A 66,153-nucleotide genomic window follows, 5' to 3' on the forward strand; every position below is an offset into this window, starting at 1 on the left:
TTCCAGCCTGGAAACAGAATGCTTAGGCTAATCAAACATCCAGCTTGATGAAGAGTTGCCCATGCAAGAAAGATTTTTCAAAGAAGAAGAAAGCACTCAGATACACATAAGCATTCTATTAGCTTCCTATCGCTACTTAAATTACCACAAAGTTGTTGGCTTAAAACAACACACATTTCTCTTACAGTTCACTGGGCCAAAATCAAGGTGTCAGCCAGACTTTGCACCCTCTGGAGGTTCTAGGAGAGAATCGTGGTTTGCCTTTTCCAGCTTCCAAAGCTGCAGTCCTTGCATTCCTTGGCTTGTAGTCCCTTCCTCCATCTTCAAAGCCAGCTCTGTAGCACCCTGTTTCCATCCTCACATTGCCTTATGTCTCTGTAGTCAAATCTCCCCCTGCCTCCCTCTCGTGCAGAGATTAGTGATTACATTCAGGGCCCACCCACATAATTCAGAATAATCTCCCCATCTCAAAATCCTTAATTAATTACATCTGCAAAGTCTCTCTGGCCATATAAGGGAACATTTGCAGATTCCAAAGACTAGGACATAAATATCTTTGGTGAACATTATTCAGCCGAGGACATCATGCAGGAAAGATTTTTGTTTTTTTTTTTTTTGAGATGGAGTCTCGCTCTGTCACCCAGGCTGGAGTACAGTGGCGCGATCTCAGCTCACTGCAAGCTCTGCCTCCTGGGTTCACCCTATTCTCCTACCTCAGCCTCCCAAGTAGCTGGGACTACAGGCACCCACCACCACGTGTGGCTAATTTTTTGTATTTTCAGTAGAGACAGGGTTTCACCGTGTTAGCCAGGATGGTCTTAATCTCCTGACCTCGTGATCCACCTGCCTCAGCCTCCCAAAGTGCTGGGATTATAGGCTTGAGTCACCGCACCTGGCAGAAAAATTTTCAAAGAAGAAAATCAGATACACATGGGGCTGTAACACAACAGAACATTCTCTTGATTATGTAGAGAACAATATCTAAAGTTGTTGTCATTATGAACATCAATTCATCACCATAGTCTAACATCAATTCATCACCATATTCTATTCATATTCTATTCTAATACAGCAATGCTTGTTAATACAGAGTTCTGATAAATAACTGAAACCAGAGGCTCAGCTCTATTTTACTTCAGAATAAATTATGAAGTGTGGGCTTGTTTTTCATTATCCTGGGGCAAATAGTAGAATCTGAAAATCTGCATTTCCAGGAGGCAAGCATTTTTCTGCCTTGCATAAAAAATGTCTTGAAGCTCCCTATTTTTTTTCTGAAAAACGCATGTATGTGGGCTCTATAATTATGCAGATGTAAAGTGGAGATACTTGAAAAGCCGTGGTTCCCGAGGACTAAATTGTTCTTTGTAAAAGGTGAGTAAAAGGTCATATATCCTGTAGGCAGAGATGCATTTCTTCCGACTATGCCCTTTGTAGAAAAATGTCTTTCTAACTAATGATATATACTGGGCTGTTGTGCACCATTGCTGGTTATTATACAGAGGTGTGTATTTTCATACTTTTCATTTTAGTTGTTGAGATAGCCAAAATTGCAGCAAAGATATAAAGCACAACTTTGAACTCCTGCTGAATGACAAAACAAAAAATAGAATTGGGTTAGATATAATCCAGCTTCCTTAGACACAAATATCAAGCTAAGTGAACATTTAGAAAATGTAGGCCAGGTGTGGTGGTTCATGCCTGTAATCCCGACACTTTGGGAGGCCAAGCCAGGAAAAATGTACGAGGCCAGGAGTTCAAGACCAGCCTAAGCCAAATAGTGAGATTTTTTGTCTCTACAAAAATATCTAATCAACCCAGTGTGGTGGTGCACACCTGTAGTCCTACCTACTCAGGCTGAAACAGAAAGATCGCTAGAGCCCAGGAGTTCAAAGCTACTATGAGCTGTGATTGGGCCACTGCATTCCAGCCTGGGCAACAGGGCAAGACTTTGTCTCTAAAACAGAAAGAAAAAAAAATGTAATAATACTGGGCTGTGGCAGTCTAAAATAATTGTTCTTAGAACCTGATGTGATTACTAGTGCCATGTAATAAATCATCCCAAAATTATATTATGTAAAACCAAAGTCATTTTATTTTGATCACAAAAATTCAGGAAGAGTTTAGCTGGGCAATTCTCTTCAGATCTCGTGAGCAGGCAAGCATCATGGGCATGTAGGCTGTGCAGAAGTAGCACAGGGCCCTGCACTTAAAAGTGCCCCGCAGTTGTTTTAAAGCTCTGCTTGACAGTCTTAATTTTTTTTAACAATAGGCCCCACACTTTAAGTTTTGCACTGGAATCCACAGATTATGTAGCTTGTCCTACTCATGAAGTTACATTCAGATATTGGCTCGAGTTTCATCAATTGAAGTCTCAGCTAGGCTGGATGTCCAAGATGGACTCTTCACATGGCTGGCAGTGCATGCTGGGTGTTGCCTGGGAGCTCCTGTGAGACTGTCAACCAGAGCGCCTACAAGTGGCCTTTCCCGGAGGGAAAAGGTAGTTGGACTTCTTGCATGGCAGTTGGCTCCCCAAGAGTGAACATTTGAAGGGAACAAGGTGGAAGCTGCATAGACTTTTATGACCTAGGCTTGGAAATCATGGAGCCTGACAGAGGTTACCAGGCCTCTATCTGCAGGTGGCTGAGTAGGGCAGGAATTGATGTCTAAAACCAGACAGTTGGTCAAAGTGGTGAACAATTTCAGGAAAAGTTTAGAGGAAATGAGGATGTTGTTTAAAAATTCCCAGAAAACCCTGGGGACAAGGGCTTGGCAAAGGACTGGACTTCCTATAGGCAAGCAAGATGAGGGCCATTGTAATTTGAGTTATTGATGGAAGCTGGCTGCCCCAAGGATCTATTGGTTAGCTTTCTAATGAGCTTTCCACAATGCTTAAAATTTTGTAATTGTGTGACTAAGCAAATATTGTAGCTTGCTCTCCCTGACCATTCACAGAAAAAGTGATCCTCAGAAAAGATGCTGTGGTTCAGAGCCTCTCACACAGGGAAGTGATTTGTGGTGGATCTCCCACAAAAGGCAATGGAGCTTGGTGATGAAATGCAGAAGTCTACCACCATATCACTATTATAACCTTAAGAAAGATAATATCTCAATCTGTGCCGCAATTTTCTCATATGTGCAATGGGCCTATTTAGTATTTCCTACCTCACAGAGTTATGATGATGATTAATTAAGTGCATGCATGCATGTGAAGTTACAAGTGTGTATTCTATTGTAACCAGTGAGCAAGTGTTAGCTTTTATCACAAAGCATTCTAGTACTAATGAGAATCATGAAGAATCCCTTGGTGTTCATCTACTGTACAGTAGGAGTAATTATATCATTGCTTCACCCAGCAAAACTCATTTCCATATGGCAAGAACCACAATTCATTCCAATTCTTTTTTTTTTTTTTTTTTTTGAGACGGAGTCTCGCTCTGTCACCCAGGCTGGAGCGCAGTGGCCGGATCTCAGCTCACTGCAAGCTCCGCCTCCCGGGTTCACGCCATTCTCCTGCCTCAGCCTCCCGAGTAGCTGGGACTACAGGCGCCCACCACCTCGCCCGGCTAGTTTTTTGTATTTATTTTTAGTAGAGACGGGGTTTCACCGTGTTAGCCAGGATGGTCTCGATCTCCTGACCTCGTGATCCGCCCGTCTCAGCCTCCCAAAGTGCTGGGATTACAGGCTTGAGCCACCGCGCCCGGCCTCATTCCAATTCTTAAACCCAAATCACAGTTCTTAATAACTCTCACAAAGTTCAGCAACATAGATCTGAACAGAAAGATATGTTTTCTTTTATATTTAATTATATTTTTTCTGTACTTTCAAATATAGTAGCCAGAAGTTTGGCATCCCATAGGTAGACACACTCAATATCAAAAGGCAGAAGCAAACCTTGCTTTCTTAATGGATCCCACTTGGGGTTTGAGGTGACCGCAAAAGATAAACAGGCTTTTGACAAGTGGTCTGTGGGAAGTCTGAGTGTTTTTTCCCTCAGAGGTTGAGAAGCCCAGGAATGTGAGATCAGCAGATGCCTGGGACCCTGGGGAACTCTTGCCTAATGGACTAGTATCTTAAGAATATTAAGCACTTTTCCATGAGCATGGTGTCCCTTACAAGGGGGACAGTCACACTTAGATCCCACTCCAACATTCAGCCTATACACCCCATCCAAGTGGTGCCTCCCAGAGTTGGTTTCTGTCAAAGCCATGAGATTGTGGTTGTGGGAAATGGTTACAGGGCTTCTGGTGGTGTCACCACTATAAACAAAGTCTGGTCCTCACCTCAGGCCATACAAAGGGCTGCGGTGTGTCACCTATAGATAGCACGTAACAAAACCACAGAGGTAAGCCAGTGGAATCAGAAGGCTCTGAATATGTTCACAGTCACAACCCTAGAACAACTTATAAACTCATTTTTGTCTAATGCATTGATTTCTTTGACTTTGAAAACAAGAATTTAAAGATGGAAACATTCATCCACAGGCTCTGCATAACCACTAAGACTAAAACAGCTGGTTGGAACTGGGAACTGCCCTAAATGCTTTACATGTATTATTTCTTTTAATCTGCTTTACAGTCCTATGAGACAGACATTATCACTCCACTTTATAGTTGAGGAAACTGAGATTCAGAGAAATTAACTAATTTGCCCCAAGGTAGGCTATAGATATGAAAACACACACACACATACACAGAATTTTGATATGCAAGGCAACTATCCATATACAAAGATATAAACTCTTCTGTTTGTATTACATAGTTCATAATTTTAAAAAGTAATTAAAACAGTTACAAGCATTATTTAACTTTTTAAAGTTAATAGTTATTCTTTTATATTTGGAGCTAAAACTCCAAAAATAAAAAAATAACTAAATAAACTCTGGTTCATCAACTTGAAAGGATTACACAGCTACTAAAAATCATTGTGAATACTTTATGGAAACATTGGAAATACATAGAGTATAATGTGAAGTTAAAAATTACCAAATACAAATTGCATGTATGTTACAGTTACAGCCTTATAAAATATATATCTATGAGGCAAATGAGCAGAAGAGAAAGAAAAATATTGACGTGATCTATTATTGTGGTAGAGTAATAGATAGATTTTATCTTTCTTAATAATACACTAAACCGTATGCCTACCATGCCAAGAACTATTCCAATTACCTTATAGATTATTATTCTATCTTCTCAATAACTTTATGAAGTAGGCACTATTATCATCCCTGTTTTACAATTGAGGAAAAAGAGACACAGAGAGGCTAGGTAACATGACCCAAATCCTTAGCAACTAGTACAGCTAGTAAGGTCCAGAACTGACATTTTAACCCGGCGTCTGGCTCCAATGTCCACACACTTAGTCATTATGCTGTGCTCTCTGATATTGCTGTGATGTCTGTACCATTTAAGAGAAGAAATCAACATTTTGCTGGCAAGAACATCTTGATGCTCAAATCGTGATCATTTATCTTAGTTTTGAAATATGTTCTTCTTCACTACTAAACAAAATTCTCAAAATCAGTACCCACTGAACTGGCAAGTAGCCAGGAAAAGGTCACAATTTTCAAAGCACACACTTATCTAGCTGAACATGTATCACTCCTAAAACTTATTGAGCTAAAAATATTTTTCTTCCGGCCGGGCGCGGTGGCTCAAGCCTGTAATCCCAGCACTTTGGGAGGCCGAGTCGGGCGGATCACGAGGTCAGGAGATCGAGACCATCCTGGCTAACACGGTGAAACCCCATCTCTACTAAAAATACAAAAACTAGCCGGGCGAGGTGGCGGGCGCCTGTAGTCCCAGCTACTCGGGAGGCTGAGGCAGGAGAATGGCGTAAACCCGGGAGGCGGAGCTTGCAGTGAGCTGAGATCCGGCCACTGCACTCCAGTCCGGGCGACAGAGTGAGACTCCACCTCAAAAAAAAAAAAAAAAAAAAATATTTTTCTTCCAATTTATACCAGTGGAGAGGGATACGATAGACATTTGGGTCCAGGGGGAATTTTTTAATGAATTGAATCTATAGCTTTCTTAACTTTTCACAGATGGAAAATTGATTTAAACATAGGATCTATATACTAATACATACTTGTACTATATATACTATACTATATTAATATATGTATAGAAATTAAATAAAGCAAATTTGAAAACCATGAGGAACAATATAACTGTGGTATTTTTTTTCCTTTACGAATGTCTGATCTGCCAGCAAACTGTGATATTTAAACATAGAAGTGGGTTCTGAGTTTCTTTGGGCCAAGCAAAATAGGAAACCTAAGTCCTCCTGTGCCTCTTGAAATAATGACTCCCAGTTACCAAGCCTACCATTACCTGATTACTGTACTAAGTAATTCACATTTTTTAAAATTTCAATTGCTTTACACAGAGCTCTTAAAATAGATATTATATTGCATTTAACGTATGAAGAAGCTGAATCTCAGAAGGACAAAATTGTGTCCTTCTGAGAAAATGGTAGAACCAGGATTCAAAGCCAAGAGCTGTCTACATGTTAAATGCATATTTTCTACCTCTCCTTTTATGGAAGGGAGTGGGGGAAGAAAAACCAACTTTCTATTTTTCTCACTGTAAATTACAAGTAAAATTTATCTCACAGAGCTTTATATATATATATATATATAGGTGACTTTTATCCAAATTTGGGGAGGTAGGGAATGGGAAAGGAAGAGAGAAACAGAGACAGAGAAAGAATATGTTAGTTTTTTTCCCCTTAGCCAACCATTCATCAAAAAGAACTGGATATGGAAAGAAAAGACTAAATGCTTTCAAGTTTCCATGCGGAAACAAAGGTTTCTCTCTCCACACATTATGATGCAATGTTGTATTTCAACACCTAAACTGCTCAACTTCAGCCATTTCTCCTACAGGAAAAACAAAGGCACTCCCAGAAACCTGAGCGCAGAGCAGAACACAGCCTACTCACTCTGCCTCAGAAGTGGCTTCCAGTCACCAAATAAAACAAATTACCCATAAAGCACTCATTTCCTTCCTTTCAGTGTATACTGAGGAATCTGGGAACAACTGGACACAGTTCGCCACCTTGTGAGCAGGAGAGGACATGCAGTTTCCTGAAGGACAGCCAACCCTCAGTGCAGAAGCCACAGAAGGAAGCTTTGTGACTCAAGGCCCCAGGCTTCAGAGCACCACATAGAATGTATTTGGAGATATGCGGTGTGAGGGTATTTCTGCACTCTCTCTCAGGGCCAGCCTGAGGCCACATAGAGGAATGACTGAAATGGATCTTTATTGGACACACTACAGCGTTGCTGCAAAACCCATATCAAAAGTCATGAACTTGGAGTCAATGAACCTGTTTCTGCTACTAACTACCAAGTGACCTTGAGCAAGTCGCCTAATTCCTGTGGGCCACATTTGCAAATGAGAAGGGTTGACCAGGTGGTCTATAGGGGCTCATCCAGCTCTAAAACTGTGAGTGTACTGTCGGAGTGAAATTGCTTTCTCTCTGATCTTCTCACTGGCCTTCATGTTTCTGATCCCTTTCGCGCTCTATCACCAAAGCTATCTTGTGAAATATAGCTATTCTCCTGTCGTTACTGAAACAGAGCTTACAAAACCACCCATGAGTGGCCCATTTGCCCACTGTTTGTTGTCTACTACCAAGTGAATTCATTCATTTATTCATTAAAGAAACATTTGTTATGTGTTCCCTACCATGTCCCCATGTCCACAGTATCCCGAGCACATAGAACTACTTTCAGCCCCCCAGTGTACCAGGTTTTTTTGCATCTCTTGCCTTTGCTCATGCTGTTACATTTGCTTGGAATGCCTTTCCCACATCTTCCTACAAACCGATTCATAGTCATCTCAGTGCAAAAGTCATCTTGTGTCTGAAACTTTCCAGGAATTTCCTATATTATCCTAACACTTCATACCTTGATTATAGTATTTGGCACACTGCCTTGAAAGTACATGGGCACATGTGTAGTGAAATATGAAATAATTTTTTTTTTTTTTTTTTGAGGCAAAGTCTTACTGTCACCCAGGCTGGAGTGCAATGATGATATCATAGCTCACTGCAGCCTCCAACTTCTAGCTCAAGCGATCCTCCCATCTCAGTCTCCCAAGTAGCTAGGACTACAGGTGTGCGCCACCATGCCTGGCTAATTGTGTGTGTGTGTGTGTGTGTGTGTGTGTGTGTGTGTGTGTGGAGAGAGAGAGAGAGAGAGAGATGGGGTCTCTCTGTGTTGATTAGACTGGTCTTGAACTCCTGGTCTCAAGCAATCCTCCCTTCTTGGCCTCCCAAAGTGTTGCACGATGGTGTCTTGATACACCCAGTGGTGCAATTCTTTTCCCCCTGAAATTTCCTTTATACTTCCCCCTCTACTCAGACAGAGGGTTTTTTATATGCACTACACCTAGGGCACAGCTATTACTGCCAAAATGAACAGAGAAAACATTCTTCACACAGATTTGAGCATCACAATGAACTTGTGAGATTTAGAGCAAAATTGTGAAGCTAATAGCTATGAGAGGAAGGTATTTTACATTTTAAGAACCTGAACATTTTAAGTACAAAAAGTCAATATTTATATCCTAAGCACAAGATTCTGGAGCAAAGAGATGAAAGAGCCTCTCCAACCACTCCCATTCCACACCCACCAACAGACTGAAGAGTTCAAAATGGGAGCCAGGCTCCTGCCGACTGTCCATCCTCAAGCCAAGTCCTAGGTGGGAGTGAGAACTTATAGCCCACTTTCTCTCTGGAACCTGGGAGGCAGCAGCCATGCAGATGTACTCTGAGCTAGTGGCATGGTGGAAGTAAAGGAGAAAATGTGGTGTACAACAGAGGCACCAGAAGACCTCTCAGTTTCCTCAGAGTGGCATGGAGATCAGAATCTGGAAGTCTGTGTGCCCCTAAGATGTGTAAGAGATGGACCAAAGATAACCCCTAAAGGGCAAAGATAACCCCTAAAGTGACCCCTAAAGGGCCCAGAAGTCAGAGGAGGAAACACAGTGGCCACCATGGCCCTCATGACCAGGGGCTCTTTGGATGGCCTATATCAACAACTTCATATGCATTTCTTACTTTTCTTTGTATCTCCACTGGCTAGCACAGTGGCCAAGAAATATTTGCTTTGTAAAATAATGTAGTTGGGATAACGAAGCGGTAAAGTGTCCCTAGGGAACCTGAGTTCTGTTTGTACCATTTTCCTTAACTCTTTATGTAACCAACCTCCAGGCACCATTAACAACAAAACAACTCTAACACTGGTGCTCTGATGAGGAAATATGAAAAACAAATGATAGGCATATAGAATTCCAAAATCTGTAGGGCTACACAGTCTGTGAGTACAAGCTGGGATTGCAAACACCTGAAGTATTTTCCAATTATTAATACTTTATTACATTAGCACTGAATATATTAATTTTTCTAACATTTTAGATATCAAATATAAAATTTAGTACATACACACATACATTGTGAATATTTTCTGTTTCCATCCATGCAGGTCTTATTAAGAGTCCTGTGAAGTGGAGGGAATTGGGGATCAGACAGGACTTGTTGCAGACCACTGGGTAAGGAGTGGCATTTCTACAGCTTCTTCAGCTGAGGGGATGTGCAACCCTTACTGCACATGGTGGACGACGGGGGTGACGCAGGTGCAGCCAACAGTCACCAGCACCTTCTCCAACTGGAAAGAAACAGAGCAACCTTGGTGCTTCCTCCGGAGGACCAGGGTCTCTTGCTGGATGGGAACGGAATTCATGGAGATGTCTTCCTTTCCTTGAGCATTGATGCAGCCCAAGTGCTTACACTGGGCCTGTACAACTTCCGAGGGGTACCGGTTGGGGTCCCAAGTGACACTGCAGGAGGAGCAAGCCAAAGCACAATGGTGAGGCATGGGGGAGGAAGACAGTGAAGGAGAGCCCCGCAGCACTGGGTGCTCCCCTGCAGTGAGGTAGTTCCGCAGGGCTGTGGCACAGGCTCTGGAGCCACACAGCCTGGAAGCATACACCAGCCTCTGGCAGTGGCTTACCTTTCTAAGCCTCAGTTTCCTCAACTATAAGATGGGGATTTTCATATACCATTTTCTCATGCAACTGTTGAGAATGCTCAGTGATACAAGTACATATAAAATACCCCACTGTACAAATGTTAGCATTCAATTCACATTAGATCTTTTATTGGCATTATTATTATTACAATTATTTTTTATTCTCTGCCTGGAGATTGAACGTCACTAGTCAGTCTTCCATCACTAGTCGGACTACAGAGCCTGCTGCTTGGAAAGGAAAGCCACAGTCCCAGAGGTCTGGGAATCTCAGACCTTCTCTCCATTTCTCCTTTAATAGGCCCCTCTGCCTGGAGGCATAAAGACCGCAACATTTATCCTGCCAGCTTGCCACTGTACATACTCCACTTGTAGTGTGACAGGACTCCCACCAAGTTACTTGAGGGTGTGTATCCACTGTCTGAACCATGAAGGATGGGCAGTGAGCCAGGGCCACCATGCACAGCCAAGGAGCAGGCCACTGAGAACCCAAACATCTCAGAGAGTATCTGAGAACCTACCAAGGGAAACAGTCCCATTGGACACACACAGTAGGCAAAGAGCCAGCAAATTCGCTTATGAGCCAGCTTAGAGATGGGAGGCAGGGCGGATCTCTAGATCTGTCCTGCTGTGGCCCTAGGGTGCCCCATACGTAAGTCTTAATAAACTCATCTACTCGCTAAGCTGGACTTGTCCAAGTCATTCTTTGGTCTCGCCACATCTTCCCAGTTTGAGGCAGGGGGGACTACAGTCCCAAGGTTTTCTCATAACACACTCACATGAGAAGCTACATGACAACCCCAGAAACACTTCAATTGTCCCTGGAATCTATTTTTATACTTACATTTGGAGAGTATGAGGGGGTGCTTGGTGTTCCAAGAACCTGTATCTTAAGGCCAAATTACAAGACTACCCTGAAGGTCTCCACCTAACATCCCATTTCCCAGACTGGCCTTTCTCCTCCACTCATTCCCACTCCTTAAAGGACAATGTCTAATCTGAGTGAATCTCCTTAAACCGACTTTTCTGTTTCCCATTTATCCTCATGCAGAGATAATTATTCAATCTGCTTTAAAGAACCCTCTCTTCCAACACAGGAAAATTTGTGAATTCTATCCTAGAGCTACATGAAGCAGAAAAAGGCACAGAGTTTATGAGAATGTGGAAGCATAATATTAGGACCGTCAACCACAAAGGTGAACCTAGCCCAAAACAAGAAAGATGTGAGCTCCCAGGTAAAATGAAATTTTCATTGTTAAGAGGATTTTCCCTTTTATGTTTTCTATGTATTCTACATTTTCTACTTTATGATAAGAAAGAATTAACATATTTTTCCAAAGAATGTGAAGATCAGTCTCATTTGCACTTACGTGTAATTCCAGGGGGAGGTGGAGCGGCTCTCGATGTTACGTGACATGGAAACACGCTGGTTTTCATTGATGATGCCAGTGTCAAGCTTTATACTACCTTCTGGCACAGGTGGACAACTCTCAGGCTTTTGGAAAAAAGTATGTCCTACTTTGGGGATTTTCCTAGCTGCCACCTCGTTCAGAAAGGCAAGCCCCAATATCGACAGCAGCAAGTACTTGACCTGGAAAACAGAAGAGGCTGCAATCAGTTAGAGACTCGCCTCACCTACTAGCAAGAGATGCATGCTCTGGTGGAACTCAGCATTCCTGTCCTTTTATGGGATCAGGGCTTCTCTTTACACCTCAGTTCCTCACCTGGAAATGGGAACACTCACACCTAAAGGTATCAAGGTGCCAAACTGAGAACTAAACTCATTAGCCTAGCTAGTAAGTGAAGCCCTCCATAGTCTAAGAGCTTCTAAACAGTGAGACAGAAAGATGCCAGGGTCGGAGATTGGGTTAAAATCCTATCCTGGCTTCCTTGCTGAGCCTCTAGTTTCTCTTCCTTCCAATTGGATAATAATGCTCACTTTATGAGACTACTAATGAGATTAAATAGCATGTTCTATATAAAGCACCTATAAATCTGTAAAATGAAAATAGAGGCTTAATAAACGATAGCTCTTGTTTTCATTTCCAACTTGATATCCCATGAATCTCCCACAAAATCCTTCATCCAAGCCACCCCTCCACCTAGAATACACTGCCTAGAATACTCTGTCTGTCAAAATCCTACCCTTCCATTAAGGCCCAGCTCAGATATGATCTCCTCTAAGGACAGTCCCTAAAATGGTTCAATCAGAAGTATGTTTATTATCCTTAAATTATAAAGCTTTGATCATCTAGCACTCAAGCAGCATTTTTTAATTGTCTGGAAATGTAGTATTTGTGTTCCTGTCAGATCTACACCCATTAGATTATAAGTTCCTGCATATTACACATGTTCCATAAACACTTTTGGAATGAATTTCTGAAAGAGGGAGTGAGTGAATGAATGAACAAAACGATACAGTTAAATTGAACTATACAGTTAAGCTGACTGCATTAAGAAAAACATTATGCAAAACCAACTTTAGCAAAGTTCCAATTATCCATGCTAATTGAAAGAAACCGGGGCACTAATGATGCACAACAACAGAGAATATGGAAGCTATTTCTCTTTAGCTCTGGAGCGTTTTTTTAACTTACATTGAAACGTCACTTTTACTTTATCTGGTGTTATAGTAATGCACAAAGAATGAAAGTGCCCCAAAGACCTAATGAAAAGAAAAGCTAAAAATCTTGCCAGATTCCCTTTGTCATAACCATGCTTTGCTCACCCACCATTGCCACTGACCCTTACTGGGGATGAGCAAGGCCAGGTGCGGTGGCTCACGCCTATAATCCCAGCACTTTGGGAAGCCAAGGTGGGCGGATCACCTGAAGTCGGGAGTTCAAGACCAGCCTGGCCAACATGGTGAAACCTCGTCTCTACTAAAAATACAAAAATTAACCAGGCATGGTGGCGCACACCTGTAATCCCAGCTACTCGGGAGGCTGAGGCAAGAGAATCATTTGAACCCGGGAGGCGGAGGTTGCAGTGAAAAGAAATCGAGCCACTGCACTCCAGCCTGGGCAACAGTACGAGACTCCTTCTTGGGAGAAAAAAAAAAGAAGAAGAAGAAGAAGAAAAAGAGCTGAAGATAAGTTGCTTTTATTCTCCAGGCTTAGCGTTGTTCAGGCTCACACCTTCCATGAGTTAAGGTAGGGAAGGTGATTAGACATGTTAGTTTCAAAGGCTCTCCTTTTCATATTTTGCAGATACTAGAGACAAAAAAACAATAAGAGTAAACAAAAAGGTCATAATGTCCATTTGCCATACTGAGGAAGCTGATATTAAAAAGAAGTTGAAGCAAGGTTGACCCAGAAAAGTCAGAATGAGGCTAATTTGCCTTTAGATAATCAGCAAGCATCAACCTTCATCCCCCACAATCGTTCGTTCATTCAACAGCTAGTTCTTGACTTTATAGTGTAGTAGCTTAGGGCATGGGCTTCAGAGTCAGAAGTCCAGGGTCTGTAACTCAATTCCGGGACTCTTAGAAGCTATGATTCTGTTTCCTCCAAAAAAAAAAAAAAGTAGATATATGTGAAGATTAAATGAGATGATCCACATAAATCATGAAGAATAGTGGCAGCATATGATAAGTATCCAATACTGGCGACTCTAACTTGCTAACTCTATATTGTGCTACACAGTAGACTAGATAGATGTGGAATTTATGCTCATATACCTTCTGTCTTGACAAAGTGCTATGGCTTTTTTTTTTTTTTTTTTTTTTTTTTTTTGTGAGATGGAGTCTCACTCTGTTGCCCAGGCTGGAATACAGTGGCACAATCTTGGCTCACTGCAACCTCCACCTCCCAGATTCAAGCGATTCTCCTGCCTTAGCCTCCTGAGTAGCTGGGATTACATACGTGCACCACCACACCTGCTAATTTTTTGTATTTTCAGTAGAGACAGGGTTTTGTCATGTGGCCAGGCTGGTCTTGAACTCCTGACCTCAAATGATCTTCCCACCTCGGCCTCCCAAAGTGCTGGGATTACAGGCCTGAGCCACCGTGCCTGGCCTGCTAGGATTTTTTTTTTTTTAAAGATGTCAGCTTATATTAAAGGGTCTTAGATAACTTCCCAAGCCTATCAATCACATCTTTAGGGTTCTTAAGTAAATTCCTCCTTTGTGTTTTCTCTTTCCTCTTCTGTGTCATACTCACTGAATCACTACTAATTTTCATTACGAAAGCTTTTAAATACATACACTGGGGTTCCATGATTTAGCAATAACTACCATGTTTCTAACAAGTCATTATTATATTTGCTAATATAGAGTATTTTAGAAAACGCTTTTACTGGATTTTCACAACTACCTGGTGAGGTAGACAGAGCTAGTATTAATTATCCCAATTAGACAGGTGAAAGAATTCTGTCCCAAAGGGAATAAATAACTTGGTTGGGTTCACCAGCATATGAGTACCAGTCTCGGGACTAAAACTTAGGTGTCATTAGTCAGTGCTATTGCCATTGAAGGTCATTTTTATTATTACCAACATTAATCTTAGTTTTGTCTCATTAGAAGAGCCAAGCATTTTAAGCGATGTGACAGCTGAACTAGATGTGCATAAGTGTTGTAGGTCACACAGCTCTTTATCAGGAAATCAGATGATGTCTGCAAATTGCTCCAATTTGCTCCACTAAGCTTTTGATCTGAAACTGTAGGTGTTAGTGGTTATGTAATACAGAGCAGGGGCTCTGAACCAGGCTGTCGCTGGTTCTGAAGAATGATTTAAACAGCACCTCTCAGAGAAATTCAGAGCATTGTATGGACTTGAACTTTTACATGCCACCTAGAAAGCAGATGAATAGATATCACTCTCAATCTGTAGAACAGGGGACAGAGGCAAGGGAAAGCACCAGGTGAAGGTGAGCTGTAACAGGACACCAACCTTCTCAGCCTAGCTTTGCACTTCACTTTAATGTGAGCCCACCTAAGCAACCTGAACATTCACCCCCTACACTCACCAGCAATGTGTGTTCTCCTGTAAGCATGCACCTGGTCAACCGCTAGGTCCATGAGAATTTGCCTCAACTACTTATTGAGGATGTCCTATCTGCCTGCACCTTTCAACTTCTAATTCTATTCCAATGCTCCTTGCACTGTTATGTTTCCCCCTGACAACCCAACAGATTTAAGGAAACTAGAAATAGAAATAGCTATGGAGCACAAAGCTACCCAATGGAATTGCTTGGATGCAATGGCTTTAAATTCAGAAATCTTGCCTCTGAACCATTCAAAGAGAAGCATACTGTACTTGGAGCCAGAAAGCTTAGATTGGTATACCAGTTATTGTGCTTACAATATCCAGCAAAGTTAAATAAATAGCTTAATTGAGCTTTTGTTCATCTGTATAAAGGGAAAGTATCCCCATCTACTTCAGAGGATTGATCAGAATTTCCAGGATAATAATAACAATATTAATATGAACAGTTAACACTTACTGAATGCTTTCTCTATCATTACCAGTTGTTGTTTATTAGAATGGCCAAATTAACTGAAACTTAAGCATACACAAATCTGCCAGTACAGAGTACAGACTCATTTATTCTCAAAGATATTAATTAATCCTCCCAATAAATGCCATGAGAAAGATGTCATTGTTATACCCACTGTACAGTTGAGGAAACTGAGGCACAGAGAAGATAAATAACTTACCCCAAAATCCTACAGTTAGCAAGCAGTAGAGCCAGACATGCCTGACATCAGAGCCTATGCCCCTAAATATGGCACTTTGCTGTGCTACATGTAATCTTTAAAATAACACTAAATATAAAATAAATTAAAACATACTAATGCTATATGCCATGAACCTTTTATGCTATTCAAGCTCTTTTAAATTATATGGCTTGTAAAAGGAGAAAACAAGTTAATTACCTAAGCCAATAGTAAGATGTAGGATTTCCTAACCTCTGTTTTCATGTGCCTCTGTAGTAAATTCTTCCCAGGCCTTATCTGACTAATGCCAGGCAAGATTCCAGACCTGCTGGGGCTAGGTTTTCATTGCATTGACATCTCTCTTTCCTCCAAGAAGAATGAGATGGTGCAAAATAAATAAATAGCAATCAGAGACATGGGAAATTTCCCTTCTCTAGGAGCTGTCCAAAGTCAACACTAGGTGATTTCACTTCTTCTACCCAGGGCACTCCTGTGGTCTCACGGGAATCATTAAACCTTTTGAGGCCTCAGTTTCCTTGGTTAAAATGTATATGTACACAATCCCTAAAGGGCTGGCCAAGCTCCCACCATGAGATAAGAATTTCAGGCCAACTAACTCTATAATGGATGGCCACAGGAGAGAACATGCTAGTTGTCTGTGATGCCAAGGACTGTACACACTAACAGCACCTGGGCAAAAGCCATTGGGTGAGGAGCTGCTTTTTTTTTTCTTTGAGACAGAGTCTCTCTATGTCACCCAGGCTGGAGTGCAGTGGTGTGATCTTGGCTCACTGCAACCCTCCGCCTCCCAGGTTCAAGCCATTCTCCTGCCTCAGCCTCCCGAGTAGCTGGGATTATAGGCAACTGCCCCACGCCCAGCTAATTTTTGTATTTTTAGTAGAGACAGGGTTTTAAGTTAGCCAGGCTGGTCTCGAACCCCTGACCTCAAGTGATCTGCCCACCTCAGCCTCCCAAAGTGCTGGGATTACAGGCGTGAACCACCGGGACCGACCTAATTATTGTATTTTTAGTAGAGATCGGGTTTTGCCATGTTGGCCAGGCTGGTCTCGAACTTCTGAACTCATGTGATCCACTTGCCTTGGCCTCCTAAAGTGCTGGGATTATAGGCGTGAGCCACTGCGCCTGGCCAGGAGCTGCATTTTTATGCCATTATAACTTTTCTAGTTATTTTTTTCTTTTTTGCCACCACACAGGAGTCAAAATTAAAGTCATCTCTGTTTTTTAAAGAAGTAATTCCAAAAAGACCCCAATCAAACCTAACTCCTTAGAATTCTGTTTTCCTGAAAGCCTAGGCATGACTGTCCTTAAACCAGAATGATTGTTGCTACTCACCATGACTGGGCCATGCAGGGTCTTCACTGTCATGTTGCGCTGGTGGTTTGCTTTGTGCAGGAAGCTCTTTCTGTGAATGTATCTTCCTGTGTATGCCTGTGTTCTATCAATGAGAGTACCTGTTAGTTTTATAGCAATCATTGCTCCTGTTTTGATTGACCTGCTTACTGTCTTTAAGTTGTGGTTGACCCGGAGTTACTGACGAATGCAGGGGTTTTTTTTTATTCCATTTCCCGAAGGGGAACAAAAGGGGACCCTAAAGAAAGGGATGACAGGAAAAGGACCAAATTTTTCTTTCCTTCTACCCTACTTCCACCCCCAGTGCCCACAAATCAGAGCAACATTTTTAATTTACTACAGAGATGAACCAACTTAGAAATTGTTGTCAAATCTTTTTTGTTCTCCCACAAATTGCCAACACCCTTGTCACGGACCATATGTTCTACTTTCTAGTCATGCAATATGAATCGTGATTTAAATGGGAGAAAACTCATCCTTAGAGGAGCCTTGGTACTAAACTATCTTTACCTCCATTTTATGAACAGGAAAACAAAACTAAAGAAATGAATGACATCAGTGAAAGATTCAGAAATGATATACCCTGGTAGTTTTGTTATCTCCCTGAACTAATTATTTTTTAACCCCATGGTTAGACTCCTACTGGTGCTTAATAAATAATCATTATTCATTGTGTTGAAAAAGCAAACTGTTTTCCTCTGCTCTCACACCACTACCAGCAATGCAAAAGACTTCCATGATCATATATGTGGGGATTTATCTCCATCAACCAGCAAGCAATCAATTCTGCATCCAACGCCAGCTAAGCATCTTCTAATCCAATTCAATTCTGACGCTATCTCCAGGTAGGCAGAGTCAGATCCCACAGGCTGAGGGCTCTCACAAAACCGCTCCCACTTTAAGCACCAGTCACAAGGCTCTGGGACTTCTGACCGACCGGCCTCAAGTTGAGGTTCCACAAACCCCTAGAGTTTGATTAGGCTTGATTAATTTGTTAGAACAGCTCACAAAACTTAGGAAACACTACTTTGTATTTACCAGTATATTCCAAAGGATATTTTTAAGGATACAAGTCAACAGCCAGATGAAAAGGTACATAGAGCGAGGTTTGAAAGGGTCACAAGCACGGAAGTGTTCTTTCCCATGGAGCTGGGGTGCACCACCCTCCCAGCACAGGGATGAGCTACTGTTCACCCTTCTTAGAGCCTCCATAAGTTCAGCAGTCCAAAGCCTCTTTGTATTCCATCCTCTTGGGCCTTTTATGGAATCTTCATTGGGCAGACATGATTACAACATGGAAAACTGTAAACAAATATGATTGGATAAAAAGGGTATAACCTGATATTAATAGGTTGAATGAGGAAACCCAGCCAGGCCTGTCTGTTCAGATTTTTCTTGGCCTCTCTGAACAGCATTCCTTCCTCCTGGGTAGAGGGGAGGACCCTTCCTGAATTGAGGGTCTTATGGACTATGATTAGACAGGTGAGTCAAAGAATTTCTTTATGACCAGCCCCAAGACAAAAGGTGTGGGAGTGATGTTAGATGAGAGGATATTTTCCATGTCTATTGTCTTGGGGAGAAAAGGTGGGCAGAAGTTCAGAAAGGGAGATTCTTTTTTCTGAGACCTATTTCTTAGGCCTAAAGTGCTCCAACATTACAATAAAAGACTTTTTCACCTTTATTGCTCTGAAGCTGTCTGAAGCTGCTTCAGTAACCAAAGACAAAAAAGCTAAATACCCTAATAAAAGATATGCTTATCATCGTTATCACTTAGGATATAATGAGGGCTGTGGGAGTTATGAACCAGGAGCCATGGACAAATATATACATATATAGAATATCACATTTATACAACACATAAATGCCCATTACCTTGGCTATCTCTGAGAATGAGTTTTTTTTTAACCAAAATGAATTAGCAAGTAGAAGCCTTTAAATGCAAGATTGGCGGCCCTGGCGCTGCAGCTGGGGCAGCAGAGCCAGGACGGCCCAGGAACTGACAGACTCAGAGATAGGCGGACTGACCATGGCCGATCAGCCGAAGCCCATCAGCCCGCTCAAGAACCTGCTGGCCAGCGGCTTTAGTGGCATGTGCCTGCTGTTCATGGGGCACCCTCTGGACACTGTCAAGGTCCGACTGCAGACACAGCCACCGAATTTGCCTAGACAGCCTCCCATGTACTCTGGGACCTTGGACTGTCTCCCGAAGACTCTTAGAAGGGGCATCACGGGGCTATATCAGGGAGTGGCTGCCCCTATCATCGGTGTCACCCCCATGTTTGCTGTGTGCTTCTTTGGGTTTGGTTAAAGGAAGAAACAACAGAAACACTCAGAGGATGTGCTCAGCTATCCCCAGCTGTTTGCAGCTGGTATGTTATCTGGTACATTCACCACAGGTATCGTGACCCCTGGAGCACCCATCAAGTGCTGGTTACAGTTTCAGGCTTCTTCAGGGGAAACCAAGTACATTGGAACCTTGGACTGTGCAAAGAAGCTGTACCAGGAGTTTGGGATCCGAGGCATCTACAAAAGGACCGTGCTTACCCTTATGTGAAATGTTCCAGCTAGTGGAATGTAATTCATAACATATACATGGCTAAAAAATATCTTCACTCCTGAAGGAAGGAGGGTCCGTGAGCTCAGTGTGCCTTGAATCCTGGTGGCTGGGGGCATTGCACGGAAGGGATCTTCAACTGGACTGTGGCAATCCCCCAAGATGTGCTCAAGTCTCACTTCCAGACTGCACCTCCTGGGAAATATCCTAATGGTTTTGGAGATGTGCTGAGGGAACTCATCTGGGATGAAGGAATCACATCCTTGTCTAAAGGGTCTGATGCAGTGATGACCCGAGCCTTCCCAGCCAATGTGGCCTGTTTCCTTGGCCTTGAAGTTGCCATGAAGTTTCTGAATTAGGCCACCCCCAACTTGTGAGGCTGAAGGCTGCTCAAGACTTCTGGATGCTGGAACTGTTGCTGAGAAGGAAGAGTAGTGGGCAGAACTAAGCAGACTTGGAGAGTGAGGGGAAGGTGACGGTGGGATCAGAGCTCTGTGCATGGACTTGCTGAGACTATTGCCTTAATGACATCCTCTACCTTGTATAACTTGGTGTGTCATTTCGAAACTTGAATTCATTCTTGTCAATGTAAGGGATCTTAAGAGGATTTGGAGATCTAGTAGTTTCTAGACCAGATATTACCTGTGGCAAGAATGCTGCCTACCAGTTGACGGTTGGCCCTACCTCACCCAAAGTGTTTCTCATTAAAGAGGTAATCTTAGCTTCTCACTGGAGGCACTTTGGATGTTTTCAACCAGCTGACCAGGGGCTGAGACCGTCTTCAATCCCTAGCCAGGGACACCCACTTGATTTCCAGAGTACCACCTAATCCTGGGCTGCACATGGGAATTTGGACTTGAGCCCCACATCTGTGTCCGAGTGGACTGGGCTTATATGCCTAGGGAGAGATAACCTATTAGCTGCTGGATTTTGCCTTTTGTTTTTGTTTTTTGTTTTTTGTTTTTTTTTACATACGCAAGTAATCAAAAGTAAAACTACAGTAGAGTAGCCTAATTTCCCAGGAGTAGGTGAAAAACTTTCCCTCCTACACAGTGAGGACAGTCCCAGCCTGCTGGGATAAGTGAGAAAACCCAGGGTGAAGGAAGACTCTTTTCTCATGAGAGCACCATATTTTAACAAGAAACAATAAATGTTGTTTCTAATTTTTGAAGAAAAAAAAGAAGCCTTTAAATGCTCTGACATGAAATTTACATGACCTGCAAAAAGTTAATTTGTCTCAGTTCAGTTCAGGTTGTCAAACATTTGTTAAACACATTCTATATGTCAGGCATTGTGCCCTAGAGATACACAAACATTCCCCAAAAACAGTAACTTATCTTTTTTTATGTCCATTAAGATCGGGTAAAATTACACATAATCTTTTCACAAGGCAGGACACATTCTAGCAGGGCAAAGTTATTTTCCTCTAGCGTAACATGTTTGAACAACTCTTCGCCTGAAGAAAATGAAGAGAAAGTTGTTCTTAGGCTCATTGGAAGGCCCTCCAAAACTGATCAAAATTCTGTGATCACAGGCCTTCCATCCACCCTGCTCCCCTCCATGCCTGTGCAGTCCTCTGCACCTCTCTATGGAACAACCAGAAGTGTAACTTCTACAAAAAGATTTCTTCAAATCACCCTTTCAGGCATTATTCCTTTCTTCAACCTCTTGTGCCAATACTTGGTGTATCCTGCCCTCACATACATGTTTTAGGATAGTTCCCTGGGGTCTTCACATATCTGGGTAACTTTACCCTGCCTCCCAATAATCTCTACCAGCCTCCTTCTCCAAATATACATCCTTAAATATACAATCTAGATTAAACAGTGTATTCTATGTACTCAAGTCCCCTAGCCAACTCCTTCTAGCCAGACTGAACCCCCTAAGCCCATCTATTTCAAGGCCTGCCCGGGAGTGACCTTCCATGTGCACAGTGAAGCTAGCTCCATGAAATCAAGAGCCGTGTTTTCATCTTTGTGTATCCCTTATGCTCCCAAAGCAACATGTGCAATAGGCCTTTAAATGTGTACTAAATTGAGTGGATTGAGTCACTCATCTTCTTCAGTGATCTCTTTGCCATTCAGAGCCATACCTCAATGCATAGAATATACCAGCTTTCTTGAAAGAAAGAACGAATAAATCAGTTGGAACCAAGATTGCCTAATTCAATACAAGAGGATTTGCTAGATTGCAGGGGAGAACAAAATGGTTCTTTATGTAAGCAGGAGGCAACACTGACCTTTGCTAAATTTGGTCACAGTTTTCCCCCTTGGGGTAAAAACAACTGTCCTATCAGGATGCCAAACTAGTACCTGGCTATCACTGAGTTCAAACTGAATCAACAGATTCAGATCCTTATCTCATCAAACATTCATTGAGCACTTCCTATAACGTAAATCATGTGCTAATACCAGGGACACGATAACGAATATATGATGGGCACACAGCTGACAATGGTGGAAACCTTCACTGACTGGCTCTGTACCACTCATGATCTAAGCTGTCACCAGATTTAAGAGTTTCAAAAGTGCATTGGAGCCATTATTCAACACACTGACAGCTAGACTACTACAGTCAACTCCAAGAGCCCACAAAAAAAGACACCAGAAGACTCTGTTGTTTTAGCAATGAGTTTCACACAGCCTCAAATGTAGTAAAATACTATAGTTTGTCAAACATCCAAATCAGCAAGATGTTTTCATGCCCTTATGTGTGCTTGGAGCCATGATACATTTTGTTGGGGCTACTATCACAGGTAATAGACTATACTATTAAAGTCTCTACCTTAATGGGCTTAAAATAGTCATGGGAAAAAGTGAACATGCACATATAACCAATAAGATAATAACATGAGATTGCTGGGAATAATGATAATATAAATGTACACATTTGATTTTACAAATCCAACTTTTAAAAGGTTTTATTCGCATTTTAAAAAGGTGTATCTAGCCAAGTGTGGTGGCTCACACCTATAATCCCAACACTTTGGGAGGCCAAAGTGGGCAGATCACTTGAGGCCAGGTGTAGCGGTACACAGCTGTAGTCCCAGCTACTTGGAGGCTCGGTTCAGAGGATCACTTGAGCCCAGCTACGCGGGAGGTTGAGGCTGCAGTGAGAAGAGATTGTGCCACTGCACTCCAGCCTGGGTTACAGAGTGAGATCCTCTCTCAAAAAGAAAAAAGAAAAAAAGTGCATCTAATCAAGATATGCTACTGCAACATGACAGTATATCTGCAGTTACAGAAATTCATGCCTTGAAGTAAAGTGCTATCATAACAAAAAGCATGAAAAAAAGCGGTCAGGTGGCACACCATAATGGCAATAAAATTGCAGGCTGGATACACGATAATCCATGCTCCACAATGACAAAACATTTAGTTAAACTATTGCCTACAATAACTTGAGAGGCAGATCTTGTACCTAATAAACCTGAAGCTCTAGAAAAAGAGATTAGAAAATAGAACATTAGTTGCATGTGCTTGGATACTATTGTCTGCATTTGGCAAGGTAACACATGAAAGAGATGAGCTCAGGAAAGAGTTGGCAGGTTGATAAACAAAAATGAAAGGCAATGAAGAGAGTCCAGAAATTCAGAACCCTAATTAGCCAGGCGTGGCAGTGGGTACCTGTAATCCCAGCTGCTATGGAGGCTGAAGCTGGAGAATCGCTTTAGCCTGGAGACAAAGGTTGCAGTGAGTCGAGATCACAGCATTGCATTCTAGCCTAGGCGACACAGCAACACCCTGTCTCAAAAAAAAAAAAAAGAAAAGAAAAGAAAAGAAAGAAAGAAATTCAGAGCCCTGTAAGGTTGCAAAAAATTAAAAAATAAAAATAACTATTTCTATCCCTCAAGAGTAAAAGATAAGATTGAAAAAGCCTTTGAAAGAGAAATGCACAATAAAACCTTTCAACCAAGTAAATTACTGAAGGGCAAGAATTAGAATGAAGCATCTGGAAAAAAATTTTAATTGGATAAAAGGACTCAATTAAAAGTGTTATAGTTCTAGTAATCTGCCATCAAATCAAAAGAGAGTTATAGGAATAAAGAAACAAAGAAATAGAAATGTTCTAGGAATTATGCCTCAAAAAGAATTGACTCAGATTAAAAGTTCACTAAGTTTTTGAGAGAGTTCTAGAAATTAATCAGGAACCAATCCTCAGTCCCCCAATCATCAAGGAACAAGAACTAAAGCTCTAAGAAAGGTATATTCACCAACACCATGTCAGATGTGACCAAAGAGGTTACAAGGAGAAAAAAGACATTTTTTTAAACTTTCCAAGAAGTGGAGCCAGGGACCACAGAGTAAAAGGGAAGTGAGCCTCTCCCAGAAAGTAGAAAACTACAGACCCCACAAACTCTACATCATCCTTGGGTTTTTTTTTTTCTTCTTCTTCTTTTAATGCAAAAGATTTTCAGTTTCAGACTTTTTTGAACCTACTCATTCAACGTTTCCTATTTGTTTGAGTCAAATATTCAAAACCATTATGCACTTTCTAGAATCTCCACAAAATCACAATTCATAGAACTAACCCTTCTTTTTAAAGATAATGATTAGGTATGAGTATCGTGGCTGACGCCCGTAATCCCAGCACTTTGGAAGGCCGAGGTGGGTAGATAGCTTGACCTCAGGAGTTGGAGACCAGCCTGGGCAACATGGTGAGACTTTGTTTCTACAAAAAAATACAACAATTAGCCAGGCATGGTGGTACACACCTATAGTCCCAACTACTCATCAGGTTGAGATGAGGGGATCACTTTAGCTAGGAGATCAAGGCTCCAGTGACCCGTGATCATACCACTGCACTCCAGCCTGGGCAACAGAGCAAGATCCTATCTCAAAAAAAAAGAAAAGTAATGATTATTTGTCAGATGAAAACACTGTACTATGCCAATATTTGTGAGAGTAGAAATTACTTGGGGCTTAGGTAAACAAAAGATTAAAAAAAAAAAAAAAAAAAAAAACAGAAGTCCTCCTTTCCCTTCTGTCTCTGTAGGTTTCTCTCATTCGTTCTCTCTCTTTCTCAAAGCATGCAATTTCTGATCTTCTGATGAAAAAAGAGCTGGGAGAGACGGCAGTGAGAGAAGGGGATCAGAGGCAAAAGTTGAGAAAAGAAAAGTAAGGAGAAAAAAAGATTTAAGAAAGGAGTTTCCCCAGAGTGCTGTGTGAGGATCCTGGGCGGAATACAGTTTAAGTGGCTGGACAAAGTTCCAGATCGCATGAGGGACCTCTCAATTCTGAATCTATTCTGTGGACCTGTGAAGGCTTTTGCATTCAAGTTTTATCTACTTGTTAGCAGAAACATCATTTATTAAACACTCACTCTATACCACTCTCTGTGCTGGGTAAGAGGAAGAAAAAAGTGCTACCAAAAAAAAAAATTGCCATAACAGTTTTCTCCTTCCAAGAGAGCTGCAAATTTTATGTCAGACCAAATGGCACTTTTGTCTTGAAGAGAACTTACCTTTTTGGAAGTGCAAAGACAGAGCCTATTCCAGGGTAAAGGCAGGGAAATTGCTACACATAAAAAATAATATGGTCAGGCACGGTGGCTCATGTCTATAATCCCAGCACTTTGGGAAGCTGAGGCGAAAGGATCACTTGAGGCCAGGAGTTCAGACCAGCCTGGGCAAAACAGGGAGGCCTCCGTCTCTACACAAAATTAAAAAAAAAAAAAAAAAAAAGCTGGATATTGCCAGGCGTGGTGGCTTACGGCTGTAATCCCAGCACTTTGGGAGGCTGAGGCGGGCGGATCACGAGGTCAGGAGATGGATAGACCATCCTGGCTAACACGGTGAAATCCCCTCTCTACTAAAAATACAAAAAATTAGCCGGGCGTGGTGGTAGGCGGTAGTCCCAGCTACTCAGGAGTCTGAGGTTGGAGAATGGCGTGAACCCGGGAGGCGAAGCTTGCAGTGAGCCGAGATCGTGCCACTGCACTCCAGGCTGGGCGACAGAGCAAAACTCCATCTCAAAAACAAACAAACAAACAAAAACGCTGGGCATGGTGGCATGCTCCTGTAGTCCCAGCTACTTGAGGGGCTGACGTGGGAGAATCGCTTCAGCCTAGGCAGTCAGGGCTTCAGTGAGCCATGATCCTGCCACTGCTCTCCAGTCTGGGTGACAGAGCAAGATCTTGTCTTCAAAATAATTATAATAATAGGAATTTTAGCTAACCCTAGAGAGAAGAAAAATGAGGAGAGTTGCCACCCAGAAATTCCTAGTAGCTGAGATGACCAGGGAACCAAGAGTCATGAGCCTTATATTGAAATTGTTTCAATGTGTATGTTGTGCTTTAATTCTTTAATTAATTCTTTAAGTCTCTTCCATTATTTCCATGTCTAAGGTAAACCTCTTTATATACGAAACAGGTTTATGACGTCTACATGTATATATAGAGAGAGAGAGGACAACAGCTTCAGGAGGGGAGGCAGCACATATGGATAGAGCAAGATTTGGAATGAGAAAGTTGGCTCTTTCTTACCCCTCAATCCTGCAATCTAGGAGAATCTTACTGCTCAAAGTTTGGTCCTGGGAACAGCAGCATCTAGCTTGTTAGCACCTGGGGGCTTGTTAAAATTGGAGAGTCTCCTGCCCCAATCCCAAACCTACTCAATCAGGCTGCATTTTCACAAGATGCCTAAATGATTCATATCACATGAAAGTCTGGGATGCACCTCGTTAGGGAACATTAGGGAAGGTGCTGAACTTCCCATAAAATTGTAGTGAGGTTCACGGAACGTATTACATTTTCTGAAACAGAAATTAAGACTCAAGTATCCTTGAAAGGCTATTGAGATTAAAAACAAAACAAAACAACAGAAGTCTTAAATCTCAGAGCTTCACTCTCTCATAGCTAAGAACCATACCTATCTTCCTACTTTGGAAGGTTCTCTGGCAAGCGTGGGGATGAAGAGAATAATGGGAAACTGAGGCTGTTCTTTGTCAACATTCGGCGGCAGTCTCCGTGGGCGTGGCCTGTCCTTGCAACCTCAGGCTGGCAGCAACTCCTCAGGGTTCCGTGCAGACTTCTCTTACTCAGCAGGCAAGCTGATTTCCTGCGTTGAGGTGGATGGAATTAATCAACACGCTGCCAGAACACAATGCCTGGGGAAAGCCCAGCTGAGCATCTGTCAAATGCTGTCACATTTTCCTGGCTTCCTCCCACCAAAATTTCTCCTCAGCTTGATGAACCTGGGATCAGCAACTTTTGCTCCTGTCCTTTCCCCCAAGTCATCATACTGACAACCAACAGAGTTTTGGGATGATGGGTGGGGATGACAAGGCTAGGCCCGGAAAGATGACCATTCTTGCCCAGGATTAAATTTCCAAGCTTTTAGGCATTGGCCCAAATCTCATGCCTGCCCCCCAACCTCATTTATTAAAGCAAATTCCTTTCCCAAACCCTCCACGTGCGACACACTCAATTTTCTGCTTTTGCTCCACAAAATAGTTTGAATTTCTGAGTCTTCACCCTCTCCAGACTAGTGTCTTGTTCCTGGAATAACCATTTCAGTTCTGCTCACCTGGGTTCTACCCGACCTCAACATCCACGTCCTCAGACTCAAAATCCACTCGTGTCTTTCCTTATTCCAAACTCTCATCATACTTTCATGACATTTCATTTAGCAATTAACTAGAGACAATAAGAGACAACTTTTTAACTGTCTACTTGAATGGCTATTTGTTTGTGCTTTGGCTTTTTAAATTTTAAAGTATTTACTCCTAAACTGCACTCTGGATTTAAACTTGCTGAAGGAGACAACTGTGACTTCTTTCTGTCTTTTGGCCTTCCCACTACTCTCACACCCCTAGCAAATTGTTCTACCCATAGCTGTAGTTATTTATTCACTTGATTTAATTTGATGTCAAGACTAGCTTATTTCTTCTTCTACCTAATTTCTTGCTACCTTCAATTTCTAATATATCAGTACTCACAAAGTTGTCAACAAAATTATTAAAATGGGAATATTCTAGAGAAGAGAAAACTTACACCACATATTTTCTTTTTTTTTTTTTTTGAGACGGAGTCTGGCTCTGTCGCCCGGGCTGGAGTGCAGTGGCCGGATCTCAGCTCACTGCAAGCTCCGCCTCCCGGGTTTACGCCATTCTCCTGCCTCAGCCTCCGGAGTAGCTGGGACTACAGGCGCCCGCCACCTCGCCCGGCTAGATTTTTGTATTTTTTTAGTAGAGACGGGGTTTCACCGTGTTAGCCAGGATGGTCTCGATCTCCTGACCTCGTGATCCGCCCGTCTCGGCCTCCCAAAGTGCTGGGATTACAGGCTTGAGCCACCGCGCCCGGCCACACCACATATTTTCAAAACTTTAGAAATTTTTCAAAAGGGAAAGAGATTGGACTGTCTCTAGAACACCAAAGCTTGATGAACATCTGGTAGTGACGTTCCAGAGTGGAGTTATGCTCGGAGGGGCTGTTTGGATTGGACTACCTCCAAGGTCCCTTCCAACTTTGTGATCCTATGGAAATTCAACAAAAAATTGTATTTCATTTAAAGATACAATTTCAGTCTTGGAAGTAGGGGTGTGTGTGTGTGCACACACGCGCGTGGATGCACACATGTATATGGGGTGGGGTAATATATCTTCTGCCCTCTTTAGTTTTTTCCTCCTTCTGTGGAAAATAATCACAAGACTCCAAACGCTAAAAATTCCAAGTGTCATAACTGTATGTTTCCCAGGAAGATCCAGATTGAGAAGAGAATAAGAGGCAGCAGAGATCCAGTGAGAGCACTGAAACAACCACACTTCTGAGAAATGTGTTACTTTCACTCCTGCACGGATCTGACTCAGAATGACGATTCTCAGCTTCCCCTAATTTCAGTTGAAATGCTGTAGAAGGACACGATGAAATGGGTTTCCTGTGAGGGACAGTTCTTCATCTGTGCAGAGGTAAGGGCTTGAAGGACGTATGAGGGGCAAAGGAGAAAAAAATGAAGATGGGGAGGTACCTGGAAAGGAAAAGTGGAACCTGCCTGCTCTTCCCCGTCTGCCCTCAGGGCTCCAGAGCAGAGGGCAGGAGCTCCTAAGTTAGCAGGACTCATTCCACTGCTCTCTCTAATGCTTTTGGCCCTGAGTGGGACTGGGGGCAGGGTAGTGTCAAAGGAAGGTGGATGAGAAAGGACACTAAGGAAAAAATAAAGACTGAAAAGGTTCTTGGCTCTGCAGAGCCCAGCCCTTGTTTAAGCTAGAGAGAAGGCTTCTTGTAGATTGCACATTTATGTCAATTATGCAGATTTTGCATTAAACAACTTAGGAGAATACCACCACTAGCAACTTTGTTATCCTGTGACATCTCTGATACTTTATAGGTGATTCCTAGACCTGGAAACCCATTAGTTTAACCATTAAGTCTGGCAAGACATCTCCTTATCTTTGATATCTGCAGCTATCATAGATTTCAGGAGCCACACAGGTCTTCTGAAACAATCTGGTGCAACCCGCTCAGCTGATGATGGGGGCTCAATGGCTTTCCTACAGATAGCCAGTGGTGGAGAAGCTTGGCCTGGACCCAGGCCTCTTGACTCCCTCTAGACTGTCTACAAATAAAAGGATCCCTCTCTCCAGCTCTTTCAGGGCCATTTTTCTCTGGTCTAACACTATCAGCTCTTTAACAATGTGCTGACAAAGGAGGGAAATAATTATAATAGGAATAGCCCTGAGCTCTGAATCCTGTCAGATCAGCGGGGCATTAGAGTCTCATAGGAGTGGGAATCCTATTGTGAACTGCACGTGCAAGGGATCTAGGCTGTGCGCTCCTTATGAGAATCTAATGCCTGATGATCTGAGGTGGAATGGTTTCACCCCAAAACCATCTGCTCTCCGGCCCCACATTCACCCTCGGACTGGGAAAAAATGTCTTCCATGAAATCAGTCCCCGGTACTAAAAAACTTGGGGGGTTGTCAGAGGACCAAATTTATAAAGCAAGCAGCACCTTCTCAGTGATACGTAGGACTTGGGGTCAAGATACCTGAGCAATTCTGTTCTCTAAAAATGAGAAATAAAATTAAGTCTTTGGGCTTTTTATTCTGACCCCTTTTCAGCCTTTACACGTTATCTTTGTATGAGGAAGTTTTTTTGTTTTGTTTTTTGAAATGGAGTTTCACTCTTGTTGCCCAGGCTGGAGTGCAATGGCACAATCTCAGCTCACTGCAACCTTTGCCTCCTGGGTTCAAGCGATTCTCCAAAGACTCAACCCACAAAGTAGCTGAGATTACAGGCATGTGCCACCACACCCAGCTAATTTGTTTTGTATTTAGTAGAGATAGGGTTTCACCATGTTGTTCTGGCTGGTCTCAAACACCTGACCTCAGGTGATCCACCTGCCTTGGCCTCCCAAAGTGCTGGAATTACAGGCATGAGCCACCGCACCCCGCCTGTATTAGGAAGATTAATGGAAACAAGATCAGACCAGGTGATTTCAATAATAGTTTTTTCCTTTTTTTTTTTGAGACAAAATCTCGCTCTGTTGCCCAGTCTGGAGTGCAGTGGCACGAACTCAGCTCACTGCAACCTCTGCCTCCTGAGTTCAAGCAATCCTCCAGCCTCAGCCTCCCAAGAAGCTGGGACTATAGGCACGTGCCACCACACTGGCTAATTTTTTGTATTTTTACTAGAGACAGGGTTCACCATGTTGCCCAGGCTGGTCACAAACTCCTGAGCTCAGGCAATCCACCCACCTCAGCCTTTTAAATGGCTGGGATTACAGGCGTGAGCCACCGTGCCCAGCCAATGATAGTTCTTAAGATGCAATATTCCACCAACTTTTCACCTCAGGTTCTCAAAGCTTATACAGTGGTGAAAGTTGCCTTTTCTGCACTTTCTCTGTTAATAATAGGAAGAATTTTTAAACCACTTCCATAACTCTGAATTGCAGATGTTACTGAAATTATGTCATGAGAAGTAAGTCTATGTGCGAGATCTTAAAAATAAACTTCAGCCGGGCGCGGTGGCTCAAGCCTGTAATCCCAGCACTTTGGGAGGCCGAGACGGGCGGATCACGAGGTCAGGAGATCGAGACCATCCTGGCTAACACGGTGAAACCCCGTCTCTACTAAAAATACAAAAAAAAAAAAAAAAAAACCTAGCCGGGCAAGGTGGCGGGCACCTGTAGTCCCAGCTACTCCGGAGGCTGAGGCAGGAGAATGGCGTAAAACCCGGGAGGCGGAGCTTGTAATGAGCTGAGATCCGGCCACTGCACTCCAGCCCGGGCGACAGAGCAAGACTCTGTCTCAAAAAAATAAAATAAAATAAAATAATAAACTTCAAATCTCAACCAGACTGCATGTGGCAATTTTTAAAAGGTGGGGATGGGATTGAGGATTATACCCAGTGTCAGCAAAGACATAGGACAATAAAAGCATCCTCATACATACGTGTGGGATATAAATCATCAAGTTAGTGAGGTATACCTAAAACTTTAATAATGTTCCTATTTTTGGTCCAGCAATTATACTTCTAGGAAATTATCCTAAGTAAAATAAGCATGTACACCAAAATTTGGCAACATGGTTTTTCATCACAGCATTATTTATAATTTGAAAAACTGACAACAAATATCCAACTACAGGTATCTGAAAAAACATACCAGATACGTTTTCGGTGGATTATAAGTATCTTTTATTTATTTCTTACGGTTATTTTCTAGTGTTTCACCAATGAAAAGATCCTACTTTTGTAATAGGAAAAAATATTTGAGTTGTTCTTCATTTAAGAATGTTAACAGGCTCCAGTAGGGCAGTTTCCCGGTAACTAGAGTGCCCACACTAGCACAAGCTTTGTGAGACTATATGAAATAGCAAACACCAGTCACTACCAAATAGGCCCCTTTGCCCTCAGGGCAAACCCCTGAGATGGCTCAGAGAACATCACTAGCTATAGATAGTCTTCCACTTCATCTCTGAATGCCGGTACCCACACACCTTGTCACACTAGAATTCTGTCATCTAATCCACGAGATTCACTCACAGATGTAGCTCTCTCTGACCACCTCCAGCTCCCCAGAGCACTCCCAGCCCTTTGAAGGGAGCACACAGTATGCTGGTTAGAATATAGTAGTTGGCTGGGCACGGTGGCTCACGCCTGTGATCCCAACACTTTGGGAGGCCGAGGTGGGTGGATCACCTGAGGTTGGGAGTTCACGACCAGCCCGACCAACATAGAGAAACCCCATCTCTATTAAAAATACAAAATTAGCCGGGCGTGGTGGCGCATGCCTGTACTCCCAACTAGTCGGTATGCTGAGGCAGGAGAATCACTTGAACCTGGGAGGCAGAGGTTGTGATGAGCCTAGATCATGCCATTGCACTCTAGCCTGGGCAACAAGAGCCAAACTCCATCTCAAAAAGAAAACAAAACAACATAGTAGTTAAGAATCAAGAGTGCCGGTAGGATCTCCACCACATTCTAGCTCTGAGACCCTGGGCAAAGTATCTAATCTTTCCAGGCCTATTTCCTCTATAAAATTGAGATAATAAAATCCATGTCAGCCGGGCGCGGTGGCTCAAGCCTGTAATCCCAGCACTTTGGGAGACCGAGATGGGCGGATCACGAGGTCAGGAGATCGAGACCATCCTGGCCAACCCGGTGAAACCCCGTCTCTACTAACAAATACAAAAAACTAGCCAGGCGAGGTGTCGGGCGCCTGTAGTCCCAGCTACTTGGGAGGCTGAGGCAGGAGAATGGCGTAAACTCGGGAGGCGGAGCTTGCAGTGAGCTGAGATCCGGCCACTGCACACCAGCCTGGGCGACAGAGCAAGACTCCATCTCAAAAAAAGTAAAATAAAAAAATAAAATAAAATCCATGTCATAGGTGATAGAAACATTTATTGTAATTTATATGGTGCCAGTATATAGCAGCAGGGCCATCGCTTCTCATCTGTCCCAGTCACAGAGTACATAAAGTTGTGCCTGGGAGCCAAAGTTTGGTTGGGAGTTTAGAACCTATATACATCATCCCTATGTTAAGCTCTAATTTTCTCAGCTTTTTATTTTCCATTAGGGTTCTATGTGACCTGTCAACGTTTGCCTTTCTCCTGCAATCAAAGCTTCAAACATCTGACTTCAAATTCAGTTTCAAAAACATTTTTTGTCCCTAAATTCCTAAACCATTGTTAATCTCAAGTGCCTAATCTGAAGCTTGCTTATACAACTGGATATATTATTGTCACTCTTAAAACTGGTTTTAAGATTCACCAAAAACGAGTTATAGTAGTTATATTAGGGTAGTAAGATAATTTTTGTTCTCTAGCTTCCTGAATATTCCATGTCATATTTGTAGTAATATTTTGCTTTAAATAGTTCAGGTGCAGTGACTCACGCCTGTAATGCCAGCACTTTGGGAGGCTGAGGTCGGAGGATTGTTTGAGGCCAGGAATTCCAGACCAGCCTGGGCAACATAGAGACCCCGTCTCTACAAAAAGATTTAAAAATTAGCCAGGCATGTTAGTCCCAGCTGCCTGGGAGGCTGAGGTGGAAAGATTGCTTAAGCCCAGGAGTTTGAGGCTGCTGTGAGCCGTGTTTGCACCATTGCACTCCAGCCTGGACAACAGAGCAAGACTGTCTCAAAAAAGACAGAAAAAAACAACCACACACTTCCGTTTTTGGAGATTTTTATCAGGTTTTATTGTGGTTCCTATTCAGGACTACATGCACTGAAATTACTAGAAAAGCAGCACACATATGCAATATTACAGGAGCTGACCTTTCTATTTCAAGGTTAAATAGTGGTACTTCAAGCTAGGAAGGTTTAGCTTGCTACAAAAAGTACCTGCTGGGAGAACTATTATCAGAATGGTAAATCTCAGCAGAGGCTAATATACTCCAACAGGCTGTGAGAAAATACTTAGAACTTAATAGTAAAAATATTCACGAAAAGACTGAAGAGAATGAGCTAGGATTACACACTGGTTAATAATGGACCAGCCAGAATCCAAGACACATCACTAAGGCGCCAGGTCTGAAAAAGAAAGTAAACCAGGTTTATTTTCCAGGAATTTAAAATGGAGTTAAAATTAATTTTGTTCTAAAGTATTTCTAGGATGGCCAAGTGTGGCGGCTCATACCTGTAATCCCAGCAATTTGGGAGGCCAAGGTGAGCAGATCACCTGAGGTCAGGAGCTCAGGACCAGCCTGGCCAACATGGTGAAACCCCCATCTCTACTAAAAATACAAAAAATAGACAGACATGGTGGCAGGTGCCTGTAATCCCGGTTACTTGGGAGGCTGAGGTGGGAGAATCACTTGAACCCAGGAGGTAGAGTTTGCAGTAAGCCACGATCAGGCCACTACACTCCAGCCTGGGCAACAAAGTGAGACTTTGTGTCAAAAAAAAAAAAGTGTTTCTAGAAATTCAATAAAATCTCTTGAAATAATTGGCAACATCCTGGATACTACCCACAAAGAGGTAATAAATAAGGAAGCATAGAAATCACTGTCCCTAAAAGGCATATTTAACATGGTGACCGACAACCCATTCTGACCTGCCTCTCCAAGCAGTCCAACCCAGGTTTTATCAAGCAGTGCCAGTGCTAACATGTCTTGTGGGTGGAACTGACACTGAATGTAAAGAAAATCATGGCCAGGCGTGGTGGCTTATGCCTATAATCCCCACTTTGGGAGGCTGAGGTGGGAAGCTCACTTGAGCCCAGGAGTTCGAGACCAGCCTGAGCAACACAGAGAAACACCATCTCTACAAAAAATGTAAAGATTCGTCAGGCAGAGTGATGTACACCTGTGGTCCTAGCCACTCAGGAGGCTCAAGAGGGAAGATCACTTGAGCCCAGGAGGTCAAGGCTGCAGTGAGCCATGTTTGCACCACTGCAATCCAGCTTGGGCTACAGAGCAAGACTCTATGACAATTTCAAAGAGAAAGAAAAATCACATGCATTACCAGAAGGGACCTCAGAAATCATGTAGTTCAATCAACTCCTTTTCCAGATAGGGAAACCATGCACTTTCCTCTAAGTGGCCAGCCTAGCTTGGCATGTTAACTCTGGTACCTAGCGTCAGAAAAGGAACTCAGATGCACATGCCTTTGCTTGCCAGTGCAGGGCTCATGTCACCCCGCCAACCTTTTGGCTCTCAGGTGAGATTTCCTATGCAACCAGAGTTTAATGCTCCCCTATCCTCACTTCCCTACATGTACAGCAGACGTGGTGTTACCTGGCTCTTGAGGAGGGAGGAAGGGAAAGGATGGCAAGGAAGGGAAAGAGCTTGCACAGAGTTGTTGTTAGGGCTGAGCACCTGAGGCAGCCAGCACACAGGTGATTCTTGCGCTTGCCATATTCCACTGACCAAACCCTCGAGGCAGAGTACACTTCACAAGCTCAGAATCATTAGGACAACTGGTGTAGTCTGAAATCTCCTCAGGAGACATGAGAAAGAGAGGGCTGGCAGATTCACTGGTTTCTGTGAGCCTTTCTCATTATTCCTCTCGATGTTTTCACACCACCCTGCCCTGTTGTGAGGTAACACTGTCCTCAGGAGAAAGCGGAAAATGCATTGCCGAGCTAGCGCCCAGAGGGTCCTCTCTGGGTGAAGTGCTTGCCTCAAAGCCACACTGACCAGAATGTGGGAACCATCAGAGTGGAAAGGCAGGGAAGGGATGAGAGTTCAGGAATGCAGCCAGGGTGAAATCATTGTAACTGGTTTTGATTAAAGGATCATGTTTCATAAACATTTGTCAAAATGAATCACTTTGTTTTAATGGGCCCTGCAACTTGCAGTAATCAAACCACTGCCACAAAGTAGTAATACGCCAGGTGGGAACCTGCCATCTGCTTTCCCAGTTATGTCTCACAAGCATCCTACAAGGCAGGAATCATCCCCATTTTACAGCTGAAATAAAGAACAGCACAAAACTTACCTCAAGTTGTTTGGTAAATTGCGGAGAAGAGATTCAATCTCAGCAATCCTTACCAAACTGTCCTTTTTGAAAACCATCCTTTCATGTTGCCACTTCATTTATCCAGGGGAGTTAAGGAATAAGGTGCCATTTTTCAAGATGCAACAACTTACTTCTCTAAGCCCCCCAAATTATTTTAACTACAGTATTTCAGACGACAAACCTAAATGTAAACACACTTCTCTTTTGGAATCAGGCACGTAATTTAGTGATTTTCTCCGGTGAATCTGGGTCACCACTGCAATCTCTGCAGGGTGACAACAGTGATACCCTCGGGGTGACTGGCCTCAAGACATGTCAGCCCACCTGAGCAGCCTCTTTCTGGTTCCCACAGTAGGTCCTGCAGTGGGCCACCTGTCAACAAGCAAGAACCTACCTGGAAAAGCTTACCAGGTCTTTTCTGTTATTGTAAGCTGGGAACTACACACGCAAGTTTCTTAAAACTCAATGGAAAGGTTGAGTCATGCTATTTTAATACAATTAATATCTACTGTGGCTGCTATATAGTCTTCCACCTACTATTCTTTTGACTAGCTTGAAGAGTGATGAAATGGTCAGCAAAGTACACCTGATATTACAAGCTATTATCACAATGGTAGATGCACATATCCCCCCACCCTGTGCCTCAGTTTCCTCAGGGGTGAAGGACAGACTAAGAGTCCTATTGACAGAATGTTTGTCTTTCTAGAACAAATCACTTGAGAAGATCCCTAAAAACTCCTAGAGTTGTTCTTCATAGTTGTACCCCATCAGTAACACCTGACATCCTCATGGTCCTCCCTGGATTCCTATATCTCTGTGTCTGCCCTTATTTGGTATATAATCATACTTAATTTTTTTTAACAGAGACAGGGTCTCGCCATGTTGCCCAGGCTGGCCTTAAACTCCTGGACTCAAGCCATTCGCCCGCCTTGGCCTCCCGAAGTGCTGAGATTACAGGCATGAGCCACCATGCCCAGCTGTATACTTTATGTTTTTAAATTTTCACCAACATATTGACCTATCCCCAGCTTAGAGGCCTCAGATCAGAAAGCACCACTTTTGCACCCACTGCTGTACCTAGCACAACTTCTGACTCATTGCCAGTGCTCAATGAATGGCAAATTCCTCCTTCTGGTACCACTGCACTGTCCTTTGAAACTGGGTTCTCTAGACCACTTCCAATAGGACTTGGATCTCGCATCTGTGATGGGGGAAAAAAAAATCACAAATAAAACAGAATTCCCCAACAATTTTGTACTGCTTTTAGGAAAAAAATCCCTTTGTCTTAACGAACCAAAGAATATCTCTTGCTTTGTGGTAAAGGATCACCCCTCAGCACAAACAGAGAAGAAAGTACCTCAGCAATCTTACAGCCAAGAACTAGCAAAACTTCAGAGCCACATCTGCCACCAGAAAGCAGCTTCCAGTCCATGTGACCCAAGCCCCCCATAAAGTCACATGATTCTTTAAGTAACTTGAAAAATTCTTCAAAAGCTATTCAAACCATACAACAGTAGAAGTCCCACCCTGGCCCCATCACAAGCTTATGTGCAAACAGGCTAATCAACCCCAAAGAGTGGACACCCAGATAGTTTCAAAAGCATCCTGTAGGCTGGGCACAGTGGCTCATGACTATAATCTCACAGTTTAGGAGGCCGAGATGCGAGAATCATTTGAGTCCAGGAGTTCAAGGCCAGCCTGGGCAACAGAAAGACCTCATTTCTACTAAAATAAAAAATAAAAACTTAGCTAGGTGTGATGGCATGTGTCTGTGGTCCCAGCTACTTAGGAGGCTGAGGCAGGAGGATCACTTGAGCCCAGGAGGTCGAGGCTGTCATGAGCTGATTGTACCACTGCACTCTAGCCTGGGCACAAAGCGAGACCCTGTTTCAAAAAAAAGAGGATCCTCTAACAAGATCTCATTATGGGCAAGAACTCCCAGGATTTTGAGGTGTCTGATATATCAGGTATTCTATCTTTATGAAGGGTAAGTTTAGATTCAGGCAAAAAGTGCCAGGCAGAGGTGCAATTCTTTTCCTGGACTTTTACTCACTGGCCTCCCTTGGCCATTTAGCTATTTCAAATTGGCAGGGTTTGGTCTGCACTATCAGTTTTCACTGATAAATGCTGGTGCTGCTGAGGAAAAAAACTGTCTCTAGAGAAGACATGACCCCCAGAGAGAGAGCACAGCAGGCTGCTGCCACCGTGTGGTAGTTTGCTGCAAATGCGGGAGCAGCAAACTCTGCACGATTGCTCTCAAGGAAAACAAAATTCAATATATGTATGAAAAACAGACTACGACTATTAAGACCGCGTGTACAAAATGGCTAAGTTTACTCAACATCTCGGATATTCATCTGGATATTGGGTTTGTTTTGTGGTACAATATATATTCACCTTAACTGGTGCTACTGTCAAGAAAGCTCTCTTGACCTGCATGACGTGCATCAGAGCTTCTCTCCACCAGTTAGAACCACCCAAAGCCTAGTCTAACCACAGTGCTCTGCAGGAAAAAGAAATACACAGCAAATAGAAAACAGTTGTGCCCCCAAAAGTACTCAGAAGTCATATGTTATTTACAGTTGGGTTTGTGTGGGATGGGAAGTAGGGCGGATGGATGAGCCAGTGCTTTTGCAATGAAGATGCAATAGTCCTTGTCCTCTCTCACTGTCTCCTCTTTCCTCACCCCATGGCAGCTTTCATGACCCATTCCCAAAGGGTCCACCGAGTCCTGATTCAGCTTCATCACCAACATTCCTCGCCTTCAGTTCAACACTGTTAGTCAGGGGAGTAGAGGCAAAGACTTGGGTCGGGGACAGGGTGGGAAACACGGAAGAAACTCTCGGCACAACCCAAGTTCAGAGACGAGACCTCCTCAGATGAGGAAGATGATGCCCTCAGACACCATGACCTGATTGTCATCCTGCATCTTGCTCAGAGCAGCCTGGATCTCAACTGAAGAGAAGGGCTCTTCGCTGTCCCGGTTGATGGATTCTGTGAGGCGATTCATGCCGACTGACTGCGCGTGAGCTTCCCGGAACACATCCAAGAGGGCCACCTTGAATGCCTTCAACCTGCCCCAGACAGGAGAAAGGGGGAAGAGGAGTAAACAAACCCAAATGCTCTCAGGAAAGAGCTATTTTAGGAAAATTCATAGTATTAATACAGTAGAAGCGTCCCCTCAATATTCTTTCTCACACACACATCTGCCTCTGATGGTAGCATTACCCTTGAGGAGTCCCCTTTAAAGTTAAACTATTTTACTAGTGCGTGGGAAATTCGCATTTCCCTTGGCTGTAAAATAGTAACCTGGTCAGCATCAATGGGGGACAATTTAGCAGCACTTACTAAAGCCTTAAATGTGTATATCCTTTGGCGCAGGGAGCCCATTTCTAGGAATTCACCTTACAGCTATACTTGCATGAGTGCACACTGATAAATTTAATACTGTTTAACTGTAAACAGGGAACAACCCAAATGTCTATCATCAGAGAATTTCGTTAAATAAATTTTTACCCATCCATACCATGGAAACCCTGCAGTCATTAAAAAGAATGAGATCGGCTGGGCGCGGTGGCTCACGCCTGTAATCCCAGCACTTTGGGAGGCCGAGACGGGCGGATCACGAGGTCAAGAGATCGAGACCATCCTGGCTAACACTGTGAAACCCCGTCTCTACTAAAAATACAAAAAATTAGCAGGGCACGGTGGCGGGCGCCTGTAGTCCCAGCTACACGGGAGGCTGAGGCAGGAGAATGGCGTGAACCCAGGGGGCGGAGCTTGCAGTGAGTAGAGATCGCGCCACTGCACTCCAGCCTGGGCGACAGAGCGAGACACCGTATCAAAAAAAAAAAAAATGACATCAAACAAGCATAGTGGCTTACGCCTATAATCCCAGCCCTTTGGTTGGGAGGCCCAGGTAGGAGGACTCCTTGAGGCCAGGAGTCCAAGACCAGCCTGGGCAACATGGGGAGACCCCGTCTCTACAAAAAGTAAAAAATAAACACTGTAAAAAAGTAAAGAAAAAAACACTGCACTCCTGTCTCAAAAAAAAAAAAAGAGATCTATACAAGCTGATTCAAGAAGCATTTTAAGATATAGTTGAATGGTTGTCTCTGAGGGAGTTACGATTGATTTTTTTTTTCTAAATACTTTTCAATGTTTTTCAAATTTTCTTCAGTAAATACATGGTGTTATGTGTTTAAAGTATAAAAAGAAAAAACGTAAAACTTCGCTATGGAGTTTCTTTGGTGTTCAGTAAACAAAATTCACAGATAAAAATGTCTCCTAAAACCCTGGTGGTAAAAATTCTTCATTTCAAAAACAAATGGCCAAAATGTATCTATCCCACCAAGAAGAATCTGAGGTTACAGTAAGACGTAAGTTGTACTTGTTGTAAAACTCTTCTTCCTGACCCCACACAGACATAATTCAAATTCTCAGAGAGAGAATTATTAATAAAGCAAATGGTAAAATTTAAACAACTGAAGATTCCGGGTAAAGGACATCCAGAAGTTCTTCATGCTTTTCAGTAAGTTTGAAATTAAATGAGAATATAAAATGTTAAAAGCCACGGGCCTCTAGTTTTGTGTTTTATTGATAACCAGCAGTTTGTTTCCCACCCTCTCCAAGGGAAAAAAGTCCCTTCCTCAGTGATACAGAATTCTTGAAGGGGCAGGAGCAACATCCCTACTCACCTGGATTCACTTAACTCCACTTTCTGGGATTCCTTGGTCTCCTGTGAGTCTGCCGTCTTTGGAGTGTGTACTTCAGAGGGTTGATATTTGTAAAGATGGGGAAGATTAGCAAGGTGAAGCCATTTCCACAAACACTAGGGAAATCATCTCCACTCCCAATCCCTCACTCAGCCTGCTGAACACTCCTATTTCCTAGGGTTCTTATGGGGCCAGGCAGAACAATTAGGATAAAGGGAAATCTTCACTGGATGATGAAGGAGTTTAGTGAGGCAGGAGACCCTCAAAATATATATTATGTGAAATGCTTATAACCAGGTATAGCACAGCACAGTTCATCAAGGAGGTGTATACAATAGAGCAAAGCTTTTTCCAAAGTTTTTACTGTGGGTTTCCCCTGAAGCTCTCTTGGGACAAACCTCTTGGACATAGGCCCCAAACAGGGAGCCAAACAAACAAGAGTTCACAAGAAAATAAAGTGCACAGAGCAACTGGAAAAGTCCAAGAGTCACAGGAACAACCTCTTTCATCAGTAAGGGGCGCTCACTCACCTTGAGGCATTTCCTCCTCTGTGTCACTGAAGTCATAGGGGTCGTATGAATCCCCATCTTTGGCATCTGGCTGGCGAGTCTTCCTTCTAAAATACCCAGGGCAGTTAAGAGAGAGAAAGAGTTTGGAGACAGAAAGGCAAGGGAGCCCCATGTTGTGCTTCTAATTATGGAGAAAAGGAAACAGAACCACTAAGTCAAAGTGAAGGACAGGCTTAGGCCTTTGCAAACTGCTGCTTGTTCTAAACAAGACCAAGTCCCCAGACTAGAACACAAACAGGCGCTGCTTCCAATGCTCTTTCCCACATCACTCACCCTTATAAGTTCAACCATAAGCATGAAGGTTTTTCCCTTAGAATTTTTAAGTATATATTCAAAATCCTCAGTGGTTGGGTTGCTGTTCCTACTATTTAGCATTTCTTCAGTAGAGGGGTCAAAAGCACATGAGAAGGTCTCACTCTCTTTCTCTCTCTTTTACCCACGTTATCTTCATCCGCAAACCCTGCAGGTCTAGGAACACCCCTCCATGAACAACCTGACATCAATAAGCAGCGCTCATTCCACCCTCTACCCTCTACTCCTCTCCCCAGTCCCACTGGAACTTTTTTTGTTGTTTCTCTGTCGCCCAGGCTGGAATGCGGTGGCGCGATCCCGGTTCACTGCAACCTCTGCCTCCCAGGCTCAAGCAATCCTCCGACCCCAGCCTACTGAGCAGCTGGGACCACAGGTATCCGCCACCACGCCCGGCTAATTTTTCTATTTTTTTAGAGACAGAGTTTTGCCATATTTCCCAGGCTGGTCTCAAACTCCTGGACTCAAGTGACCCACCTGCCTCGGCCTCCCAAAGTGCTGGGATTACAAGTGTGAGCCACCAACTTTTTGGCCACCAACTTTTTAATCTCATTTGCTTGCCCCGCCTTACCTCTTCCTCTTCTGCTCCTGGTCCTCTTGGCTTTTCTCCTCTTCATCTTCTGTCTCTGATTCATCCTCACTTCGCTTCTTACGTTTCTTCTCCTTCTCCAGAACCTAGGACCAAGGCAAGTGTGGGTGGGCTGGAGGGTCACTGATGCAGGGGAACTGCATCAAGAACTCTGAGTCCCTTCTGCACCATAAGCAGGAATGACTTCCACGTTTCCAATGGTTTACCTAGCTCCTCTTATCCCTAAGTCCCAGGACCAGGGGCAGACGTAGAGACTGCTACCCATCTTTTTAAAATGCTGGGAAGTATATTATATGCTGTTTATATAGTAGGTACTCAATAAATGTTTACTGAATAAAGAAACCAATGTCTAGCACATAATAGTTAAGTGGAAAACAATCCATTTCCTTATAAATCAGGTGTCTAATTGAAATCCAAGACAACCCTTAACCTAGCAAAAAGCGAGGAAGACTTTATCAGACTCACAACTCAACTCCAACACTAAAATTCACCAGACCGGGGTGAGAGTGGGCAACTAGGAAAAGGGAGTCTAGGCTTGAGTCTTGATATCTAAAATGATAGAGATGCAACGTCACAAACAGAAATTGGGAAACAGGATGAGGCAAGTTTGAGAGTTCAACTTTAAACATGAGCTTCTGAGGTGCCAATGGGACATTTGAAAAGACTACCAAGGGGAAAGGTACAGAGGGACAAGGAAGATTACCAAGGTAGCCCTTTTGAAAACACCTACTTTTTTTCTAAGATGCAAAGGAAGTAGGGGTACACAGAGAAGCAGCTGACTGAAAGTAGAAGCAGCTGACTGAAAGTATAGCACATCAACTAAACCAGAATCTCTAGGAGCCCTAGAATCAGCATTTTAAAGCTTTCCATCTGATTCTTAGGTGCAGTCAGGGTTGAGAATCATTGAGTGTTCCAGAGGAAAGAGTGAGGCAGACTGATCACTGGAAGACAAATACTGCTTTCTGTTGACGATCCAAATGTAGCTGTCAGCCACGGAAGGCTGGGAAGCCCACGCATCTGTAATTTATTCAGAAGAGCCTCTCACGCCCTGGCATCTGAATCCTCACCTTCTTGAAGTAAGCATACTGGACCAACTCCACAGCTTCCTCTGCATCCTGCAGGTCCACAGTCTTGCTCATGCGGGCCTTCGCATGGGCTGTGGCCAGTCGAATCAGAGTTTCCAGTGTTCGGGCTGTAACTGGAGATGTCTAGGGAAGAAAAGGGAGGATTGCTTATCCCAAATCCTTTAGGCATGCCCATCTATCCTACTGCACAGAAAGGGAAATGACACTACCAGAAAAGCCCCAGGAGGCCCAAGCAGAGAATTCAGAGCTCTGTGTTCTCTATAGATACCATATAAAAATGAGAAAGATGACAGCAAGGATCAAGGAAATATACACAAGACTGTTGCAGGAAGGAGGAGCAAGTAAACAGGGAAGAAAATTAGGCATCTAACAACTGGAAAGATAAAAGACTACAGCGTAGAAAAGAGAAGGGAGAAAAATCATTAGTGATTGTAGGCCAGCAAGGCAGCAGGAAGTCTGCCTTTATATATATTCTGTCATTTCACCCTCTTAATAACTTGGAGAAGTCTTATACACTAAGGAAATGGGACTCAAAGACCTTCAAGGAGAGTTTCCAAAGTCACACTGAAGGAGGGATAGGAAAGGAGTAATCTGAGGACAAATATGTAGCTTGAGTAAACCCAGTCCAGAGGAGGAGAACTCTGACACACTCCTAACAAATGTTTCTCACAGGGGCCAGTGAATACCAAACCGGGGTGCTTTTACCTTTTAAAATGCTATTGTATGAATGGCCTTCTTGACCTAATCAATCAGAATGAATTGGAAATCAATGAATCAGAAATCTCGTGTTTGGGACTAGATATGTGTACAAGTTTCAGGTGATTTTGATGTGTCCAATTCTCTCATTTTATGGATAAAGAAACTGACCTGATAGGTGAAAGGATTTGTCCACAGTCCAAAAGCTAGCTGCAGAGCTGGGATCAGACATGAAACTACTTCCAGGCCGGGCGTGGTGGCTCACATCTGTAATCCTAGCACTTTGGGAGGCCAAGGCGGGCAGATCACGAGGTCAGGAGTTTGAGACCAGCCTGACCAACATGGTGAAACCCCGTCTCTATTAAAAATACAAAAAAAATTAGCCTGGTGTGGTGGCACGTGCCTGTAATCCCAGCTACTCAGGAGGCTGAGGCAGGAGAACCCAGGAGGCAGAGGTTGCAGTGAGCCAAGATCACGCCACGGCACTCCAGCCTGGGCAACAGAGCGAGACTCCATCTCAAAAAAAAAAGAAAATTCTTCTGTCACACCTTCCAGGTCTCCCCTTATATGACCCATCACTGACGTATCCTGGTCTCTTCTTGTTTCAAGTTTCCTAAATTACCGTATATATTCACAATGACATTCAAAACTAAATACATTCACATTTAAATTCATTCATTAAATTTTGTAATAATTTAGAAAGCTACCAGAGTTTGGAAGTCATACACTCCATGACAAGTTCTAATTCTTGAATCACCTAAAAAGCTGGTGAAATCCTAGCCTGCAATAGCATATCTAGGGAATCCAAATTGTCTTGGAATTCACTTACAGATCTCACACTAGGACCGCAACTAAAATAGTGTATGATGCTCAGTTTTAGGTTCAATGAGAGGGCGGGCCACACACCAGAAGTTCGCATGGGGAAAGGAACAGTTAAAAAGAAAGTAAGCTGTTTAATGAGGAAGACAGGTGATACACAACCTCCAGAAAACAAGACTAACAGCCACAGGTAAAAGTTGTGGGGAAAGAGGTTTAAGCTTAATAAATATTCTAAAATTTCAAAACAGTAATGTTCTGAGCATGCTGTCACTGGCGGTATTAAAAAGTCCCGGCCGGGTGCTGTGGCTCACGCCTATAATCCCAGCACTTTGGGAGGCCGAGGTGGGCGGATCATGAGGGTCAGGAGATTGAGACTAGTCTGGCCAACACAGTGAAACCCCGTCTCTACTAAAAATACAAAATTAGCCAGGCATGGTGACACGGGCCTGTAGTCCCAGCTACCCGGGAGGCTGAGACAGGAGAACAGCTGGAATCGGAAGGCAGAGGTCGCAGTGAACCCAGATCTTGCCACTGCACTCCGGCCTGGGCAACAGAGCAAGACTCCATCTCAAAAAAAAAAAGTCCCAGCAGGGATTTGAGAAGACAGAGTGGGTGAGGCTGGAGTAGATGATCTGGAATCATGTCTAATCCAAGAGTCTATGTCTATGTCACATAATAAAAGTTCTGGACTTGGGTCCTTCTGCTGCAAAATCCACTGCCCCTAAAAGATTTAGACAAATTTGGGCCAGGCGTGGTGGCTCACGCCTGTAATCCCAGCACTTTGGGAGGCCAAGCCAGGTGGATCACCTGAGGTCGGAAGTTCCAGAGCAGCCTGACCAACACGGTTTCGAAACCCAGTCTCTACTAAAACTACAAAATTAGTCGGGCGTGGTGGCACATGCTTGTAATCACAGCTACTCTGGAGGCTGAGGCAGGAGAATTGCTTTAACTGGGGAGGTGGAGACTGCAGTGAGCTGAGATCGCACCAGTGCACTCCAGCCTAGCCAACAAGAGTGAAACTCCGTCTCACCAAAAAAAAAAAAAGATTTAGACAAATGCATGGACAGCTATATTAGGTTACCAGAAATTGCCTGTTAGTCATTTTTTCAAAGTCCAGTCCAAATATCGTACCCTCTGGAAATCCTTCCTTGACATTCATACCCCTTCAGGGAAGTCTAAAAGAAAATAAACAGTTTCTTCATCTATACTCAAATAGCCTTTCACATTCATTCCTTTGTAAGTACCACACTGGGGTAAATATTTATAAATATGCATGGATGTCTTTCTATCTACCTTTGTGCTTCCCCATCCTGGATCTGAGGTCTTTGAAAAGAGTGCTTATTAATTTTACATTGCTTGTAAGAAGAGAGACTAGGTCACTTTCTAGAAGTCACTCCTATGTTTGCTGAATGAATCACAGCTTCTGGAGGCCAATGTCATTTTAACTAATGAGGGACATGTTACCTCTGGGGTCCTTATTTCATTTTCCTTTATAAAAGGAAATGATTAAAATTGTGTAACAGGAAGCTCTTCAGACCAGGAAAAAAAGTCACTAAGTTAAAATGCTTTCAAAGCTCCCAGATAGCAAGGACTCCTGCCCAGCCATATACCTAAGGGATCCCAGGCCCAGGCTCCCCCAGGCACTCACCCTGGCAGTGTCCGAGCTCATGCTATCTTGGCTGCGCAGGCGTGAATACTCTTCTGCAATGTAGGTGGCCGACTCCTGTGTCAGGACAGGCTTGATGATTCTGGCCACATGGATGTACTTCTTCATGAACGCTGCACTCACCATCTTCTCCCTGGAGCCACATACAGTGAATTCCATCTCCCTGCCACACCTTACCACCTGCCTGGATTAGTGGCTTTGCCGCTCAGAAAAGCCAAGGTCAAAACAGACAAAGCCTAGAACCCATTATCATAACTCCCATTTATATGGAACATATACAAGATTCTTCCACATATTTTTATTTAATTATTTCAGGTATTATTTGTGAGTTAGGTAGTTTAGGTAAAAAGTTTAGGTATTATTTGCTGTATTTTGTAGGCGAGAAAACTACAGCTCAGAGAAGCTGAAGTAGACTCAAAGTTTTCTGACTCCAAATTCTGCATTCTTAAACCAACAGCTTTGAAGAGTATGCTATGCTTCTTACTGCATCATGACCAAAAATAGAGGTGTAAGATCTCACATTTCATGCTTTGAGCACCTGATCACACGTCTCCTTCATCCAAGTCTACTTACAAAGTCTCAAATGTTTCCTATCTGCTGACCCTTCATCACAAATGGCTACTTGACATGTGCCATCTTTCATGTATAAGGCACACCCACCATCAGTTAGGTATGTCATCCAAACTCTATTTTAAGAAAAGACCTGAACCTGGGCTGAATGACCCAAACATTTACAAGGCAACTGGCCAGGATAAAGGATATACTGTGGACCCAGAAAAGAAGAAAATTAGTCCACATGGTTATGACTCCAGGCATGGTTTTGATCTGGGCACATAATGCCTTAGCTAAGCTTAGACATACACATGTTCTAATATAACACAAATTTCAGGTTCCCTTGAGGAAGAGTTATGAGAATGCTTACTTTTTCTTCTTGGTCCCATGTAGAAGGTTGTCATGCTTCTCATAAATCTGGGTGTCCTGCTGGTCTTCCTGGCTAAAGTTGGGATCATCTGTGGCCAGGATATCCACAGCACTACCCAAGGGCATAGCTGGTATACCCAAGTTAGGAGAAAGGAGAGTAATAAAGAGTTTAACCCAGGGGAAATTGCTTTTTCTATAGCACAAGAAGGGAAGACACCAAGATTCATAAAGAAAGGGCTCAAAAAGAATCAGACACATGGAACCCACAGATAAAGATGGTGGAACTGCCTGGCCCACAGAAGACGCTCAAAGTTATTCCTAGACCCAGAAATGGACAAAAGACATACCTTAGGATAACCTCCAGTAAGCGAGAAGGGGAGGTGGCTAAACAGTTGAGGGCTCTTCAGCATCAACCCAGACACTGAAACACCTACCACCACCTAGGTTGGGCCTGAGAAACTACCATCTGTTTAGCCCCTTTCCATTAGTTACTCTTCCTATTCTCATGACCTCACCATCGCCATCCTGCTCCCCAGGTGCTCTGTAACGATGCATCCGAAGGACATGGTCTGAGATCTCCCGATCCTGCTCAGGATCCATCTGATCCAGCATAATGAAGAGCAAGTCAAATCGAGACAGCAGTGAGTCCTGTAGTCCAATGTTCTCCATTGGAGTCTTATACTGGTCATACTGGGGAATGTGAGGACAACAGAAGTGGACATGACATCAATAGGAAGAAAGGACAAGGCTGCTGCAATTCTGGGAGTGGGAATGGAAGGCTTGACCTCAAAGAGCAAAACAGACAAAAAGCAGTGAAAAAGTGAAGTATTTTAAAGCCATTAAACAATGTAAATCATCTCTTCTACCTGCAACCCTTCTTTAATTGAGCTTCCTAGGAAGCCCCACTTCCTACTACACAGGAACCTCTAAAAGGCTGAATGTAGGTCTCTAAACCAAGCCCCTTCTTCCCAAACCTTATTCTGCTCTTCTCATTCCCAAGGCAGGACCTGACTGAGAGATGATCCCTTTCCCCTACCTGTCATAAAGACAGAGCAAGTTGGTTAGGCTACAAGCACTTAGAACTTTTTGGAGTCCCTTACTCAGAAGATATGAGTAAAACCTCAACTAAAATGGTCAATGATGTACAAATCATAACATCTTAGAAACTGGCCAGGCACATCCACTCACACCTGTAATCCCAGCACTTTGGGAGGCAGGTAGATTGCTTGAGCCCAGGAGTTCGAGACTAGCCTGGGCAACATGGCAAAACCCCGTACCTGTAAAAATTAAAAAAGAAAAAAAAAATTTGCCAGGCATGGTGGTGCACATCTGTAGTCCAAGCTACTCAAGACACTGAGGTAGGAGGGTCACCTGCACCCAGAGAGGTCAAGGCTACAGTGAGCCAGGATCACTCCACTGTACTCCAGCTTGGGTGGCAGGGTAAGATGCTGTCTCAGGAAAAAAAAAAAAAAAAAAATCAAGGGAGTTTTTCCTCGGGATTCAAAAACCCCAATACTCTCCTTTCAATTCTGGGCCTACTGGACTGATACCTACCCATCCACATACACTTCACGGTCAGAGAACATAACAACCTTTAGGTTATAATGATTTTGACCATGTTCACATTTCAGGTCCTGCCATTTTTCTTATATTTCCCAATCACTCTTGAGAATGCCATTTTTCTTATATTTCCCAATCACTCTTGAGAATGACATAAACACACATTATCATTTATTTTACTTTATTTTACTTTTAAAGATGAGGCCTCACTATATTGCCCAGGTTGGTCTCAAACTCCTGGGCTCAAGTGATCCTCCCACCTCAGCCTCCCATAGTGCTAGGATCACAGACATGACACACTGCGCCCAGCCCCATCAGTAATTTTAAAACCTATGGTTTTCAACCTTGGCTACACATTAAAACCAAACCTGCGGAGCCTCTCTAAACCATAGCTACCAAGAGCTCCAACTCAGAGATTTCAATTCAGAAACTCTGAGCTGGGGACCATGCAACTGTATGTATAAAAAACACCATCGCAACAAGGCGTTCCCATACACCGTAGGATTATAAACTGCCAGGACACAGCATGAGCTGTGGGCTCAAATCCTGGCTCTGCCATTTTCAAGTTTGTGGCTCTTGAACAAGTTACATAATCTTTTGTACCTCCATTTTCTCATCCGTAAAATAAAGATAACTACACATTGTGAGGTAGTTACTGATAGAATAAAAGGAGTTGGTAAATACAAAGCATTTATGAGCATTCATTAATAGAAGTAGTAATTAAAAGATTAATATATCTTTAAAGAGGGTAATTTTGCAATCTCTACCAAAAGAAAAATGCACGTAACTCTTAATCCAGTAATTTCATTGCTAGGTATTTATACTACAGATATATTCCCAAATCTGTAACAAAACATACATGAAGGGATGGCCACTACAGCTTCATTCAAAATAGATAGGAAAAACGAAGCCACTAAATACCCATCAGATGGAGACTAGTTAAATACATCCCTATGATGGAATACTAGAAATCTATTTTTTAAAAGGAAAAACTCACCAAACCCCAGGCACAGACAAATATGAAAGATTATATCTAGCACATCACAGTCATGATAAAAACAAAGATAAAGAGATAATTCTTAACAAGGAAATAATGTATTTGCTGGTACATGCTTAAATTTTTGTTTCCTTAAACACTTCAAAGCTGTTACCTCTTGGCAAAGTGACAGGAGAGGGAAGCAAGTCTTTTCATTTTCATGCTATAGCTCTGTTCTGTTTAGAAATTCCTCCGCCACATGCATGTAGTCCTTTTATTTAATGGACTGTTAAATATGTTAAATGGACTGTTTAACTATACTGTTAAAAAGTTACTTTTAAATAAGGAACTTTCCACGGGAGTTTGCTGTGCAGGAATGGGTGAGGAACACTGCTCTAAACAAACAATAATAACAAGAAAATGGCCTTATTTTTAGTCTTTGCCCTGGGTCACCAAGAATACACTTCTCAGCCCAGTTAGTCAGCAAAATCAAATGAAGGTGAGGACAATAGTTGGGGCCTGATTCTACTTACCCTGCCATAGACGGGGTTGGCAGCTGCCAAAACACTGCAGCGGGCATTCAACCGAGCATGGATGCCAGCCTTGGCAATGGTCACTCGACCCTGCTCCATCACTTCATGGATGGCTGTGCGATCCATGTCAGACATTTTGTCAAATTCATCAATGCAAACCACACCTCGGTCAGCCAGGACCATGGCTCCCGCTTCCAGACGACGATCTCCTGGGAAGTGAGGAGGTAAAAACACATGCTACAGTCTAGGTTCTAGGGGCCAGAAGGAAAGGATTTCAATCTCCTTCCCAGGAATCTCACTTTGCACATGCGAATGCGGCAACAGTGTGTTGGCTGCGAGAAACTTAGAGGAAACCCTGGTGGGTCACCTTTTCAGCTCAAACCTAAATATTAATAGTATCTCTTTGTCCCACTTCGAGCCCTAAGTAACTAGCTTCTCACAAATTTCCTTTATAGAGTCTCTCTTCGCCCTCATCCTCAAGTAATATCCCAACTAGGCCTCTGCCTTCTCTTCACTGGTCTCTAAATCCCTTCCTCTAGTTCATAAAATAGTATAATCTTCATTTTTATTTCCCTTCTAAAGTGCTAAGACTTTGTTTCAAATTGAAAACATTCCTGTAAATAGATGAACCAAAGACTTAAGTAACTCACCCACCATTGCTGAATACTCAGTCCTCTATAATCTGGCCTCAACTAACCTATCAACTGTATCTTCAGAACACAAGCCAGGGCACACAAAGGATCTACGCTCAGTCTCTCTGCTGGGCCTTTGCCAAGGACCCTTATATCCTTACCTGTTTCCTGGTCTGTGGTGACCGCAGCCGTCAGACCCACTCCCGAGGAGCCCCGGCCAGTGGTGGGGATAGCCCGGGGTGCAGTGCAAAGCACGTACCGCAGAAGCTGAGACTTGGCAACCGATGGGTCTCCTGTAGGGTGGGGGCAGTGATGACACTCTAGGAAACTCCCCAGCACCCCCAGCAAGTTCTGCCTTTCTAGCACAGCTCTTGACACAACAGAGTCATACAGTAATTGGCTTTTAATATTATTTCCTTCGCTTTTCCCTTCACTACTCATGGAAGAATATATCTTATATACTATAAATCAGGAATTCCAGACATGATAAAAAAAAAAAAAAAGATTCATTTTAGCCTTTTGATAGGACTGAAATACTAAGTACAGAATATACAATCTTACATATTATAGGTCCCCACAACCACTCCACAAGAACAACAGTCTAAAGCAAATCCCCAACATCATACCTATTAGAAGAATATTGATGTCCCCACGGATGTGGCTGCCATTTTCTAAGTCTCGTTCCACCCCTCCCAAGAGCAAGCAGAGGATTGCTTTCTTGACATAGTCATGCCCATGGATACTAGGGGCCAATGACCTGGCCAGCTGGTCAAAGATATCCTACAGGAGAAAAAACCAATTGCAAGCCTAGTGATATTCAATGGGACTTTGTGGAGCTCCACTTTATATACTTTGGCCTATAGAAAATACCTGAAGAGGGCCGGGCGCAGTGGCTCAGGCCTGTAATCCTAGCACTTTGGGAGGCCAAGGCAGGCAGATCACGAGGTCAGGAGTTCAAGACCAGCCTGGCCAACATGGTGAAACCCCGTCTCTACTAAAAATACAAAAAATTAGCCAGGTGTGGTGGCGTGTGCCTATAATTCCAGCTACTTGGGAGGCTGAGGCAGGAGAATCACTTAAACCCAAGAGGCGGAGGTTGCAGTGAGCAGAGATTGCGCCATTGCACTCCAGCCTGGGTGACAGAGCAAGACTCTGTCTCAAAAAAAAAAAAAAAAAAAAAAAAAAGAAGAAACAAAATACTTGAAGAAACATAGAAACATAGAAACATGTACACTGTTCCTAATTGCAAAAGTTTCTTCTCTAAGACAAATCACACCATCAGGCCATTATCAGAGTAGGCACAGAGGCAGAATTTCAAAATTTCAAAATTTCAAAATTTGTTTAGAGGGTTAATCTCTAAGGGAAAAAAAGTATCCCCAGGTTCAAAACATTTTAGGTTTAATAAGAACATGTACTATGCTTGAACAGTAACCTTTATTCATATACGTAGTAACACATTCATATACGTAGTTCAATTCTAAATGTGGATATACATCCTATCTTAAAAAGAAAAAGACAAGAAAAACAAGTTGGAGAACTAAAAAAAAAAATATTTAAGTAGTAATGCATCACCAATGTCTTCAGTATTTAATAGACTTATTGGTACACTTGTAAGTTAACACCTATCCTAATATTTGTATTAGGTTCATTTAGCAGCCCAGCAAGTAGCAGGTATTAAAATTGTTTAATAACAACAGAATTATTAAAGAACAAACAGCAAAAACACCCTTCATGTGTTGATTTACACAAAAATACAAGAAGCTAACACCAAACACTTTAGACAAAAAAACCTCAACCCTTCCTTCTGATCTAGTACAAAAACAGCCATGCACCAAAACACAACTCTTAGAAATCCATTCCCACCCTCAAATTTCTAAACGATGCCCAGACCTTGGATCGGGTTTTACTGAACTTCTTGATCTTGGCTATATCCTCAGCAGAGAAAGAAGGCTGAGCATCCTTGCTCATCTGCTTAACATTACAGGCAATCAGGACAGTCCTAGAACAAAGAGAATAAAGAGGAAGCCCGTTATATTCAAATCCTAACATTAGTAGCTAGTACCCCCAGCAGTAGTAAGCCTTTTTAGGCTACCAAACTAGACCAGCCAATCAGAGCTGGGGAGGAGGGGGCAGGTAGCTGTTGTGAATTAAACAACTGGTTCTGTGACCCAAATATACTGATCATGCCCCACCTCTGGAATTGACCCACAGAGCTTCAGACAGAACTGTGTATGGGGACGAAGCGTAATTAAATGAGAAACTCCCAGGAAAGCCATGAAGCTGTAATCATTGTCACCAATAACTCTCACTTTTGGCATATGATGGTAAGTATCACCAGCTTTATCTGATAGAAAAGAGGTATTGAAGGTATCCTGTCTCCCAGGCAGGTAGAGTGCTCAACCTATCAGATATAACTCTGGAATACGGCAAACTGGACAAAGCCTATTACCAGAAATGGAAGCTGTCAACAGCATTACATACACTTTAGGGCAGACCCTTTACCTGAAAGTCCCAGAGGTGTAGCCTCCCTTCTTTCCAGGAAGGCAACGGTAGGTTCCCACTACCTGAACCCGGTCACCAGGCTTTGCTTTATCCACCAAGTCATCATCCAGAATGACGTCCACAGAGCGGGGGAGCTGGCCGGCTGGGGCCTTCTCCGGCATCTCCTGGATGGTGATGGTCTGGTGATCCCTGTAGACGGAAAGGCCATATTCCGTCTCAAGGGGATTGTTCTCCTCATCCTAGAAAAAGGCACACAGAGGGATAGAGTGAACTCCGTCCTGTCTTAAAAATGCCACACTCACCTGTCATGGCAAATAAGATGACTTCATAAAATTTCATTATTAAGGAACAAAAAAGTCAAATACCTTCCCTAGCTTTTTGTGTTCCCCTCTGTTTTAGTAACAAGCATCAAATGGAAAGGGCAACCCATAGTCTGAATGGACTATGGTTATATTAACATCTAAATTAAGATTCTTACTTCCCCTCTAAAGCTGAATATATGCTTACACTCTGAAGCAGTTTTTCCACTTCTAGGTAATACCCAACAGAAACATTCACCCAAAGTCATGCACTGTAATGCTCATAGCAGCATTATGCCTAACAGTCAAAAATTTAAAAGTATAAAAATACCATCAATAGTGGAATGGTTAAATAAACATGGTATAGTCACATAAATGAATACTATACAGCAATAAAAATGTATGAAACACACCTATACACAACATGGATAAATCTCATAAGTACAATGTTGAGCATAAGAAGCCCAACACAAAAGAGTATTTAAATAAAATAGAAAAACAGCCAAAAGTAATCCATGCGGGTTAGACATCAGGATAGTGGTTACCCCTGGGTAACACGGGCCCTCAAGAGGGACTTTTGAGTGCTAGTATTTCCTCATATGGAGCTGGTTACACAGGTATACTCAGCTTGTAAAAATTCATCAAACTATACACTTATGTGAGCTTTCCTGTACGTATATTGAAGTTTTACTTCCTTCACATTTGAATTTTCTAAAAACACAGTTGTCACTTATTGAGTGTTTGCTATGTGCCAGGCACTGTGCTATTACTTCACAAAATTATCTCATGTAATTATCACAGCTTTGTAAAGAAGATATTTTCACACATCATGGACAAGGAAACCAGGAGACTAGGAGAGATTAAATAAGTTCCCCCAGGTCACACAGTTCGTAAAAGAGTCTGGACTTGACACAGGTATTAACTCCAAAGCCCATGCTCTTAAGCACCATCACAGACAATCTCCAGAAGATCTGGTCCAATGTATTTCACTTTTCAAGTAAAGAAGGTTGGCCACAGTAATCAGCAGAAGAGTACTTCCCAAGTACTTCCTGAAGAAGAAATTTTAGAAAAGTGGAGACCTTAAGGTCCAAAGAAGACAACAGAATGACTTAGAGAATACAGCTGGCATGAACTAAAGAGACACAGGTTCTAGTCCTTAAGGCCATCACTAACTGGGACCATAAGCAAATTGTTTAATTTCTCTGATCTCAGCATTTCATCTGGAGCTACCTCCAGATGAAATGATGCTAAAGTATGTTTAAGTTATAATTCTGAGATACTCATTCTTGTTTTTGTTTATATGTTTCATTTCTCCACCACTGTGAAGACTGACGACGAGGGCTGGGTCTTCTTTATATCCTTGTTCTCCATAGCACTGAACAGTGCTTTCAATACAGTAGTTCTCAATTAAAATTTGATGAGGGGAGAAGAGGAATTCTTTGATAGAATGAGTTCAGACCTCAAGTAATCAATATTAATGATCTTTTGTCTCCAGAGGAAAGCCCTGCATTGTCCTCAATTCAGATCAATCTGAACACTAAGAATAAAGAAAGCATTTTCCTATGCCAGCCTTCACCCAAACCCACAACGAAATAGTTTTAAAGATTACAGAACAGTCTAGCATATTTTTCTACTTTTTAAAAAGCAGATTACAAAATTATATGATTATAACGTTGTTAAAACATCTATGTAGATGACATCTTCTTTTGACTACTCCATAATTTTCTAAAACGAACAAGTGTTTTCTTAAAAAAATAATAAGAGTTACGCCTATAATCCCAGCACTTTGGGAGGCCAAGGCGGGCGGATCACGAGGTCAGGAGATTGAGACCACGGTGAAACCCCATCTCTACTAAAAATACAAAAAAATCAGCCAGGCATGGTGGTGGGCACCTATAGTCACACCTACACAGGAGGCTGAGGCAAGGAGAATGGCGTGAACCCAGGAGGCGAAGTTTGCAGTGAGCCAAGATCACGCCACTGCACTCCAGCCTGGGCGACAGAGAGAGAGACTCCATCTAGAAAAAAAAAAAAATAAGAGTTGTGGCTGGGCATGGTGGTTCATGTCTGTAATCTCAATACTTTGGAAGATGGAAGCAGGAGGATCACTTGAGGCCAGGACTTCAAGTCCAGCCTGGGCAACACAGCAAGACCCTGTCTCTAGAAAAAAGTGAAAAAAAAAAATTAGCAGACCTGGTGGCTCATGCCTATAATCCCAGGCACTCAGGAGGCTATGGTGAGAAGATTCCTTGAGTCCAGGAGTTTCAGGCTGAAGTGTTCTATAATCGCACCACTGCACTCCAGCCTGAGAGACAGAGATCCTGTCTCTTAAAAAAAAAAAAAAAATTGTGAAGTCATAGCCCAAGCCTGTAATCCCAACTACTTGGGAGGATCACTTGAGCCCAGGAGTTTGGAAATTTAGTGCACCATGATTGCACCTGTGCATAGCCACTGCACTCCAACCTAGGCAACATAGGAAAACCTCATCTTTAAACATAAACAAATAAATAAATAAGAATTGTGGGATTTTCATATTAAACTCTGGCCTGCAATCAATCTTTCCTTTGGATTAATCCTTATTTTTCACCCTTTACAGAAAAAAGACTTCAGATATTACAAAACTCTTTGCCTTAAAACGGGTATCTTTGACTCCAACCTCCAAGACAGCTCAATCAATTTATTCCCCTTACCTTGGTAGGATAGACAGAGCTGGAGGGAAAGGCCACCAGGGTGGTGAGATCAGAATAACGTCGCTCTATGGTCTTCTTAGTAGCAGGACAATAGTGGACACTACGGACGACTTTGGGACGAACTAGAGAACCTAGGCATGGAAAGTGTGCACATAGAAACTCACCCAACTAGACGATGATACAAGTGGAACCCAAACCTATGCAAGCCTATGACTCCAAATACTGTGTTCTTTTGACTAGGTTACGATATTTCAATATCACCTTTTATTCATCTTATTTATATACAGACCACCACCATATCCATGTAAAATTTTAAGTACCACTGATCCCAACTAATAAAATAGGTGGAGTTAGGGTTTGGAATGAGAGAATGCCAGGAACCAAGACTCCTCCAGCTCTCAGCAGAATTCATCATTCTACTAACAACTATGATTACTCAATGTCCCCGTAATCACTGTACACCCTGAGCCCCTCCAAGTTTTACCACATAATTCCAGTGCTCCACCTCTTTGAAGCCACAAGCTACCCAGATCTACTTTATCTCTCCTGCTTTCCCCACCTCCCTGTCTTATTCTATCTTCATTTCCTTAGTGGCCCCCCTTTAACCCACTTACATTTAGTGACAATGCCCTCCACACAGACCACACAGCTGAGGAAGCAGGAGGTAAGAGTCCGCGGGGAGACATGCTTGGAGCCAAAGCTGCCTTCCAATCCTATGTAGAACTCCTCATACTGCTTGGCATAGGTAGCATCAATGGAGGCCACAAAATCCTTTAAGGCCCGCTGGAAGGCAACCAGCTCCTCAAAGGCATTGTTCAGAAGCCTGTACATGGACAGGAGAAAGAAAAATTAGGGCGGAATTCAAAACAATGGATCCTCACAACAGCAGGATCATAAATGGTTCATTAAAAACAATGAGAAAGTCCAGCTTCTGCTTTCTCCTGCCATCCTATAAGACTCAGTAAAATACCAGAACTAAGGAGCAACTTTAATTCAACTTATCAAAGATATAAAAATCATATTCAGCTAAACATTGGAAGGAGGGGCGTTTGGGAGGAAAATGCCAACCACCAACTTTTCGGAAAAAACAAAAATAATAATAGGTGCAGGTGAGCTATGAGGGCTTCTAGATCAATCCTGTTTCATACAAGTCCTCTCCTGAGAGGCTGTTTCAATCTGGCCAAGAGGGAGGGCGCCATTCTCATTGAGAGCGAGTGTATCTCCTTGCCACGCACCGGTTAGCCCTCTTCTCGTTTTTCCTGCGCAGGTCATTCACATTGACAATCAGCCGGTATTGGTTGTCACTGATCAGCTCCCGAACTTTGCTCTGATAAATTCCCTGGTCTTCCTGCAAAACAGCCACCACATATCACCATAGCCACAAATTCAGAAACAATGTTTCTAAACAGAAGTAGTTCTCACAGCCAGATAGCCAGGTCAATCTCTGCAGCAGAGCTGAATCCCCAGTGTGTATGTGCTCATCAGTTTCTCCCTTTCATTCACTATCTTTAGATTCGAAATACAACCTAAGAGGGGACTGTAAGAATGATAATGACGCCGGGCGCGGTGGCTCAAGCCTGTAATCCCAGCACTTTGGGAGGCCGAGACGGGCGGATCACGAGGTCAGGAGATCGAGACCATCCTGGCTAACACGGTGAAACCCCGTCTCTACTAAAAAAAATACAAAAAAAACTAGCCGGGCGAGGTGGTGGGCGCCTGTAGTCCCAGCTACTCCGGAGGCTGAGGCAGGAGAATAGCGTGAACCCGGGAGGCGGAGCTTGCAGTGAGCTGAGATCCGGCCACTGCACTCCAGCCTGGGCGACAGAGCGAGACTCCGTCTCACAAAAAAAAAAAAAAAAATGTTAAGTTGAACCTAACAATGTGAATGTTAAAGGTAACAATGCGAATAGACGGATATGTTGTTCACGGTAGTAATCATTTCACCACGTATATCAAAACATGTGCACTTCAAATATATACAATAAAAATGTAAATTAAACAGACTCTTAATAGTCACATTAAAATGGCTTTTCATTTAAGAATTACGTAAAAAGTAGTAGTTTTCCCAATCATCTCTGCAATACGGAAAGGAATAGAGAAAGGAATACCCCGACCTAAAGGAATAGAGAATCTCAGCTATTTGGTCACATCATCAACCCTTCAAGATAGCTTTTCAATATTCTATGGCTTTAAGTCTTGGGTTGCACACAAAACACTTTTTTTTTTTTTTTTTTTTTTTGAGGCGGAGTCTTGCTCTGTCGCCCGGGCTGGAGTGCAGTGGCCGGATCTCAGCTCACTGCAAGCTCCGCCTTCCGGGTTTACGCCATTCTCCTGCCTCAGCCTCCCGAGTAGCTGGGACTACAGGCGCCCGCCACCTCGCCCGGCTAGTTTTTTGTATTTTTAGTAGAGACGGGGTTTCACCGTGTTAGCCAGGATGGTCTCGATCTCCTGACCTCGTGATCCGCCCGTCTCGGCCTCCCAAAGTGCTGGGATTACAGGCTTGAGCCACCGCGCCCGGCCTAACACTTTTTATCTGCATCTCAATTGGTATTGAAAAAGAATGCAGTCGAATTAGGGAGTCTTTTCCTCCTGGTAAAAAGCCAGTCCCTAAAATCTGAGCACTCTGCAACGCGGCTGGTCACTATAGCCCTAGGGCAGCCCCTCCCCCCGCCCTCCCAAATCAAGAGAGAGCAGTGAAATGCAAAAGGCCGAGGTGGGCTTTGCCAATCTGCTTGTACTTAATGGGAACCTGTCGCCTTTCGCGTGCCCGGACCATCGCTTGTACTTAGGAGAAAGTTGGCTTCCTAAGAGTTCACTTATAGAACACAAACTAGCGAGTCCGGCGTTAGAAGCTACAAGACTGGGGCTGGAGGCTCGGGCCTGGCAGGCTCCGCTGCAGCACACGGTATGGAGGTCTGGCGGGCCTCTGGCTTCCCGGGACGCTTCTGCAGAGGCTCCGAGCGCTAAAGCCCCGCGCCGGCGCCTCCCTCACCTCGTCGTCCAGGAAGTCCAGGTAATCTCTCTGGGCCTCCCGCAGCTCCACATCGTCCAGCACCACGGTACCCGCCATGCCCGCTGCCAAAGAACTACCTCTACCAAAGTAGCGCGAAGGTTCCCTAGACGACTCCACCCCGGCGCGAAAACTTCCGAACTTTTCCCGCCACCAAAGGGTACCTCAAGGAAGAGGCGGGGACCCTGGGAGCATATAAACATAATGATTGGCTGAGTTATCTGACGCCGGAATAGCGACTGTCCAATCAAAAACTTCTTCTTCTTCGGGTTTTCCGCTGGGCGCCCCGCGGTGGCGGGAAACGTACCATCCGGGATTCTCTGTTCCTCCCCTCCCGCCTCCTCCCTCACTGACGAGCAAACTGACCAATAGGGCTGAGAGGAGGCTCACAGAGGCTGGTCACTGGGCAGCTGGAGGGGACAGGCTGGCGAGAGGGAAAGCGCTGCGTTCTGGGAGTTGTAGTGTTCTCCTTCTCCTACCTTTCCGGATGTTTTGCAGGGTTTTCTCAAGCTGCAGAAATTTTGAACCATGCAACGACCAAATTCAGGCCGGCGGTAGGACTTTACTTGAAAGTAGATTAAACGTCAGAAGATGGTGGTTTATAACGCAGGGAGATGAAAACATAAAAGCAAATCATTTTAAAGATATATCCAAATCAGAACTGCCCTCAAGTGGAATCCTAGTGTAAAAGTGGATTTTGAGAATCTATAGGATAGAATATGAAACTATAGTATCTTAGGGAAAGATTAGTTAAAAACCCATTTGCTATCTGATACCGTTACCTGACGAACCCATAAAGACATCGCCGCAGAGGAGGATGAAGTGAAAAAAAAAATCGGTGTTTACCCCGCCCCCTAGAGACTGCATCTTGTGTTATACAAATTCTGGAAGCCGTTATTACTCCATCTTACTTAATAACGGGTAAATTAAAGGCTTTCTGGTCTTATAAAAAGATCACATGATCCTTTTAAGTAACTTAGCTTACTGAATGATCAACACAAGAGGGGAAAAAGTGTTTCATGCCCCTTTGATTAAATATCAGTTTGGGAGGCCGAGGCGGGCGGATCACGAGGTCAGGAAATCGAGACCATCCTGGCAAACACGGTGAAACCCCGTCTCTACTAAAAATACAAAAAAATTAGCCGGGCATGCTGTCGAGCGCCTGTAGTCCCAGCTTCTCGGGAGGCTGAGGCAGGAGAATGGCGTGAACCCTGGTGGCGGCGGAGCTTGCAGTGAGTGGAGATCGCGCCACCGCACCCCAGCCTGGGCGACAGAGCGAGACTCCGTCTCAAAAAAAGATATATATATAATCAGTAACTAAAAGCAAATCTGAAACTACAATGATTGAAAGATCATTGCATGTCCAAATTTGTATGTTTGATTTTAGTCCGTCGTGGTTGGCTTTTTATTATATTTTTCGTTTTATTTTGAGATATAATGTATATACGGTAAAATGCACAAATCTGAAGTGTACAGCTCAATGAATTTGTACCTGTGCTTACACCCATGTAACCACTCTGCACAATAAAGAGCATGTCCATTGCCCCAGCATGTGTTTTTAATTTTACTGAACAAGAAGCTAAAATACTAGATTGCCCAACACCAGACATTTGATAGCTCTTTATCTGAAATTTCAGCCAACTGATTATCAGCTTATGTTTGAAAGTCTTCAGGACTCACTATATACTGCTAAATATTCTAAGAATAATCTACCTAAACTATATATGCCATCTATTTGTGTGGGTATATGTATTTCTAGTTATTATTCAGTTTATAGTTACTGTGTTTTATGCCATCCTAGTGGGCAGATAAATCGATCCTTAGTCAAAGCAAAAAGGCTGTCATTTGACAACTTGCTTTTGTGTTAATTAACGGGCAAAAAAGAGAAAATTCTAGAATAAAGTTCCTGTTTGCAGTTATACAGCAAGAGGTAATTACTGATTTACTTAAGATTTTTTTATCACGCCGGGCGCAGTGGCTCACGCCTGTAATCCCAGCACTTTGGGAGGCGGAGGCGCGGGTGGATCACGAGGTCAGGAGATCGAGACCATCTTGGCTAACACAGTGAAACCGCGTCTCTACTGAAAATGCAAAAAAAATTAGCCGGGTGTGGTGGCGGGCACCTGTAGTCCCAGCTACTCAGGAGGCTGAGGCAGGAGAATGGCGTGAACCCGGGAGGCGGAGCTTGCAGTGAGCCGAGATCGTGCCACTGCCTCCAGCCTGGGTGACAGAGCGAGACTCCGTCTCAAAAAAGAAAAAAAAAAAAAAAGATTTTTTTATCACTTGATCATAACTTTTATTTTATGAATTTATTGGACACAGTACTGAGATATCCTCTGCTCTGGAAACAATTTGAAATTAACACTAAAAGAACCAAACTAGCTCAAACTAGCAAAGAAGTCGAGTCATTTGTAGTAGAAATTCCAAATGAGTGGAAATGTGAAAACCGTATCTTTGATTCTCACACTTTTTTCTGGGCTTGTTTCCATATATACAATATAATATAATATATACAATACAATATAAGATGAAGAAACTGAATTAGAATATCTCTGATAATCTGTCTTACTCTAACGTTCCATGAGCTAATGGCAAATTTGGAAACCCGGGAGGCGGAGCTTGCAGTGAGCTGAGATCTGGCCACTGCACTCCAGCCTGGGCGACAGACCCAAACTCCGTCTCAAAAAAAAAAAAAAAAAAAAGATACAGTCCCTTAATGTAATAAAATGATGTACATTGGCATGGTAGGGAAAAAAAATAAAAAGAAATAAATGTTTTTAAAAATGATGAAGAGCTTTAGCCATACCAAACAATCAAATATTAGTTAAGCATCTGTATACCTAATTCTTTCCAGGAACAAAGATTTTTAGATCAGTGCTGCTTGATAGAAATATAATGCAAGACACATACATAATTTTAAATTTTATAGTAGTCACATTTTAAAAAGTAAAAAAGAAACAATTGAAATTAATTTAGTAATATATTTAACCTAACATATCCAAAATATTACCATTTCAACATGTAATCAATATTAAAAAGTGTTGACAGAATTTTTTCTTTTTCCTTTTTTTTTTTTTTTTTGACAGGATCTTGCTCTATCACTCAGGTTGGAGTGCAGTTGCTCTCACTGCAGCCTCAACATCCCAGGCTCAAGCAATCCTCCTGCCTCAGCCTCCCAAGTAGCTGGAACCACAGGCATGTGCCACTATGCCTGGCTAATTTAATTTTTTGTAAAGATGGGGTCTCGCTATATTGCTCAGGCTGGTCTCGAACTCCTGGCCTCAAGCAATTCCCCCACCTAGGCCTCCCAAAGTGGTGGAATTACTTTTCCTTTTTTTTTTTTTCCTTTTTGCTGTCTTAAAAATCCCATGTGTACTACCCCCTCTCAGTTCAGACTAGCCACGTTTCAGGTGTTTCATCACTACATGTGGATACTGACTACTACATTAGACAGACAGTTTTAGAGTACAAAAATCTCTCTTGAAATAGTTTATGATTTAGCTTGAAGTGATAGTAACCATTCACTGAACATGTACTATGTGCCAGACACTTTGCTAAGCACTTTATAAACCCTAAAATCTCATTTAATTTTTACCTCACCTTGTGAAGTGGTCATTTTTAATCGTCATTTTACAAGTGAGAAGACTAAAGTTTAAAAGATCTCAGAATTCTGTACTAGCAAGAGGCAGGGGTAGGATTTGAACCCAGATCTTTCTTACTATATCAAATAGCATTTAAGAATAAATAAGGGCTGGCCACGGTGGCTACGCCTATAATCCCAACACTTTGAGAGGCCAAGGCAGGTGGATCTCCTGAAGTCAAGAGTTCAAGACCAGCCTGACTAACATGACAAAACCTCATCTCTATAAAAAATTAGCCAGGCATGGTGACATGCACCTGTAGTCCCAGCTACTCGGGAGGCTGAGGCAGGAGAATCGTTTGAACCTGAGAGGCAGAAGTTGCAGTGAGCCAAGATCGCACCACTGCACTCCAGACTGGGTGACAGAGTATGAGACTCTGTCTTGAAAAAAAAAAAAAAAAATGAATATGTTAAGGTTCAAATGTAGAATCTGATCCTTTACATTCAGTAGAATTTACTTCAATATTAAGTGAACAGGTATTTCTTATTTTAAAATATTTTAATTGAGTTAAAAATATGTGATATAGGCATAGTATCAAGCATCATATTTATTAAAAATAACATATAAATTTGCATTGATTGAGGGAAGGCTAATGAGAGAAGGGAGTATTTGATTTGAGGATCAAAAGTAGGCAATATTGTCTCTACAGAGATGTGGAGCAAGGACATGTTAAGTAAAGGCAGACGTGGCCAAGCCCTTAGGAGATACTAATGTGACTAGAATGAAAGGTACACAGGAAAGGTGAGTACAGAGTACGACTGAAAGCAGCTGGGTACATTGGGTCTGACTCTAGAGGTCACAGCCAACAGAATAAGTACACAGTGCCTGATTTAGTAGGAAAACGGGAGTCATTGATGGCTTTTGAGCAAAGGAGAGACTATCAAAGTTGTGATTTAGGAACATTAATCTGGTCAGAGCATGTGTAGAATTAATTATTTCAATCAAATAAAAGGAAATGAGGCCATGGGCCAGGCTCAGTGGCTCATGCCTGTAATTCCAGCACTTTGGGAGGCTGAGGCAGGCGGATCACCTGAGGTCAGGAGTTTGAGACCAGCCTGGCCAACATGGTGAAATCCTGTCTCTACTAAAAATACCAAAAATTAGCCGGGTATAGTGGCGCACACCTGGAATCCTAGCTACTCAGGAGGCTGAGACAGGAGAATCGCTTGAACCCAGGATGCAGAGGTTACAGTGAGCCAAGATTGCACAACTGCACTCTAGCCTCAGCAACAAGAGTGAAACTCTGTCTCAAAAAAACAAAAAACACAAACAACAACAAAAAAAGAAATGAGGCCAGGAAAAGATGTTCAAAAAGGGATCAGAAAAGAAGGGATGAGGGCAAGACATTTCAGAAGGAAAACTGACAGATAGAAAAGCTATTTGGATAGAAACAGGAATGAGGGAAAAGGAGGGTGATATGGTTTGGCTGGGTCTCTACCCCGGAATCTCATCTTGAATTGTAGCTCCCATAATTCCCACATGTTGTGGGAGGGACCTGGTGGGAGATAATTGAATCATGGGGCAGTTTTCCCCATTGTGTTCTCATGGTAGTGAGTAAGTGTCACAAGATCTGATAGTTTTATAAGGGGTTTCCCCTTTCACTTGGCTCTCATTTCTCCCTTGTCTGCCACCACGTAAGATGTGCCTTTCACCTTCCACCATGAGTGTAAGGCCTCCCAGCCACGTGGAACTGTGAGGACTTTAAACCTCTTTTTCTTTGTAAATTACCCAGTCTTGGGTATATCTTTATCAGCAGTGTGAAAACAGGCAAATACAGAGGGATAAAAATTCTATGTAGGTAGCAGAAATTAAACACAGTGCGTCAAGGGCCTACAGAAAGCATACAAATGTTAAAGATCTTTATTTAGATCTTTAGTCAGAATGAACAGTTGTTTTATAGTTAACACAAAGGAAAAGAAATTTCAGAGACAGTCAAGTCTCCCAAAACATCGGTAGTCAAAAGAATAATTCAACCTTGACATTTAGTTTTAAAACTTTGTCTGGGACAGTATAGAAAAGGCAGGGAAGTTATATTTTATTGAATTTTAAAACAAAGTATCATATACAAAGTATGTCTCAATAAGGGAAAGTATACATAAAGTATGCCTTAATCAAGTTTATTCTAAAAACCTAAGCAAAGGAAATAAATAAAAGTATAAAACATCATGACTGCATCTGGTTAAAAAGCGCGCTAGAGAGCCAATGCACCTTGAAATGAGCTGAATATTTCTTTTAATTGGTTCCATGTTATTTGCCTGAGAAACTATAGTTCCTATCCACAGCATTCACACCATCAATGTGATAGGCTGATAGAAGCCAGGGCTTGGGACTACTGAATCTCATTGTATCCTTTACTCACCAAACATTTGACAACACAGGAGCAAAACCTGAAAGATGCTTGTGAGGCACTATGAGATACAAGCTGCAGAAATGGTTGTATTGATCAATCACTTGCCCTTCAGAGAAATATAATAAAATCACCTCTCCTATCCCTCACCCCAGGTCATACCCACAGCTCCCTTCTAGCATCTTACTATGTTCTTCCAGGTCAATTTCAGGAATCTTTAGATAAAAAGAAACACAGGCCTTTGTTACTGTTCTTCCAGCCCTCTTGTATTCTGTTGGTTTTAGAGAGTATAGAAAAACTGTTGGAACTCTAATTTTTTATATTTTATGTGCTATAAGGATCAAAACAAAAATCTCTGAGAAGCTTAGAGATCTAATGTTCACCTCTTTTTCTCAGCCTTTCACTGGATTCTTTGATGAGCCTCCAAAAAATATCTCTGATCTGAAACCAAACCCAGATGGAAATTTTTCCTGGCCTCTGTCCATCTGGTCAGCCACCTGTTTCTCTCTATGCTAATACAGGAAAGGGATATGAGAAAATTGAGGGTGCTGGCTCAGAGCCTGTAGAGGTCTGGGAAAGGTGACTTTTAAAATAATCATTCTTTATTCACTGGCATGCTTCAGTGCCACCTTCATTACTTGGAAATGCAAAGTATTCCAACAATATTTATTAAAAAAATAAATGAATGTCAGAGTACATACTAAAATTTCAGAGCTGGAAGTCATCTTACAGGCCATTTAGTCTAAAGCTGCATTTCATAGTTTAGATAACTGAGGTCCAAAAAAATCGATTACACTCTAAAATTAACATATTTAAAATGAAATGTTTTTTAAAGGTAGAGAAATACTCAGGACAGAACAAGACCCTCAAAGAAAAGTAGATTTGAGCAAATCATACTTTTAGAATTCAAAAATACATTATTGAAAGATTAAATTGCCGGGCGCGGTGGCTCAAGCCTGTAATCCCAGCACTTTGGGAGGCCGAGACGGGCGGATCACGAGGTCAGGAGATCGAGACCATCCTGGCTAACACGGTGAAACCCCATCTCTACTAAAAATACAAAAAAAAAAAACTAGCCG

General features: G+C 42.8%; 2 protein-coding genes and 1 pseudogene across 5 annotated transcripts; 1 reads left to right on the forward strand and 2 right to left on the reverse strand.

Annotated features, from left to right (window-relative positions):
• Nucleotides 1-9,366: 9,366 nt before the first annotated feature.
• Nucleotides 9,367-17,164, reverse strand: IL17F (interleukin 17F). The gene is made up of 3 exons (XM_033219906.1): nt 17,043-17,164; nt 11,404-11,624; nt 9,367-9,845 (listed from the first exon to the last, which is right to left on the reverse strand). The coding sequence occupies exons 1-3, from the start codon at nt 17,073-17,075 to the stop codon at nt 9,608-9,610; spliced, it is 492 nt and encodes a 163-aa protein (XP_033075797.1). The 5' UTR covers nt 17,076-17,164; the 3' UTR covers nt 9,367-9,607.
• A 1,922-nt stretch (nt 17,165-19,086) lies between these two features.
• On the forward strand, nt 19,087-19,991 carry LOC117087347 (annotated as a pseudogene).
• A 17,836-nt stretch (nt 19,992-37,827) lies between these two features.
• Nucleotides 37,828-59,667, reverse strand: MCM3 (minichromosome maintenance complex component 3). 4 transcript variants are annotated; one of them, XM_033217425.1, is made up of 18 exons: nt 59,566-59,647; nt 59,069-59,271; nt 57,312-57,424; nt 56,691-56,899; nt 56,077-56,207; nt 53,088-53,326; nt 52,476-52,584; nt 51,212-51,365; nt 50,747-50,878; nt 49,954-50,162; nt 47,400-47,574; nt 46,886-47,012; nt 45,946-46,096; nt 42,765-42,905; nt 41,680-41,783; nt 40,761-40,846; nt 40,213-40,282; nt 37,828-38,589 (listed from the first exon to the last, which is right to left on the reverse strand). In XM_033217425.1, the coding sequence occupies exons 2-18, from the start codon at nt 59,144-59,146 to the stop codon at nt 38,391-38,393; spliced, it is 2,427 nt and encodes an 808-aa protein (XP_033073316.1). In that variant the 5' UTR covers nt 59,147-59,271; nt 59,566-59,647; the 3' UTR covers nt 37,828-38,390. The 4 variants fall into 4 exon arrangements, with proteins under 4 accessions (XP_033073316.1, XP_033073318.1, XP_033073317.1 ...); XM_033217427.1 differs by lacking the exon at nt 59,069-59,271 and having other exon boundaries at nt 59,566-59,667; XM_033217426.1 differs by lacking the exon at nt 59,566-59,647 and having other exon boundaries at nt 59,069-59,308.
• Between the last annotated feature and the right edge of the window lie 6,486 nt (nt 59,668-66,153).

This window comes from Trachypithecus francoisi, unplaced genomic scaffold (genome assembly GCF_009764315.1).
Source record: "Trachypithecus francoisi isolate TF-2019V2 unplaced genomic scaffold, Tfra_2.0 Lachesis_group10, whole genome shotgun sequence".
In the NCBI taxonomy this organism is placed as follows: Eukaryota; Metazoa; Chordata; class Mammalia; order Primates; family Cercopithecidae; genus Trachypithecus; species Trachypithecus francoisi.

Bases quoted from the DNA above. Each gene is read 5' to 3' on its own strand.
- IL17F (XM_033219906.1), bottom strand. From the start codon at position 17,075: ATGACAGTGAAGACCCTGCATGGCCCAGTCATG. The intron at 11,625-17,042 runs GTGAGTAGCAAC...TCTGTTTTCCAG, and splicing joins CCCTGCATGGCCCAGTCATG to GTCAAGTACTTGCTGCTGTC. The intron at 9,846-11,403 runs GTAAGTGCAAAT...CTCCTCCTGCAG, and splicing joins ACCTCCCCCTGGAATTACAC to TGTCACTTGGGACCCCAACC.
- MCM3 (XM_033217425.1), bottom strand. From the start codon at position 59,146: ATGGCGGGTACCGTGGTGCTGGACGATGTGGAGCTGCGGGAGGCCCAG. The intron at 57,425-59,068 runs GTGAGGGAGGCG...GCTGTTTTGCAG, and splicing joins TGGACTTCCTGGACGACGAG to GAAGACCAGGGAATTTATCA. The intron at 47,575-49,953 runs GTAAGTAGAATC...CACATTCCCCAG, and splicing joins CCAACCCCGTCTATGGCAGG to TATGACCAGTATAAGACTCC.